Below are 59,812 nucleotides of genomic sequence, written 5' to 3' on the forward strand. Positions count from 1 at the left end.
AAGTTAGCTGTGATCTCATGAGGAAAGGAAACGTTAAACGTGATAAACGTTTCACTTCTCTAGAGGTTTGTGGACCTTCTCATATAAGGAGATGACAACAGTTCTGCTTGCAATCATTTTGCATTAAGATTAAAATCAATTCAGTTGGGTTTCTAAGTCTCCGATTCTGTTCACTGGTTCGTTTCAGTGAAAGGGGGAAAAAGGTAAGAGCATTGCTTTTATATTGGCTTTTATATTGTACTTTCAAGTACCTGGATGCAAACATCAAAACACTTTTGTAAATGAAATTTTAGTTTTTTAAATGCATTATACACCAAACCTTTAAAAAGGCAAAAAAATTAGTAGGTAAGATCAGGAATTAGAACATTTTACATATACCTGACACTTACCTGACAGATGGGAGCTCGCCTGCAAATAGGTGCTGATTGCTGTCACCTCTGCTGTACCTTTAGAAGGGGTCATGACCTCCAGAGAGATTGCTCTGCCCTGCTGCTCCAGCTAACCTGCATTTGTGCCATTACTGCACAAAATTCAGTAGAAGGGACAGCTTAACATTCTGATAAACACGTTTTACCATTAGTATTCCTGTGTATATATATATATATATAGGTGAATATACAATCTGCTCAACATGACTTTTTTGTTCTGATGCAGACACTGAATATAATGGTAGCATCACAAAAGCAAATACTTCATACTAGTCATGACAGGATCCACATGCTGTTATATCCTCAGAAATTACTAATTGATGTAACTGTCTGTGTCTAGGCTGGGAGTGTCGTTAGCCTGGTCTGCCACTGTTGCTCGTTAAGTGGATACACATTTTCTATTGTGCTGGAAACTGCTCTGGATAAGAGTGCCTGCTAAATGCATATAATATAATGTAATGTAACTGATGTTCCCCTGTTAAGTGGACCTGGTTTCCCTTAAATGTTTGTAGACATGGAGTTAGCCCTGTCATGAAGTGGATGGCTTCTTCCTGAGCTCACAGGCGTCCCTCCTTTACTCACAGCAAGAGGCAGTTGCTTGTGTTTCCTCTGAGTTTGGAGACATGCAACTGGCAGGAGCTGGGATGTGGTCTCCCAGGCAACCAGCCAACACACACTTGTCAAATAAATGTGTATGAATTAACCCATCAATGGTTGCAGTTAATCATGATATGGCATGCTACCAGCACATCTCTAAAGGGATAATTCTCATGATGTGTAAAGGAGTCAGTCAAATTCAGGTCTTCGGGTCTCAGGTCAGGTCAGGTCAAAAAAAAAAAAAAAAGATTTTGATGACTTTTCATCTGCTTCAGGTGAGGAAGCATCAAAAGCAGTTCTCACCTTTGTAGTGGACCATTCTTCCTTAAGGACTTATCAAGTCTTTAATCACCTCACTGTTAGGCTTTCAGGTGGAAGGACCCAGGCGCAGACCAGGATGACAAACCAGGTTTGACAATCCAAAACCATAGTAACAAAACAGTCCAAATCAAAATCAGAAAATCCACAGTAAATCCAAAAAACACAAGACGAGTACAAAATCCAAAGAAACAGGCACAAAAAAAAGGTCAAAAACCAGAGCAAGCAGAAACCAAACAGGCAGGACCAAAACAGACAATAAGCTGAGGCAAACTAGCAGAGAAACAGGGCAGATAGAGGGGTACACATACACAGGCTGGTGATGAGAAACCAGGGAACAGGTGTGCAGGATGGGCTTCAGGTGGTGGGCGTGGCAGCAGGGCAGATGGGCGGGACAGGAGGTGGGGCGATGGGCTGAAAACAAAACAAAAGCACATGCATGCAGAAAAACCCAAACAAAAGACACACCCACACTGGCTGACGGGAATACAGAAACAGTACAAGCAGGGCCTCTCGAGGAAGGACTGACACCTCACTATTCCTGACATATAAAGAAACAAACCTTACAGATAAGATAAGTAAATCTGTTGTCTGTGGTTTTGTAATTTGAAGAGAGCTCCCTGCAATCTCGTTTACATTTTCATTACGGAACTGCAAAGTTTCTTCATCCTTACCCTTCAGCTTCTTTTCTGTCTCCGTGTGAATTTCCAAGGATTCAATCTCACAAAAACGGCACATCTGCTCTGAAAGAGGTTTCTCCTCTCCTATCTTAAATGCATGGCGATCTGTAGGTCTGCTGTCATCACATCAGAATGGAGACTGTACCACGAACAAGCCAGCCGAATATACTTTCAAGAACTACGAGAGTGCCGTCTCTCCTTTCATTTTCCCTTCCTTGTTGAAGTAGGTCTTTTTATGTTTTAGATTGGTCAGTTAAAACAGGCTGTAGATGGCATACCAGTTTTCAAGTATTGTCGGTAGATCTCCCTAAATCGTAGTTCCCCTTTTTCTCCGTTTCTCCGCTTGAATTGTATGTCGTGTGTGCCTAAAGCTTAAAAGCTCTGCGCTGTAGACTTATTTTCAATATTGTGGTTGTTCATCAAATATTTTTTGCTTTTCAGTCATTAGAGATTATGTGTAATAAAATTTATATTTTTGCAACAACGCTTACTGCTATTAAAGAATTTATCCCTGTATCTAGAGCTCCCTTCCAGCTTTAGGCATAAACGGAGGGGTGGTGTGGTTAGTAGCCCACTAGGGGGTGCAACATGATAAACAAGTCATTTTCTTTGCAGTGGAGTTTGTAACCCAGGCCGTCATGCAGAGATTATGGCATAAAGCAGGATGTGCAGCCTATGTGTCCCTCTCTGGTTCCCACGGTGATGGTCTTGTAGTGTCCATCACCGTGGGAATGGTGCTGTTATTGCAGTTATTGCATGTTACTCCATGGACTGTTAAAATAATAAGCAAAACACCTGCCTTTTCATTTTGATATTTTCCTTCTCTCCACGACTGCAATTTCAGTCCTTTTGGTTATGTTTTGTGCAGAACATGCCGTTTGATTCTTCCTTTTGGCTCACTGTGTACGATGCCGCAGTTAAGAACAGGTGTATCCTTCCATGTCATACCTATGCTTTGTTGATGGTATGATTGATTCACCGAGATTCATTGATTCACCAAGATTCACTGTTCATTTTCCGATCTAATTTAAACGCCTTTACTTTGTCTGACAATTGGTCCAAAAACCCAAAGTTTATCGACATCAGGATTATCAGTTCTTAAAACACCATTACAAATTTGTGATATTTATTTGTGATGTGTTCATTTGTGTTATGTGGGAACTGTACCTGTTTTCCAAATGCCTTTGCGATTGTTGTTTTTGATCCATTAATTCCAAATCCACAATCCAGGTCAATATTAATTTATTCCTTTCTGGAATTTCTGGGTTTGTGCACCAATTTGATTTCAAGCAAACACCAGAGAACTGTATTCCATTTTTGTTGAAGGTTATTATTTACAATTCCAGATTTCTTTATAAACACAAGAAAACAAAATGGCAGGGGCATGCCGGATAGAATCAGTTTTCTGGGGCTTTACTACCAGCCTTCCTCAAGGCCTTGACATTAAGTTTCAAGACATAAGTTACAGGGCTCTAGAGATCCCCCTGGTGGCAGGTGAAGTCTTTCCACCTGCTTACAAAAAAGTCAACCATTGGGAGGTGAGGATGGCTTGATGGTGACAATGTGCATGCAAAAAGCTCTGTAACACACAGTGCATCACGGTGCATATGTGCTGCAGTGTGTGAAATGTTCTAAACGGTTCATCTCCTCAGGACCACTGGCCCAGAGCCTGCATTTGCATAATGGTAAATTTGACAGCATGAGGACGCAAAAGCAATCATGCTCATCCAGTCAGAAACACCAGATGGCATAAATATGTATATACATTCAGCTTACTTTTCTTACTGTTATTACAGTAAGCACTATCCTGGGTCATTTGTGGACATTTGAACCTTAAAATGATTAAATCGTTTTTGTCCATTTTAATCCAGGGGAAAAAAACCTTATGATTTGACTGAAATCAAAAGAAAAATTTAATTTCATTTCATTTGTTAATTATTTGCTTTACAATGCTTTACAGCTGCAACCTGAATAACTCTTAATGTCTGTCAGCTTCTGAAGAGGATTTCATTCAGGAAATATGGATCGATTTGCACGGCTATTTTCTTCATTCTTGTTACTACATGGTATGTTTTCCCTTTTCTATTGTGTTTTGGTAATTTATATATTTTAAATACAGTGTTGGTATTGTCACTCCAAAACCATTTTCTACCATAGCTGGATTTGGTGATAAGTTAAAATACCTCTTTAAATAATTTGTGTTAATGTGTGCATTACTACCAGGTGGACTAAACAAACCATTTTTACAATGCTGTCATCTTATATCACAAAAGAACTTTCACCTGAAGATGTTGTTTTACTGGGATGTACAGACGAGTGGCTATCCCAGGTTTTCTTTTTTTTTTTTTTTGAACGAGCCAATCAGGTGTCAGTGATTGTATTGATATGGGACAGTGGATATGTGAGCTCCAGACAGTTTCACAAATAACCGAAAGTAACATACCCAATGACTTTGTGAACACAAAACTTAAGCATGAGGTCTTCACCTTGATGTGTGTCTCTGAGGAGTCATTTGGACTTTGTGTTTAACTGAAATCCAGACATATTCATGTCAAATTTTAACACATCTCTTGACAGTGGAAGTATCTGGCATGTCAGAGCATATTTTAGTAGTGATAATTGATATGGAATAGTTTAGAAATTGTTTAATAATCTGATACAATAAAGAAAACAAAATTTCCCCCTCCTTATCTAACAATAATATTGCCATTTCTCTCAAAGGTGCCATACTTGGTGTTTCCAAGGGATGGAGTGTAACAATGCCTAGAAAAATGACAGGCATGCGGGGATCCTGTCTGGTCATCCCCTGCAGATATTATTACGACTCTTACCCCCCCAGCAATCCATACAGAATTGTCTGGTACCAGTATGTGAGTAAAGGGTACCCCCTAGTATGTGATCCAAGAAACCCTTGGGATGTTATTGTCAAGTTCAGAAGGAAAACGGCTTTGTACAAGCCATACAATATGTGGGATTGCAGCCTGAAAATCGAACCCTTGGAGCATTCTCATCATGGGGAGAAGATTTACACCTGGGTGGACCCAGGTTATGTTACATACCGCTATTTTCGATTTTTTGACGTCAGCGTTGAAATCAGCGTGCAGGGTGAGAAATTCAAACTCATTCAGATTTCCTTTATTGTATTTATATTTGCAGTTGCATGTATTCAAACAAAACTGGAATCGTCAGGTGTATGGAATCAGTTTCATATGTGTAGTGTAATTCATAAATGCAAATTGTAATCACCCACTTTCATGTTGAAGACAGAGCAGATCCACCATACATGTCCATTATCGGCACACCAAGGGTGGGAGAAAAAATCAGAGTTCAGTGTTTCGTGTACCATACATGTCCCTCAAGGCCACCTACACTGAGTCTGAGTGGCCCGTCTGGGACTGACGAACTCACTCGCACTGAAGTGTCGTGGGATGAGGGCAAATGGAAAGTCACATTGGTACGGACCTGGGATATAGACGACCCCCAGCAAAATGTATGGTGCCATGTGAGACATGCTGGGGGACAGACGGCATCACGTTCCATCGGTATATCAGCAGCATGTGAGTATCCCTATGCATGAAAACAAGAGAAATGAACACGCATATGTGCGGTCCACCTGAATATCACAGAAAACAGCTTGGGTTGTTCCTCAGCGTTCATCATAATTAATACCACCTGCTGTACGTCATGAAACCTATTTTAATGTATCCACTAAGTGCTTAGCGGTATCAGCAGTCCTCTCTAATCCAGGCATACACAGTGCGTCGTAGCAAACTAGGACATACCAAATATGTGTAGAGTAATGTGGTGTGCCCCACAAAAGAAAATATCTATGTTTGAAAAAACATTGTTCCTAACTTTGAAGATAACTTGAAGATAGATTGTGGTTGCACATCTACCAAGTGTTTTCCCTTTTTTTCCCAAACACCACCTAAGGCGTACCCTAAGACACTTAAGACTGGACTAGTAAAAAAACCTGAAAAATATTACCATGTGTTTTTGCTTTAATTATTGATGTTGATTTTTTTTCTTTTATCAGAAAATTGGGTTGAATTCCTCTGTATCTTTTACACAAGAAACTATGTAATCAACATTGTAATTATTTTATTGAAATGTCAAGAAAGAAAATTTGTCTGTAAATACACTGAAACTCACTAATGTACAATAACCCTCATACTTAGGTTCACTGGGGTCGATCATTATAAATCCCAGTTCAGAAGAGTTCTTGGAAGGGGTGGAAAAAACTGTGACCTGCAGTTTCACCTACAGCTGCTCTAAGGATCATCCAACTCTGACTTGGAATTACGGAAATACAGGGGCATCTAGTTCAACTATAAGAAAAGGCCCAGGTAAATGGCAAACCCAGTCCACTTTACGCTTCAAGGCTGCAAGTGATGACCGTGGTAAACCTCTGAGCTGCACTGCTACAACACCCAGTGGACAACAGAGAGAAAGATCAATTACTCTACAGGTTAAAAGTAAGTCTTCAAGTTCTTGCTTACCAAATTGTCCCTTTGTTAGGACAATGTTGCTTTACATGTACGTATTGCTTGTCCCTTAAATCAACATAACCTTGCACAGGGAGAGAGAGGCTTCATGAATCCCTTTGTGGGTGATGCTGCCATATACTGTCAATCTCTGACATGTTGACATGTAAGAACCAATCAGTGGACTCAACTGTCCATAGCAAAAACTGATTGGTTCAAATCAGGGAGCCACTGATAAAACATGAAGCCTTACTTCCTCATCACTACACATTTACCTTTTGCAATGAGCAGCGTGGTTTTCAATAGTAACAATCAGAAAATTTCCCTCTTGGCATTATGCTCTGTATTACACACACACACACACACACACACACATACGCACCTTACAATTTACCATGCTGACCCCTTCTTTTTCAAAGGGTCCATGCTTTACCTGGGATGGAGCTTCTCAATGCCTAGCAAGGTAACAGGTCTGCTTGGCTCCTGCCTGGTCATCCCTTGCAGTTTCGACTACAAGTCCAGTCTGCCATCTAACCTCAGAGTAAGATGGTACCAGTACGGAACTGAAGGGTATCCCCTAGTGTATGATCAAGGGAACCCTGGAAATGTCATAGACATGTTCAGGGGAAAAACAGATTTGTACGGATCACTGGCTCAGAAGAGCTGTAGCCTGAAAATATCCTCACTGGAGAGGTCTCATCACAGGAAGAGACTGTATACCTGGGTGGACCCAAATCCAATCTCTTCCTTTCACAAACATAACTTTCAAGACACAACTGTAGAACTTGATGTGACTGGTAAGGACAACCTTTATTTTCTAATTCTATTTAGACAGCAAATTTTAATCACTGATCATTTCTCTTCAGTTACCTCAAAATGTCTCCTGAGCTTTTCTGCAATACTTCACCCCAATTTAAATATTGCCATACAGCACAGAAACTCATTCTGATATTCATGATTGAGAAAGTGGATTAAATATGAATTGTAATGAATTTCGTCATGTTTAAGACAGAGCAGACAGTCCGGAAATCTTGATTGATGGCAAACCAAAGGTGGGACAACAACTCAGTATTCAGTGTAGTGTGTACCATGCATGTCCTTCAACACCACCCACACTGAGACTGAATGGCCCATCTGGGACAGAAAAAGTCACTAACACTGAAGCGCAAGACAGCAAGTGGAAAGCCACCTTGGTGCGGACCTGGGTGGTGGCCGAAAAACACCAAAGTGTGACTTGTGATGTTAGGCATCCTGGCGGGCTGACGGCATCAGCGTCCACGAGTATAACGGCAGAATGTGAGTAGCTCCAGATATAAAAAAGCAAGAAACAAGCCCCATAGACCTGATATTAATGGTGTAAACATACAGCAAATGCCTCAAGCACAATAAGATTTGATATGCATAAGAAGATATACTGAGGGTGACGCATGAAAAAATACTAACATTTACCCAAAATCCTGATTAAAAAATGCCAGTTTTGTCAAAATCTGGGGGAAACTCATGAGAATTATTTTGTTTTGTCTTTTACACCTGGCGGCCCATAACTACATAGAAAATTATTAATGCATTTTTTTTTATCCCCTTAGGTTCAGTTGGAAAGCTCACCATAAATCCCCAGTCAGAAGAGTTCTTGGAAGGTGTGGAAAAAAGTGTCAGCTGCAGTGTCACCTACACCTGCCGTGAGGATCAGCCAACTCTGGAGTGGAATTACAGAAATATGGTGACCTCCAGCACAAGTAAAAGTATGGGCGTTGGCAGCTGGCAAACCCAGTCCACTTTACTGTTCAAGGCCACGGGCGATGACCACAGTAAAGCTCTGACATGCACTGCTAAGACTGCTAGTGGACAAAGTCAAGAAGCCTTCATCACTCTACAGGTCAAAAGTGAGTGGGCAACTTTCTCCTAACCAGATCAAACTCAAGTGCTGCTGTAGATTTATGTATTGTATGCTCCAAACATCATGATAACGTTGCATAGACAGTTTTAGCCATCTTTGTCCAAATGCAGCCATATAATGAAATGTGTTAATATGTTAAACATTATTGCTGTTGGTTGTAATACCTTGGGGGTGCAGAACTGATAGCAGCTACTCAACATATTTTGATGATTATAACAAATTGTTGTGGTTTCAAATTTTAGCAGTAAATGTTTCATATGATGGGAGAGTTATGATTAATGAGTCCAATCAAGGGTGACACTACCATGTATTGTCAATCCTTGTTGCGCATAAGTCAATCAGAAGACACAGTAAAACATTGTGATTGCTTCAAAGCAGTGGAGACTGATCCTCCCATCAATATATACATTGACAGTTACAATACAGTTATTCTATATTCTGACTGAAGATTCAGCTCCTGTGTTCCTTCATTCCTCTGTACATTCTTGGTTCTGACTGGTAAGAAGCAATTCCAGTGCTGTCTGTACTGCCACAATAGATGTTTTTTTAGACCACTCCCTTCCCAGAATGTTCATGAAGAGCCAGAAAGTCAGAGCACTCATACAGTAACTTGTAACTTAATACAGTAACTTAACAATGAAACTGACAGAACCTTCAGCTTGATGCACATCAGGTCTACTATCTGGTCAATGTACAGAATATCTGTAGAGGCATTCTTCTTTTTACAGATTTAACCACACTGTCCTATGAATATTCATGAAGTTGTCTATTTCCAGAAAGGTACTTATGTTTTCAAATGCAGAGCTCTGGTTGTTAAGATGATTCAACTATTAAGTTACACTGAAGTTTCCAACTGAAATTTATTCACAGCTCATTTATTTCAGAAGTGAAGGGCAAGGGATGTGAAATTGGGAGAAAATGAGCACATTAATTTGTGATGTGGAGCATACCTTTCTGCACTAACAATCAGATTTTTTTTCTTAGTATTCTGTTCTGTGTTATGTGTATACACCTTACAATTTACTATGTTGGCCACTTCTTTTTAAGGGTCCATGCTTTCCCTGGGATGGAGCTTCTCAATGCCCAGACAGATAACAGGCCTGCTTGGCTCCTGTCTGGTCATCCCTTGCAGTTTTGAGTTCACCTCCAATCTGCCATCTAACCTCAGAGTAATATGGTACCAGTACGGAACTAAAGGGTATCCTTTGGTGTATGATCGAGGGAACCCTGGAAGTGTCATAGACAAGTTCAGAGGGAACACAGATTTGTACGGATCGCCAGCTGAGAAGAGCTGTAGCCTGAAAATATCCTCACTGGAGAGACTTCACCACATGGAGAGGCTGTACACCTGGGTGGACCCAAACCCAATCTCTTCCTTTCACGGACACAATTTTCAAGACAAAACTGTAGAACTCCACGTGACTGGTGAGGAACCTTTATTTTATCTTAAAAAAGAAATATCAGTTCTTCAGTGTCTCAATCTATAAGCCACTCGTCTTGAGCGTAGGCTGAGCCCTGTAGCCTAGGTTCGAAACCAGCAGCGTTATTTTTTTCATGTGGGGGTGGGTAGGTCGGCCTTCGTTTTTTTCGTCTCACTGCTCTCAGACATGCTGACAGTGGTCAGGCACCTGCAGGTGTTTCAGATGGCATTTTGTGCATGTGCGTATCAGAGGATTTCACACATCTCACTTCAGCACTCCTGTATGACTACAGAGGCTGTGAGAGTGAGGCAGCAGTGTAAAATAGCGGTAACAAGCAGGACTTGTAACCAGATGGTTGCCGGTTCAATTCCCAGCTGGGGCACTACTGTTGTACACTGGGGAACGGTACTTTACCCAAAACTGTAAATATCCAGCTGTATAAATGGGTAACATGTAAAAAAAAAAAATGTAATCTACTGTGTGTTAGTCTGGATAAGAGTGTCTGTTAAATGGTAATAATATAACATAATGAGAGAGACAAATGTGATAAGCCTCATGTAAAAATTCCAAAAATGGGGTTGCATAAATGGGGGAAAAAAGCATAATAAAACATAATAATAAAATTAGAATAAAATCAAATATAATAAAAATGAATATAATGTAAAAAATACAAAATAACATTTCATTCAACTGAGTCAAAAAATTCAGGCTGAAGTGAGACTTTTTCCAGTTTTTTCTTAATGGCTGGTGAGGTTTTCTGCAATGCATTATCTCAATTTAAGAATGGCCATGAAGAAAGGAAACTCATCATGATTAATTCATCTTCATGCAAATTACAGAGCGGATGAAACGAGAATTGTAATTGCTGTTTGTTTTTTTTTCTCGTGTGGAAGACAGAGCAGACAATCCGGAAGTCTTGATTGACGGCATTCCAAAGGTGGGACAACAAGTCAACATCCAGTGTAGCGTGTACCATACATGTCCCTCAACGCCTCCGACACTGAAACTGAGTGGTCCATCTGGAAAGGACACTGTCACGGAGACTGCATTGCATGACGGCAAGTGGAAAACCACCTTGGTGCGGACCTGGGTGGTTGGGGAGGATGACCAGACCGTGTCCTGTACAGTGCAGCACCCAGGGGGTCGGACGGCCACAGCAGAAACCACCATTCAGGCAGAATGTACGCCTCTTCTGTTGAAGATATGTGTGCATGCTCACGGCTGTACCCAGCATAGTCATGGATCACCGTGTAAAATTAATATCTAGTTGGCACTCATTATTTATTGGAAGTCTTAGCCAAAGTGTGCATTTGTTTGAAACTCGGCTCATTATGTGTGTTTTCAGAGATGCAAAAGAAGTAACCACAGAATCTTCTATACACGTAATGCTTACCCTTGGTTCACCTTTTTTTGCACAACCATTTTGGTGAGCCCAAATGTAGGTTCAGTTAACAGTGAAAACTTTTTACCTGGGAAAACACAACAGTGGTGCAGTGTTTAACAGAGAAAGAAACAAGTTCAAGTGCAAAAAACAAAGCACCTTCTTCCTCTTAGAAGTATTAATGATTTACAGTATACACCATTACATATGTGTCTGCTGGAGCTCAACAGTATATTCTGATCCATTCAGGTCCAATTGGGGAGATCACTATAGATCCCAAACCAGAAGAATTCCAGGAGGGTGTGGTGAAAAATATTACGTGTTCAATCTCTTACATCTGCCGCAAGCAACAACCCATTATCACCTGGAATTACAAAGAGATGCAAGCCCTCAGTTCTACTACAAAGGGGGCTGAGGAAAGTTGGGAAACTGAATCCATCGTGATGTTTATTGCATCCATTGATGACCACGAGAAAAAGCTGACCTGCACCGCCCAATTTCCTGATGGAAAGAGGCCAGAGAGCTCCATAAAAATACGTGTCAAAAGTAAGCATGGCATACAACTTCATAAAAATATACTCACATAAAATATGAGCAATTCTTTAAAAGTGGTTCAAAGTACACATCTACATTTTCTAGGTTTAAGGTATGCTTATTCATAAATCATGAAATATCATAAATAAATTAACCCCCTACACAACCTGCTGGTCAGACAACAGAATGTCCTCAGTCTGAGGCTCCTTCAGCTCCGCTGCAATAAGGACCGTTACAGGAGGTCATTGCTGCCAACCGCAATTTCTACAATGACGGCCCTCTGTGCCAGGAGAGCAGACTCCTCCACTGAGTGGCAATGCACAATGCACATTTTACTTTTAATTTGCACATTCTATTTTTATTATATTTTGTTTTATTTATCTTGTACAGTCATAGCTCGGTTAGTAGGATGGATAGTATTGCAAAGCATGCTTCTGGTAAATGATAAAAGACTGAAATGGAGACCACGCTATTATTAAAAAAGATCTCCAGTTCAGACGGCAGCTATACATGACACACATTTTCAGACTACCACAACAGACTACCACAACCCTGTCACATCTACTGTTCCATCTCTCTTTTTATTTCAGAGTTTGAGGCCCGTGTTGGTTTGGTCCCTGGTGCGAAAGGTTTGCACATTTTTTAAGCATAATGTAAATAAAATACAAGCCAAAACCCAAAACTGAGCTAAGTGATCATCTGGTCAACTAATTTTTAAGCCACATCAGTGAAGCAATTCATGTTTTTAGAAAAGCCAGTTGCCAGTGGTTTGAATCTGGATTTTTATCTTTGCTGTAAAACCCCATGTTTTGGTATTGAGAAAGAAATGAGTACAAATGAACTCTTTAGAAATGTGTAAAACAGTGTATATGCCGGTTTCTCTCTTAGTCACATGTCTGTAATCATTCCAAACAGATAAAGGGTGAATGGTAAAAAGGTGAATAAAAACAAGTGTGTAAAATATTTAAACCCTTCAAAAATATGTATGTATTTGTTTTAGGTACCAGTCACCTTGGGACAGCTGATGTTTTATCCAGAATCAACGCCTTGACCCGTTCCTGTGTGGTTATCCCATGTGCCTTCCAAATCCCAGGCAATAGGCCTGTTACTCGACTTGGTGGCATCTGGCACAAGCTGGATGGAGGTTACGCCTACCACAACGGACAGAGCCGGGTTCTGGACAACTTCAAAGGGCGCACCAGGCTGCTTGGGGAAGTGGATGAACAGAACTGCACTTTAGAAATCGATGACATCAAAGCCCATGACAACGGGCCTTTCTGTTTCCGTGCAGAGAAAGGGACAGACACGTACGACTTCAACAACAGCTGCGTGTTCATTATTATGAAAGGTGCGTGTGACTTTTAAGTCCTGTGTGCTTCCATGTCTGTGTCTGTGTGTTTGTGTAGTTCACACTCTCTTTTACTCTTCCAGCCTCCCCGAACAAGCCGGTTATGACCGCCCTCCCACAGGAAATCGAGGAGGGTTCATCTGTCTCTGTCACATGCTCAGTCACTCACACCTGCCCCTCACATCCCCCGACTTTCACCTGGAATGTGATTGACATGCAGACCACCGTCAGTCACGTGCAGAAGGGAGACGGCGTCTGGGAAACATCTTCTACGCTGACCTTCGCTCCCTCTGGAAACAATTATGGGAATGAATTGAACTGCAGCGCCATCTTCTGGAGGGGAAAGAGACAAGAGACCACAGCCAGCCTCAACGTGAAGCGTAAGTATAAACTTCTGACTGGTGACAGGCTGTGTTTCACCTCCATCTTTGAGTTCAGTTTAGGAGGGCTTCAGCCAGAAATTCAGTGAGTGTGAACAGAATGCCAAAATTGATCTCTTTTTTCTCATCACCTTTAGTCATACAAAGTGTAAAACTTATCTTGGAAGTATAATTAACGAGCAGAAACAGCAGGTTGCAATTGTTTTACTTTGATAGCATTCACAATACCTATTAATGCATTTTCAGTTTGCTTTACAACAGAGACTATTAACTTAGTGTTACATGACAAATTGATTTGCAGTCAGGATGACAGATCAACTGTTCTCTAAATGGATCATGTAGATGTTTTTCAGTCAGACCAAAAACAAAAGTCATGATATCGAACTTCAGCTGGATATCTTCCATTTGCATTGTTTTTAAAATATGCCATTGAAAATGTATTTGAACAAAAGTTAAGACCTCTGCAATATGTGATAGTTTAAATATTGTACGGAATCTATTTTGTTGTTGTGTGCACCTTCATATCACTTCCTGTAAACAGTGGTCTTTATGTGGCCAACCAGAAACGTGTTGACTAGTACTTAACATGCCTGCATATGAGTTCCCATGAAGCCTTTTTCATGCCAGAACCCCAAACTCTTTGTCAAAAATAGTGATGAAAATGTTGATGAAATCTAGAACTCAAGGGGAAAAAAATCTATGATGGCTAACATATTTTTCCTGTGGTCCAGATGCAATCGCAGGGAATCAAAAAGAGAATTATTGCTTACAATATAGCCTCTCCTAGCAGAGATTATCAGATACCCACCCCATACTGTGCTGGAATTTTTTCTATGGGGGTTCAGACTGAATTGTGTAACTGGCCTGATTTTTTACTTTTAGCTCTCACTATGCTTTTTCATTGCACATGTATGTGAAAGCTGATTACAAACTGTTCACTGTTTATGTCTTATGTTAGAGGAGCATCATAACTTTGGTAATATACCCTGAACTTGCTCCAAATTTACTGATCTGGTTGGTTTGACCCAACTGAATTATGAGAGAGATTTCATCCATCTATTATAAGGTCTAATATTGAATTATAAGATATAAGACCTATAAGAAAAAAAATATGTACTTGCAATTCATATTATTATTGTCATGATTAGGACAAGCACTGGAAAACTCTCTGCCTTACGATGAATTATTTTGTGGTCAGGAAGATAACTGTGACGATAACCATTTAAAATGCACTGTTCTTTGTCGCTTCCTTTTAGGAAAGATGAACTTTCTCCCCATCCTTATGTCCATCTCAGTTGGGGTGCCGGTTGCCTTGTCCCTTTGTGTGGGAGTGTTAATATGGAAGAAATGTTCTGTTGGGTGTGTAAAAGCTGTACAAATGAGACGCATCACAATTGACATGGGGGAGGGGAACAAATTTAATGGCAAAACTTGTTAATGTGAAGGCTGTTTATTCACTGGGATCATGACTACAGTTGCACACATCATGTTTCACCATCACCATGTTTCATAATAGGACTTTCAAGTCTCAATGTTAAAACATTTCCATGACTTGTTGAGATTTTAATCATTGCATGCAGTGATAACATGTCTGTGTTTTTCCAAAACCTGCCTCTTACAGTCCATTTGAGGTTGTATACCAAAAAGTGAGCTATTTTCTAAAATGTGACATTGTGAAACCCACAGAAAATGCGTCAGTCAAACTCCAGAGAGACCACCTCGACCTGAAAAAAGGCAAGTACTCACAGAAACTTCATTTCATCACACAATTTAATGAAAAAAAAATAGAGTTAACTGAAGGACAAACTGCAAAAGTGGAAGTTGGAAGTTTGTTGTGAAGTTCTTGTTAATATATTTCTCTTATTTGTCTTTAAATAGGAGGTCATTTTGGCAAAGGTTTTCCAGGTAAGCTAATGTAATGTGGAAAAATTAGTTATATTTTATTAGTTATATGATTTTACGTTATATTTATTCTGACTATTAAGTAAAATCCATTTGTAAAAGAATATATTTATATGCATACTGCTACTACCTGATAGACCTCAGAGGGCATATCAAATGATCAAGATTGTCTTGTACTGCCTTAAACATCTTTCTTTACCATGTCAAATTGTCCTCTCTGTCTGCTTATAGACGCCAAGGGGAATGCGGTGTCAACTGGATAAATGATGGAAAAGGAGATTCTAGGCAGGTTTTGTGATGATCTCCCATAGAAGCACCTTAGGCTCTAAGGACCTTAGGAGTAGTTGTATAGTTGCCGGGCCTAAAATGATAAATAGGCTGGCCTAGTTTCTAGATTCTAACCATCTACCACTCACTGAGGTCTCATCCAGAGAAATACAAAACCACATCAATCAAGTCTAGAGCTTAGTCTTCCTAAACTGAAGTACTGAATTACATATTTAAATATTTGGGTGAATTTGTGTGATGTAAGATACTAAGGGGAACATGCAGAATTCTTTTAGAAACCCTCAAATGAAGGTGACGTAGGTGAACAGAATGCTGAACAATGAAGTGCAACATCTTTCCTGAGCTTAATTTTAAATTTACTGTATGACATGAGCATACACTTCTACTGGAATTTAGAATTCACCATGATGCTTCCATGAAATAAGCCTCTTGTGTCTTCCTCACTATCTTTTGGACTGATGTGCAAGGGTCAGCTGTTTGATCATTTACTGGAAGGGGTCTCTATCTTATACAACATTCCTCCATTCACAGAATCCTAAAGGAATGTTTCAAGTTTATATCTGAATAAACCCTTTGATTTGAGCAATTTGTTGCAATAGCAATGGGAAATTTAACACAAAGCTGTGGGTTTTACTTCTTTGACAGCTCAGTTTTAAAATGGCTTTTGCCATGTGAGCAGATGGTTCTCTAGAGTGGTTCCTTGATCTCTAAGTTTATAGTATTGCTGGAGCAATTGCAATTCCATTGCTCATCACCACAATTCTGTTATTCTTTTTACCATGTGTTATGTGGCAACACCCACAGGGGACATCCTACTGACTATCAGACCAAACCACCACGGCCAGAGAAAAGGTACCGTACAGACATCGAGAAAAGTAGCAATATATAAAAGGGTTACCAGTACGCGATTTGAGGGAGGATGGAGGGGGATGCTATCCCCCTTGTTAGCAAAATTACCAAAATGCATACACCTTGTTAACCTGCCACCCCACCTCTCTATCCCCTAGCTAGCAGAGAGAGCGCTGCGTGTGCATCTGCCATCCCCCCTGTTAAAAAATAACAAATCACCTACTGAGGGTTACACACAGGTTTTTACAAAAAGCAAAAATCAGTCACAGCTGTGGTATTTCTCTGAAAGGTTTTCACTAGTTTGGCCAATGCTTATTACTTAACATTAATATCTGAGCAGGACCTTGAAAGTAAATTATTATAAGATCCTTGAAGCAATTAAATAAGTATTATTAATAAAAATTACACAGAGGGACAACATTTTTATTGGACACAATAATGTGCAGATGGACTTTATCAGATGGTCCAGATCATAGTGTTATGTTTACTTATACAATACAAACCTTTTGTTCTTCATTTTTTCATGAATAGGAGGTCAATTTGGAGCCGATTTTCTAGGTAAGCTGATGTATAGTACCAAATCCTTCTACCTAATGTGCTGCATTAACACAGAAGCAAGTGTTATTCAACTGCTCTTCAATCCACAGAAGGAATCCAGGTGACTTTCAGGAGAGACCCCCACGTCCAGAAAAGAGGTATATATGCTGAAAAGATCTGTGTGACTGTGGCCTGAAAATAACGTTGTATTATAGGCATGGAATGAATTAAACTGCTCCCTTGGAGTTTTTAATAAAAATATTTATTTTGATTTTGATTTTAACAGGATGTCCATTTGGAACAGATTTTCTAGGTAAGCCAAAGCAGAGCGTCACAATAATTTACTCCTTTATTTTATGTACCGTATTTTCACATTTCTCCATTCAGTGAAAATGAAAACCACTCCTAAATATGTATAAGGCATTTGTGTAAAACCAGTGCCATTGCTGGCCTGGTTTAAGACTGAATCCAGGTTTAATGCTGATGCCAGTCGTATTTCTCTGCTTACAGAAGAACACAGGTGTACACAGCTGACAGGACTGTCGGTTGCAGGTAGGTTACAGGCCAAATATTTTTAGTACAATCACACACAATTCTTCTGATTTTAAATGTTTTTGTTGACAGGGTCAACAATGAAACCATGACAATTGCCACTCAGAATGTCTCAAAACCCCGGTGTCCATCTCCTAAAAGGTAATCCAGTCTGTGTTGTTTATTTTAACAGGTTTTTACCGCGATAATAAAGACCGGTTTATTATTGTGTATTATTATTGGTTTATTACTGGTTTACTCTAATCAAAGCTAGTGAATGGCATTACATTACAAGAGTACAATTTCAATGCCAGGCAGATTTAACCAAGTTTTTTCCTCTTTTAAAAACAGAATTCAGAAAATGCAGAACAGATGATGAGGTAGGAATGCTGCTGTGCTGAAAGAAATTTTAGGGTCATTCTTTATTATTATTTTGTAGCAACCTGAAATCTGCCCATCCTGCCAAGCGGAGGAATGACTTTGGCTACAATGTCGTAAGTATATAATAAGAGTGAGGTCCACTTTTTGTAAAGGGGGGTTGTCTATTGCTATTCCTAACGGGCCACACCAGGAGAGATCCTTTCCAGCTGAGCAATTAACTGCCAGCTTCAGCTGCTCGTTGCCTTGGCGGAGCCAATGTAACTGCTTTCAGAGGAACTGCTTTGGTCACAGTTTGTAAGAAACTGAAGCAAAGCAGTAAAGTCTAGCCTGCGTTCTTTCAGGGCCAGTATTGAGCTTTTGGCACCCGGGCTTTGAACGCACAGCAATAGTATCTGAGGTGTTTGACTCTGACCTTCAGATTTTTCTCTCTAATAATATCTACAGGATGATGGCAATATTTATGGAAACATGTAGCTGCCGGAGCAACGGAGGAGGGCCCCAAACTAATGATATTATGATACTTCTGCCAGCCCTGTCACCCTGTCACACTGTGTGTGTGTGTGTGTGTGTGTGTGTGTGTATTAACCCATCTCTGTAATGAAGTCATAATAATCATGACACATTTTGTTCATTTTGAATATTACCGAACAACAAATAATGGATCCTTAGTAAGTAGTGTGATAGACCACAATATGATACGTCTCAATGCATTGAATTATTGCTCATTATCACTCATGGTACTCTTAAGTTAAAAAAGCAAATGTCTTATGCTGAAAATTGAAAAGCATTCTTATTTTTCGAGCTAGATTTAACAGAAAATATTTGCTTTCCTTCAATGACAACTACTGATTTCTCATGCAGTGTTTGTATGCTTTGTACATCACATAATAAAGCTATCATAGCAATTTACCCTTTGAAGTACTGGGCTCATTATTCACGCCCTTTTGAGTCTTTACATTAATACAGGCAGTCAATAAATTAAAAATATCTATGCACACACCCTTTCTATCTTTTGATAATAATTTTACCATGCAGAGTAATAATTGGACCCAGTGACTCCCATGAGATGGCTGCCCATACCATGACAGACCCACCACCATGATTAACACTTTGAAACAAGTAATGTGGGTTTCCTTTGGCTTTCTCTAAACTAGTCTAGATGTAGGAAAAAGGAGTAAATGGCAACTCCTTAAACCAAATTACTTTCTTCTGCTGTTTAGAAGTGGATGTTTTGAAGTCATTGCATCAGTATTGTGTTGTTGCTCTTTGATCTTAGTTATCATAGATCTATCATAGATCATAGATATCTCTGATATCAAGTATCAGCTTTGTAAAGCTCACAACATACAGTTTTTGTTGATACCGAGTCAAGGATTCAATTCCATTCCAGTCCAGTTCAATTCAAGTCCAGATTCAATTTTGTGGTCATTTTTGAAGCCATTGTTTTGTAATTTTATAGCAGCTATCCTGTTGAGTGTATTTTAACAGTGTATCTGAGAGGATATCATTGACAGGAAGCTTCAACTTGCAACCACTGTTCCTCTTTCTGAATGCAGTTTCTCCTCATATGCCATCATGATTTTCATCACTCTTCCCCTTGACACATCACTAGCAATTCAGGCACCAACTATTTCACCTCTTTCAAAATTTGTTACATCTCTCATGTTCCTTTAGAAACTCACATATTAAAGTGTTCATTTTGAAATGGAATTAAAAGCATAAGAATATGGTTGATTAGTACAGTTAATATCAAACCTGTTTAGACTCCTTTTTCCTTAATTGCAATTTATTTTCATCAAAACATGAGTCCTTTTTCATTTGGTGTTTCCAATATTTTAGATTGTGGATTTAACATTTATATGGGTAAACAGGAGCAAAAACATAACAAACATTGTTATGCATAAATCTAAATAGCACTAGACAGCAAAAAAGTCATATTCTTCACAAAAATTAATTTTATTTCAGAACTGATAAGGGTAAGGATGTGGATTGCAGTGGCAGGAAACTTCCTGCAGCGTTTTATGGGTTTTCTGTCCTCCAGGTAGAATTAGTCTGTATTTTTCAGTTGTCCTGTTCTTCATTTGTACAGGAACTTTTATCCTGAGTTCATACCAGATGAGTTTGATTAGATTCTTATCTTGATACAGCCCATTGAGAACATGCATTTTGCACTCAGTTAATCATTTCTTTGTAGATTTGGATGATACTTTGGGTCTTTGTTGATAGAACATCTTCATCTTTTTCTGCTAAGCTTGAGGTTCTTGTGAACCACTTTTATGGTTTGCATGCCCTAATACAAGGATTCCAGGACCCCTGGGTACAAAACAACCCATAGTAAGTAACTACTGTCATATTTCACAGTTGCCATTGGAATTTCACTACACAGCTTCACCTTTTAATGCCAAACATAACACTGATAAGCATGTCCTAAAAGTTGCATTGTGCTTTCATCTAACCAAAACATGTGCTACTAGTACTCATTCAGAAAAGCCATTCAAAGTCTGGCGAAAATCAAGCCACCTCTTGTTGTGGTATGCCCTCAGTGGAAGCTTACCTTGTGCAAAGAGTGCCACAAACACGCAGCCAATGTTGGATATTACTTTTAACTCTCTTAGTCCGGAAGGTGGCAGGTTGCTTCAGAGATGTCAGAATTGTTCAGATCTTCAGAACTGCTGCCTTTGGATTTACAGTTTCCTCCACAAACCATTTGTCTTACAGCCTGTGGTGCCAAGATGCATTTGTATGCTCCTTCTGGCTGGGTTGATACTGTACCCATAGCTTTAAATTTATGAATAACTGATACCACCATGATAAGTGGATTGGGGAGAATTGTGAGGTAGCATTCTGTCTTTGACATCTCTCAACTTGTGGATCTTAATGACCATTGCTTACTGACCTTTACCATAATGATACAAACTGCTAATGAATTTCTTTGCTGTTCAGCTCCTTGGATTTATACCTTGGATAAACAAAAAACTTCATAGTCCTTCACATACATCTGTAAGCTTCATCTGAACATCCAAAAGGCCACATGTTAGTGTAGGGTTTTTTTGTTGTTGTCTTTTTTAACATACTAATTTAAATTAAATTATTGGCAATTTGCAGATGTTCTTATCCAAAGCACATTAAATAGGCTACAGTTTTTACATGTTGCCCATGGATATTTACTGAGGCAATTCTGGGTCAATTACATTGCCCAAGGGTACCCCAGCAGGAAACTGAACTGGCAACATTTTCGTTATGAGTCCTGCTCCTTACCACTATGCTACACTGCTGCCTCTATGCTACACTATCACCTCATAACTTAAAGGAAACAGACTTTTAATGTCTGGAGTACTTTTTCAACAGCAGCTTATTACAAGAATAGTGATTTTATTTTCTGCAGGTCATGTAAATGGCAATAAATCTGGCTACAGCAGTTTATGCTTCCAAGCACAGTGTGACTATAATTTTCCAGTTTTGCTCCAAAGTGACAAACAGCTTTTTATCAGAGAGATTAGCTTTCCCAGGGAGTATGCCAAGAGGAGCTGGTTTGAGGTTTCCTGTTCCCATGAACATCCCAGTTAATTTATTTGTCAGCCTCCAGGCAAATGATGTTGCCTAATGTAAATAACATACACTATATGGACAAAAGTATTCGGACGCCTGACCATTACACCAACAGGGACTGTAATGTCATTGTATTCAAATACATATACTGTAGTATGGAGTTGGTCCCCCTTTTGCAGCTATAACAGCTTCCACTCTTCTTGGAAGGCTTTCCACAAGATCTTGGAGTGTTTCTGTGGGAATTTGTGCCCATTCATTCTGTAGAGCATTTATGAGGTCAGGCACTGATGTTGGATGAGAAGGCCTGGCTCGCAATCTGCGTTCCAGTTCATCCCAAAGGGGCTCCATGGGGTTGAGGTCAGGGATCTGTGCAGGCCAATCAAGTTCTTCCACACCAAACTCATCAAACCATGTCTTTATAGTCCTTGCTTTGTGCACTGGGGCACAGTCATGTTGGTATAAAAGAGGGCCTTCCCCAAACTGTTGCCACAAAGTTGGAAGCATAGCATTGTCCAAAATGTCTTGGTATGCTGAAGCATTAAGATTGCCCTTCACTGGAGATAAGGGGCCTAGCCCAAACTCTGAAAAACAGGTGTGGCCAAATACTTTTGTCCATATAGTGTAAGTGGATGCTAAGTTTGGTTAAGCTGATAGAAACAGCTAAAGTTTGTGAATGCTTGTCACATTAATTCAACCTATAATCGTACTCTAAAACTTGCAAAATGAATTATTAGCTGTATTGATTGGCCAGATTTTTAATAATGTGTCACCACACGACCCCCAAAATCAACACGTACCTGCACTCACATAAGTGAAGTTATTACTGCATGAATTTAATAATAATGAAGTAATTCCAATACATTGTTGACTTATTTCAAGTAGTGCAGGAAATCCAAAAAAGAGCTGTCTGAGGACAACTTTGATACCCTGCCTGGACAAAAAGGTGTGTTTCAAATATCAGCTACAGACTAGGGTGGGGTAGGCCTGTCTAGTCTTGAATCCTGTAAAGTAGTGATGCCAGGAATGCGGTAGCAATTAACGCCATTGATATAATATTGAGTCTTCGAGCCCAGTGTCTACAGCAGTGTCTGCTACTGGGCAGATTTTATTTGTCTTGGGCTAGTACTATAGACGATTCCAAACATTCATTTAATGCTTTTGTCGTTATTTTACTCTGAATAAGCTAATGAATTAATGAGTGAGTGAATTCGTTCTGCCTGATTTTGTGCTGAGTGGCTGACCCTACACGATTTTTTAATATGTTGGGCAATTTTGGCCATCATCGTCATACGGTGAGAGCATCATGCCCTTTCGCGTAAAGGATCTGAGACAACGCCTCTTCCCTATTATAGTCAGTCGCTACTGGTCTACATCACAGACACCACGGAGGAGGTATCTACCAGCAATCATTCCGAGCAACATGTTTTGGGCGTTGACACTAACGCTTTGTGCTGCATTCACGGCTGGTAAGAGTGTAACACGTATAATGAGATATACGGTAATAATTATATATTGATACAATAATTACTCAATACGTATACGATAATTGTACGTTTTTATAGTCAACGTATAAATTCTTGCGATGCTAAGTTAGTTAGTGTTTCGGTGGTAGTTATACATGATGGATACTTGTTTGTTTTCACTCGACTGGGAATGAATGGTCAACATTATAGGTTTTGGAAACCCAGTCATATTTAGACTTGATCAAAATAAAAACGCAATTTCTGCAATTTGCCGTATGAAGCTTCTTAGCAAGTTAGCCTGCATTTTCGCGCAAGGACGCTAACATCTCTGTTAATGATTGTCAGTGGGGTTAAAACGTTATTATTGTACACAGGAGTAAACACATTCTTAAATTTTCAGGATACTGTAATACCTTGCAGCAGTTTTAACAGCGTAAGTTGTATCGAATTTATCAACAGGTCATTTTAGACTGCGTCATTTTTATCCCGCTACACTAAGTGACTTCGCAAAGGTGTGATGAGCTTCAGGTTTAAGGGAAAGCGGTGCGTGTTGTGCACAATTATTTTTACATATTTTACTCCTCCATCACGAAATCACTGATATTGCAAGTATACTTTCAGATATTTTATACTTTCAGCCACTGTTTTAACACGTGTAAGAAAGGAGAGTCGATATTTTAAGAACTGCGGGGATGACTGCACTGTATGAGGACGCGCGTTTAGCACCGTAAGTACAGTCTGTACAGTTGTACACTGCTTTGTGACCACAACACCACTAGAGGTCGTACATTTATAATTTGGAACACGGGCGCCATCTACTGTATGTTTGAAAGACAATTCAGTGGTTTTACCGTCACGAATTAGAAATCTTTTAAATTAAGAATATATATATTCTTTTAGGTTGTACTAATTCCTCTACAGTTTGGTACCCTGCTTAATTACACAGAAATCTTTGTGCTGTTGTGTTCCCTTCTGCAGTCCAGTGTCTGATTGTTCTTTTCTTCCTTCCTTCTTTCCTTTCTCTTTCTTTCTTTCTTTCTTTCAGGGTATGCACTGAATTGCTCTGGGTGCACTGCAGAAGACTGGGCCAGTTGCAATGGCACAGTGAGTGCATGTGGCGAGAGGCAGAAGTGTGTGTCTGCGGCATCTGAATTGATCGAAGGTATGCGGCTTGAAAATGCCGGTGTTTTAGATTGGGTAAATGATATACAAATATACAAAATAATTCAGTGGGAAATAAAAAGCTCATGTAGCAATGTACTACCTGTCCTGATGCCATCTGCAGTCTAGAAAATGAGTTTCTTATTATGTCTAACTTTTGTTAGTTTCATATAGAGGGAAGCGAGTCACCAAGAAGGTTGCCAGGGCCTGCGTTGATGCTGGATTTTGCAATGCAAACTTATCCCTTAACTTCAAGCATGCAACCTGGAAGATAAGAACTACATGTGACGGTATCCAAGGTAAGGTATCAGGTAGTGCACACTTTCCACTCAACATATCTGATTTTTTAGGAGTACGTTTTGATTCCTTCTCATTTTAAGAGTATGAACTTTCAGTCGTGAATTGATTCTCAGGAGATTCCTGTCTGCTGTCAGTGTATTGTATAAATCCAGATTTGGATGCTGTCTCCAGTCTCCACTGTCAGGGTTTCAGGGATGGATTCCCGCAACGACCAGCAGGCGTCCTCAAGACAGCCTGTCTCTCCCGGTTGCCTGCTGCTTCCTTGAACATCCACCAGAGGGACTTTGCTTCCTGTTTGTGTTTGCACTGTGTTTGTCTGTAGTTAGTTTTGATTGTTTGCTGCATTTAAACCCTGCCTGATGCGATGTTCCTTGCTCAGTCTTGAGCTTGCCTGTGTTCTGTGCCTTCCTGTGCCAAAGTTTGCTTGCTTTAGCAAAAAGTGTTTCTTTGTTGGAATCCTCCTGTGTTCTTTGAATGACCTCTGCATTTGGGTCCCTCCTGCTCAGCCGTTACATCCACACTGTCTGTCTGTGCAGCACCTACGGTGAGCGGAGTGGCTGAAGCCAATGGTCTGAGGTGTGTGGGCTGCATCGCAGTGCCGTCGGAGTGCACCAAGGCCGTGGAGTGCCACGGCGAGGAGCGCATGTGCATCACCGTTACAGGTGAGCTGCGCATCGTGTCGAACGGACGCGGCGGCAGGCCGCATCGGACAAAAATCGGCTCATCCTGCCTGTGTGCGTAATTTCATTGTACACCCATTTGTGGGATGTTCAGGCAGGGGCGCCGTAAGGGGGGAGGGGGGGTTTGGGATGATTCCAAGGGGCCCAAGCAGACAGGAGCCCTCAAACATTCTACCATATATTTTTGTTACATATATAGGGGCGCAGTGCATTAACCTTTCAGGGGGCCCAAAATTCCTACCGGCGCCCCTGTATTCAGGAAAATATTTTCAGGGTCTTCACCAAAAATTGCCTTCTCCTGAGCTGTCTCATTTCCTTTGCCATCTCAATAACGTAAAGATCTTTATGGGTTTTTTAAATTTTTTTAACAACATTGCTGCTCTCAAGGAATGTCATTGTCAGCTGTCAGGTGTCAGAGCTGACACCACATTCTGCTGCACCATTTTGATCGTGCATCTGCTTTTTTTTTTTTTTTTTTTCAGAAAAGGTGGCAGGGAACATCATGGTGAATAAGGGCTGTGCTACCAGAAGTGCCTGTAAGCAAGGTGTGAACATCTCGGATCTGCTGGGGCCTGTGCTGACGGGCAGGGTCTCCTGCTGCGAGGGCAACCTCTGCAATGGTGCTGGCACAGGGTGGCACAGCCTCCTTCTCCAGCTGCTCCTCCTCCCCTTGGTGGGATTTCTGCTCTTTGCCTGAAGTCTAGCACTACGAAACCTGGTCACTGGATGTCCCTGCGTGTGGTGTGTTTTGCCTGTGCCTCGAATGGCTGATTGCTGTTTGGGCAAGAGGGTTTGGCGTGAGGCTAAAGGACCTGACCTGATTTTCATTGCCTTACGTTGTAGCTTTACTTTGTCCTGCTAGGAGATTTCCAATTATTTCATTTTATTTCCCATCAGACCAGCAACTGGAAGGCCAGCGGAAAAGGGTTAGGTCCTTCCCCCCTTCAGTAATTACAAATGAAATTGACCTAAACAATATTCTATGCCAGTTTTGGCAGTCTGTCATGCCTGGAGCATTTCGACCAATTCCCAGAGCATTCAAATACACATTTGAAACCCTAGCCAACTAGACACGTTTATTTTATTTATGAATCTTCCTCCTGGTATAAATTGACATTGGTATGATTTTGAGCAGTGCATTTTTTTTTCTACATTGTTGTTATAATTTTAACAATATTTACCAGGTTGTGGTTTGTTGGGAACAAAGCTGCCAGGTTACTGACTCACAGCTGCAATTCTGAGCACGTCATTCCTGCCTTAATGCTGTACTTGCTGTCTCTTTGTCACCACATTCATTACAACATAGTAAACACTTATAACTTATCAAACTGATTATAATGCCTTAAATGGGATATGACTGTCTCAAACTGAAAGGTTGTCAGCAGTAATATCTTTGTTCTCAAGGATCTCTGTGCTCAGAGAATGAGGGGTTTTTCATAGTGTTCAGGTTCACTCTTCAGTCTGCTGTTCTGAGGTCTTTTGGTTGTGGTAGTCTCCCCCGATTTAAGCTAGGAAAGCAGATTGTCTTAATTTTTTTTAAACCCAGCTGGAAATCTTTTTTTCACCTGCTTTTACATAACTGTATGTAACTGTTCTGTATTTTGCCTCTATATATGTTATTTGGTGTGTTCTGTGCACAGCATCCTGATACACCTTGGTGTGAAATTGCACTGAAACTAAATATGAATTGAATGGCTCAATATGCAAACTAGGTCACATATCTCTATGGCAACAAGTCACTTGCCGTTGACCAATGTGAAACCGAACCGATTTCTCACTACTTGGTTTTATACCAGAGTGACAGATAATAGTTCATCTTCCACTTTTTTTGGACATTAGTTTGATGATCGAGTTTCTGCAAAGAGGATATGGTCTTATATGAGAACAGGGTAGTCCTGTGTAGTCATTACACTAGGGCTCAGAATATCTCAGCGATAATACTGCATACTCCAAGCTGAAAATCTTATGGTGTTACTTTTTTGAGACTCCCCCTCTTTTAAGTTAAACCTTTAATATATTATCACATTACAGAAAAATAGAGATGTCATAATGATATGTAGAAGTAATAATATAACGGTTTTCACCTGTGAATGAGCTGCATTTGGCCATGCTGACGTTCTCGCACAGAAGCATGCTGTGATTTTGTTGTTTGTTGTTTGAGCTGGAAGTAAATGGGCACGCAACGGAAATGAAAGAAATTATAGCAGAGATTTTATCCATATGTAAGGTTACGTTTTTCAGTAATGATCGTCTTGAGATGGCAAGATACTGTGCGCAGTTTGTCTCATGAAATTTGCACCAAACAAACAACAGTTAGCTGTCGAGGGAGTCTTGCAGTTTTCTCTCAGTTTTGAGTGCAAAAAATTAAACATATGTATACAGTATTTCAGGGAGAGAATATAATCTCAGAGGTGCTTTACAGTCCAACAGACAAGACTGAAGTGACAGATATGGTTAAGCAGTATACTTGTCATGTAATTTGATCTGTGAGAACATACATCCCACACTACTGCCTGCTTGGTCTTTTCACACCAAAGGCAAGCCATCTTGTAGGCAGCTTTGCACGTCCTCAGAGGAGGTGTGAAGGACTGTGCAGAAGAACACTGTGTGAAGCTGGCTAGCCTTTTGAAGCTACCCTTTCACACTGAAGTGAGGGCAGCTCAACAGGTGAGTCAAAGCTGTCTTAAAGGTAGTTTACTCTGCAGCGTAAAAGGAGTTTATGGCAAGGATGGGTCCCCCCGATTCAGTTAATCCAATGAAGGTTTACATTGGCAGAAAATTTTTTTGACATACTAATCCCAATAAAAACAGTGAGACAAGTGTTTAGGACAGCTAAAATGCCTGGCATACAATCAGTCATTCTATGAAATATGTTTTTAAGTAGCACCAGAAAGACACTATGAAACACAGCAGGAACTTTTGTACTTTGTGCTGGACTAGACATTGATATGAAGTTTCATGTTTTACTGCTTATCCAGTGTATCCACCAAGGGATGTAACAGCACATGGATATGATCAATAAAATGGTGTGAGTTGTCCCTTTCGATGTACAAGTATGCCAGATGAACTGATGAATTTTTTAATTATAATGGAGAACAAAAGTGATTTTGACAGTTTGCACTAAATGTCATTGTGGATAATTATCATTTTGAACTGTCTAAATTGAGAAATGTTGTCGACAATATTGGAGCCATTCTATCAATGCGCTGAATCACCGTGAAGCCAAAGGTTTATGACCCCTGTTTTTTTTTTTTTTTTTTAAATCTAATCTGCTGTACATCCAATAAATCTGCTTGTTACAACTGAAAGTAAATTTTTTTGGAATACTCATACTCCTGCCTCTCTGTGCTAGAGCTGTTTATTCTGTTAAACAGAATATCAGATGCAGTGTGGTACGCTGGTGTGGAGTACGGCCTGCAACCCACAGGTATAGCTGTATAAAATGGATGAGAAGTGAAGGCTGTAACTCTGAGAGCGCTACGCAACTGCAGTAAACTGGACAGAGAGGCAGATGGTACTGTTTATGTATCATGCTTAGAAATATATATAGGAAGTATTTGTTGCACGTTTGCGTGAAATACAGTTGCGTTTTCACACAAGCTTGATAAAATAGTCTTAGGGCTTTTGGCAAAGTTATTGAGGGGTTCTGTGAGCTGTGCAAACTGAATACTCTTACCTCTGTGTGATTTTGCTTAGTGCTCACAGTGATTGTTTTGTGTCTATCATAGTCATTGACCTATGTCAAATCATTGTCAAATGTATGTGTGTTGTATGTCTTTGGGGTTCTTCCCCGTCTGCAGTGTACTAAACCATCATATATTAAATGTTCTGGTTAGATGTATAGACTGCCTGACTGTTGTCCTTGGAAAAATGCAAAACGAAAAACATATCCTGTGATTACTTCCAAGTGCAGGGGAAACAGTCCTCTTTCTCTGAGGTCTGTGTAGCTTTCAATCGCGTCCACACATTTTTCTCCAAATGAACTAGTCCAGTGAATGAATGTTATTATTGCCAGACAATAATAAATTACATTTGCAGTAAGGGTACAATTTCAAAGTTCATAAAGTGAGTGCTTTGGTATTTACTATGTTTATATGGATCATGAACATTGTACTTCATGTGGAATATTATGTCAAATATTATATTCAAAAGCATGATGATATGGGTAAATGAAATCTTTTGCTTTTATAAGTGCTGTTGATTTGAAAAGTGCTGGAAAGAGGAATTCAGACAAAATCTGCTTCTTGCTCACTTTTTAAATTTAAACTTTATTTTAACAGGGAGTCCCACTGAGACAGAAGTACTACTTTCGCAAAGGAGTCTTTTCTAAGAGGGCAGTTTATGTGTTACAAAACAGAACAGCATTTAAATTAATGGCAACAATCATAGATTAAATCAGTAGCAACACAACAGCATACAATTGAAAGTTTCATGTCGAAACCTAAAGGTACATGCACTTTTCTTTTCACTGGACTTGCTGTATGGAGTTGTTGTCAAAACTAACGTTTTTCTGAATATTTTGGAGGTTATTCTATGACCATGGGGCAAAATACTTTATTGAATTCCTACAACTCCACACTGAAGGTAACTTGTGCAATGACTTCCTCCTTTGTGTAAATGGCTGACATCGCAGTAGTAGAACCAGTAAGGCCACTTCCTTTCAGGGCCTTTCTTTCAGAATCTTTCAAAGAATGTATTTTTTTGTGAAAACAGCCTTTGGACAAATAAGTACATTTCTAAGAAAAATATTTTATTTTCAGAAAACTTGGCTTAAACAAAATCATAGTACGGAAACTGCCCTGATTGATTAACAAGTGATTCATTAATGAGCATAATTCTCTAATTCTTAATGCTGTTTGCTGCTTATTGCTGAAATTTATCAAGGTATCAGAGGGACTAAGTGGGCCCATCTGGTTATGTATCCAACTTTTTTTGATTCTACATGTCAGGGAGATCATATTTAGCTCAGCTGGTGATTCTGTATCTGACATAATAATAATAATAATAATAATAATAATAATAATAACAATAATAATCATCATCATCTTAATCTTCATCATAGGCAGGTAGGTTCCATCTCAGATGTTTTGGGAGACATTCACAGATATAGACCTATAGCTCCAAAGTGGGGTTGCTCATGGGATCTATCTCCTGTGGGCTCATGCTCCTCAATTTTCAAGATGATTTTAGTAATGCTTTGTTGCAACATTGAAGGCTGGGATTCGTACAAGAAGAGCTTTGCCATAATTATGTGTTGAGGAGACAAGGACATGGATAGAGGTATGCAATTCCTCTGAATTGGGTGGACTGAAAATGAGCTATGAGGTAAAGAAACGTCTCAAGTTTTACATGTTTTACATGTTTGTCTTTGATGAGAGAGGTAGTAAATGTAGCATTGAGGCTGGTAACATGTTAGGGTAATGGCAGTTGAGAACTACATTCTGCACCTTTGGCAGGGTATGAGTACAGTCTCAGTCATGCTGCTGGTCAGTTGCAAAAGGTAATGTTTCATCCCTCCTGAGCCAAATTTAGCTGTAGCAACCCCAGAGTTTAATTTTGGGCCCAATTTTGTCCGCTTCTGCTCCCTCCTGGCCATTTCATTCATAAGTATGCAATTAACTTCCACTGCAATGCTGACGGCACTCTGTTCAGTTGAACATGGTAATTTGAGTGAAGGACCCATTTTTTGCAGATTTCACAAGATTTTCATAACATTTTATGCAGCTGAATTTTGACAAGAAAGAAAGTCTTAATGAACGAAAGAGGATCTAAGCAACAGTATGATATGACTAATTTCAATCTTGACGGTATAAATGTAAGTGAAGTATTACTAATCACACAAAAAGATTGCAAAGCATGCTACTATCATTTAATAAACGTCAGCAAATGGCCATTAGCATGCCCCTCTGACATCAGTGTCTATATCTGGCTTGTCATACTCCCTACTCCTATTGTATGTAAGGTGTACAACTGTTTACGGTGCTGTTCTGGTAAAAGGAAGAAAAAAGGTTAGAGGACACGCCACCGACAGCCAAACTGAATGGAAAATAAAGCTGCACGGACATCAATAGGTGAATCTAGCAGACACTGAAGTGATGAACAATCCATTCAGACGATGTGCCATCACTAAAAGACAATACTTGATCAAGTAAAAGTTGTTACTAGCTTCTAGCCAGTTCCTGGTTTTCAGCCTATTTAGGGTCAGAGGTATTTAGCAAGCTGGCAAGTTCTTAACCAGTTTTTTTGAGAAAAAATGGAAACTAGACAGCTAGCTGGCTAGCTACCAAAAGCAAAAAAAAGTTGTCCAATCAGCCAAATAATTTGCATTTTATTTACCTAGTGAGCCAGCTAGCTATCTAGGCTCATGTTTTGGATAATTTATGATTTAACTATGGGATACCCAAATGACAACCATGCTTATGGCTATATGGCCACTAGTATTAACTGTAAGCTAGCTACTATAATGCTACTATAAGCAAAGGGGTCAGTGGTGTGGTCTGCACTTTTCTGAGACCTTATCATTATTTTCTAAAAAGTCTTCCCAGGCATGAGACAGCTATCCCGCCAATTTTCGGGATGATCCCTGGCAAAAACATTGCAGCTGCATTTCCTGCCGTTTCCAAGATGTTGGAAAGGAATGAAGAGGATCCACGCTTATCATTATCTTCCCTCTCCCGCCTAAGGGAGTCAATCTCTTCTTGCATGAGTTTAGCCCTCTTCTCAAAGCCTTCTTGGTAAAGGCTCTTCTGTTCCTGAAATGACAAACATAAAATGCCTCCTTCACACTCGAAAATCTCAACTTGGAAGCCTGTGAAGAACTCACTCTTAGCCTATCCAGTCTGTGCTGTGTTGCCACTGAATGTATGAACCAGGTGTAATCTTTGTAGTTGTCTAATTTTTTTTTTTTTACAATTTTTACAATGCTATCCATTTATACAGCTGGAGCTTTACTGAGGCAATTCTGGGTTGAGTACCTTGCCCAAGGGTACAGCAGCAGTGCCCCAGTGGGGAATCGAACCAGCAACCTTTCCGTTACAAGCGCTGCTTCTTGCCACTATGCTACACTGCCGGGTACGTCATATTGCCATATATCTACTAAGGACCTGCAAAATCACCATGAACTGAACCTGCTCCTTTTTAGGGGTTGGCAATTAAGTTCTGCGAGCGCATAATCACCAGCCGGGAGCGTACCTCCAGTTTGGCTGACAGGACTGTCTCGTACTCCTTCGCAGCATTTCTCCTGTCCTCCTCCATTTTATTCATCAGCTGCTCCATGTTGTCTCTGTACAGCTGCTCCTGATCCATCAACTGCTTCTGGTAGATCTGCGTCTGCTCCATGGCAGCACGTCTCTCTTGCTCCATGGCCTCATTTCTCGCCCTCTCCACTGCAGAGAAAGACAACGCTTACTTCAGTTTCCCCGGAGATGGGTCACCGGGCAAAGATCCATGTATCTCGCACTAGCTAAACGTGAAAAGATTATAACCGATGAACACGCAGAATGACATGAACGCTTTTATCAATTTTCATCCAAACTGCTGGAAACTGAATTTTGTTTACAAACAGCGTGTGTGGTCAGAGCTATAGTTAGCATGTCATATTTAGCATGAGAAATCGTTGTGTGAAGCTTTTGAGGCATTACCTTCCATCCTCCGTTCAGCTTCAGAGAGGGAATGGTCAGCAGCTAGTATGGCTTCCCCTATAGGCTCTTTCCCATCCAGGAACTCCTTCAAAGCCTCCTCATCCTGTAACCGAATTGCACAGACAATAAAGAGACACACATACTGTATAGCCAACCAAAATACTCTCATGTCACACCACTCCTAACCACTCTCCACCGAGAGTAAGAGAGTCTGCTAAATGTCTAAATGTAAAAGTAAATATGAACAGGTAGCATGACATTCCAAGCCACCACATCTCAGTCACAGAAGATGTGTACCAGACAGAGGGATATTGCAGTCCCACTCTAGTTAAAGTGCACAACTGTTCAGGTACATCCACACAAATTTATGCAAAATTAACCCCAGCTCCCCAATCCACCATACCTTAATTCCTTTACCAGGCTCTGATCTGTATTTAGAGATCAAGTTTTTTAATTCCTTGCGGTACTCCTGGTGTCCTCCAGCTGACATGTAAAGCCCAGATGCCAAGTTTTCCTCCAGGGACCTGAATATGCGTTTGATGATAGACGCACAAGCCTTCTTAGATTCTGCTGCATTCTTGCTGCAGATCACCTCATACTCTGATTGCAGTTGTTTCTTAAAAAAAGAGGAGAAGGAACAAGATCAGGACGACACAGGAATGGACTACAGGCTATAGCCCAGATACAATCCACCCACTATGAATTTTGTCATTAACTTTGAGAAAGTGTGGTGTAGTGGTAAGGGCTTGTAATTGAAAGCTTGCTGGTTCAATTCCCTGCTGGGGCATTGTTGTTTTACCCTTGGGCAAGGTACACAACCCACAACTGCCTCAGTAAATATCTGGATTTATATATGGGAAAAAAATATAGCTAAGTCACTCTGGATAAGAGCATCTGCTAAATGATACTGCAATGTAATGTAATTTAAAATGCTAAAATGCTAAAGCAATGACAGCATTAACACAGCCATTTAGAGCTGGTACTTATATATATATATATATATATATATATATAAATATATATATATATATATATATATATATACACACACACACACACACATATGTATATATATATATCTGAGTATGCATTTAGGGTGAACTGCTTGTACGCCTCTACCATTAGCTCGATTTGGTACTTCTGATCCTCGTCCTTGAAGGAGAGGTCCATAAAGACCTTGACCGCCTCCTTCTCTGTGGAGCCGTGTATCTGTGACAGCTCATCCTGCGTCTCGGTTGGGAAGACCACCCACTCGGCCATGCGCTGTTTGTAGCACGCTACAGCCTGAGCCACAGCATTGGAGTTCTCGATCGTGGCCAGAGCCAGGACGGCATTATCCAGGCAGGGGATCTGGCCGCTACGGATTGCGTCCACATAAGCCTCCGCCAGGCCCCCTAGCACTGCAAAACATGGAGTTTGGCAAGCTCATTTTTTCACAGAGTGACATGATTCCCTGATGTTTCCAGTCATTCACACCGATTCAGCACATAAAATGCGAAGTGGCTTCCATTTTATTTGGCTGCAATGTGCTTCATCCTAATCTTTGACTAAAAAAGTTTAAGCAGGGTTTGTTTTGTTTTCACTGATTTTTTTTTTCTGTTAGGTCTAAACAACATGGTGTTGCATAGCTCTCAGTCAGCTCTCAGTCAGACCTGTTTTTAAGGTAGGAGTAATAAGCAAAGATTGAGCAATGCGTTATTCACAGACCCCAGCACTAAATAATATCTCCCATAATAGTTTATTATTTAATGATTTCCATATTTACAAGATGAGGGTAAGATATCCAAGGTGAACTAATATCAGGTGCATGCTTGACTGACTTCTGCAGGGTGGATCTGACAAACTCAATACATCAATTTGTTAATGTGTGGTTTCTAAGAATGCTGTTTTTTAAAACTCTCACAACATGTATTGGCAAAATACGGTGAGCGGGGCGGTGACCTGTACTCACTTCGCCCGGTCACACTGAAGCCTCCTTTCATGGACTTGACGCTGGTGTTGTTGAAGACATAACTGCAGAACTCCTTGGCTCGACTGACGAAGGAGGGCTCCAAGTCCGCATCAGTCAGCTCATCCATGCGTCTCATCTTCTCTGCACTCGCGGGGCGATCGAACACAAAGCACTTTCGGCTGGGGAAGTAGTTCCGCAGGCAGTTACGAGGCAGGTTGTACTCCATCGCTTGCTTTCCATGACCTGTTTTAATTAAAAGAACCATTTAGTTTGGATTTAGTTTATAGTTAGTTTATATTTTAGAGTGGACTATATTGTTTTAAATTCACTAAAGACACCTGCAGACAGATGATATTTTTCGTCAGACTTGTAAAATGAAAGGTCTTTCAGGGGAAAAAAAAGCTAAAGTCCCTAAGGAGAGGCTGGGTAGTGCGTAGAAGAATATTTTAATGCAGCTTCTTCTAGTGAAGACTTTATTAACAAGAGATAAAGTAGTTTCTGCTCCAAAATGCTTGAGATACAAAAACATATGACCGTACATGTGATTCTGTTTTGTGAGCAAGGCCATCCCATATCATCTATGAAAGCCTGCTGTCCCTCACCAACAAACTAGAGCCCTTATGAAAGTTTCCATAATGGACCACAAATATAAGTTGCCTAGCAGAAGAAAGGATATTGTGCACGGTTTGGCTGCTCCATGAAGATGTTTTTTCCCTGTGCATCAAGTCAATGCTTGTTTTATAGCAACAACCTTCATGTTATCTTCTCTCACAACTGGAGATGTAGAGGTATTTTCCAGCTCATTCTTTTACCTGATTTTCAGAGGACTGCTAACTGATCCTAACTGTGATAATGAATGTTCTGACATTTATTTATCTAAACCAAGCCACACAAATTCCTCAACAAAAACTCAAAGTAAAGACAAAGTTAATCAAGGTAAGCAATACAACCCTGGCCAACTGGACTGTCTTCTAGTATGCTGTATCTCACAAACAGCACAGACACTGTAATTGTCTTTACTCAGCATGTGTACATAAATCAGAACAAATAATGGAAATTTATGCAATAGACCACTCAGGCATTTCACACTGGTACATATTTGTATGGCTGTTTAAACATGATTTCTTCTATCTGACAATAGTTTTCTGTGCAATCACCCTCACCAGGTTTCAGCTTCAGAGCGTTGTCCAGGTACTGGTCAGCCGTGATCGGCTTTCCATCAAGCTCAAGCTGTAGGGTGAAATCTCGGACCGTCCAGACGAAAGACGGGAAGAACCGCATGAACTCGGTGGACTCGTCCTCATCCCCGGTCTGTGCTTTCACCTTTATGTGCTCTGTCAGTTCCGTCACATAGCTTAAGATGGCACCGTTCAGGGACATACGCGCTAACAAAGAATGGGTACTGAAAGCGAAAGCTGTAACATTGCTCACTGAAACCGAAAGAATTTTTTTAATATGACTCACATCTAAGTCCATTCTGCTTGGAGGCTAGCTGTATTCACGTGGCAGGGTAAACAACTATATAGTTATACTATGTAAGGAAAGAATATTAGACCATGTAAATGGCTAGATCCTCTTAAATATGCTACTGTATCAGATTGTACTTTGTGGTGTATCAGGCTGTTTTGTCCCGCTGAGATGAAAATATGCCAATGAATTACGTAATTGAAATTAATTAGAATACACTTTACCCTCACTTAAACCAGGTGCTTGTACTTACAGCTTCTATAGGTCTGACCTTTTTTTGGGAACCATTTTAGTTTTTTTCTAAATTCATTATTATTTCAGTATCTACTAATTTTTTATCTACTATTTTTTTCAATAAACCATCCACAAATCTGCCACATTTTTCTGTTACAATTTACCAATTTTATTTGCATTAATGCTCTGTACTTATACACCTATTCTCCATTAACATGGAAGCTGCAACAGTATCACATATCACTCATGAGACGTCTAGCTGATAAAAGCGTCTACTAAACAAATAAATGTGAATGTCTACCACCAAAAGCTGGGGGGAGGAAGTCCTTGTTTTAAAGGATACTGAAGCCGTTGTAAAGCATCATTGTCGATGGTCCCGACGCTGTTATACACCAGTGTGCTGCTAAGGAGGACCGCCAGGGAGAATATCCAGTTGTCATTTTTCTCATCTCCCTGGGTACACAAAAAACAATGGATTTCATACATCTTTTCATAGAATCTTCAACTGAAACCAACCTGTCGTCCAAGCTCGGCGCCAGAAGAAAATACAGAGGGGTGCAATTGCAATCGACAGGAATGGACAAAAAGTCATAAATACAATTTAGACATCAGGATATAAGGACACAACTGGGGGTGCACTGAGGTCCGTCTGGGGATGCAATGCACCCCTGGGCACCCCAATAGCGCTGGGCCTGCTGTCACCTGTCTGAATGGAAGGTTCCTTCAGCTGATAACACAAGCAGCCATTGATTATAAACAGACGAATGCTATCACCAGCCGGAAGGGTGAGCTTCATTGGCTAAAGCATGTATCTGTGCATGCTGGAACAATGTTTCCACTGTTTCTTCCTACCACCAACACTTATAGATGTTTATGTAGAAGGCAGAACACCTGCAGCTGGAGTTTAAACACAGACACGGTGCCAGATGTGTCAAAACACAAGAACTGCAATGCGCTGGGAAATGAAACACAGGGGCTGAGAAATACAGTGTTAACACAATGAATAATATGAAGCAAAATGAGGTTATCTAACACGGCCGCACCCTTACATCATAAACTGCTGAGATCTGACTGCATGAAATACATGAAATTACACAGGTATTTTTGACTGACTACACCCACGCCAACTTCTGTGCATGTGTGGGAGCAACATTGTAATTGTAATTCATGTTGAATTTTATTGACTATAAGTAGTGTAAGTAATGTTACTATGCTTGTGTGATTATAAGGACACAATCAGTCTGGGCTTTTCACAGCGCAAACCATGAAGTATTGACTATCAAAAACGTTTACTTATTTATTGTGCTCTCTGCTTTTCAAACAATGTAATTAAAACAAAAGAGAATGCATTTCAGATGTATTCTGTGGAGATTCCTAGCATAATTAGAAGAAACAGATCACATTTGCTGAAGTGTACATATATTTTGATTATGTCAAGTGAATGAGGGAATATTCATTCAAATGAAGACAGTGCACCCGTTAAATGAAACATTCGAATAAGCATTCTATTATATTCTTACTTATCTTGGTACTCAATGAGAAAATACATAACGTGAGTAGACACACTGTAATGGATAAAAAAATATATGATTTTAAAATGTCTGTTCAAGATCGAGAGAAAACAGTTAATTTCCCACCTTCTCCACGTCTCCGAGCCCCTCAGTGTCCAGCAGCACTAGAGTGTGGCCTGCTCTGGTTGGGTGAGGCACACACCACATCCAGATGCCCTTGGTCTTTGACTGGATGGTGGACCCCAGGGCAAATCCTTAAGCGGGTAAAATCAGAGTTAAGGACAGCAGCAAATAGAACAAGAAAACCAAACGGTATGACAGAATACAGAAATTAATATGCATAAACTTTACATTACATTACGTGCATTTAGCAGACGCTCTTAACCAGGGCGACTTGTATCACAATAGAACATAAGTGTGTCCATTCAATTTAAACGAGCAACAGTGTCAGACCAGACTCACAACACTCCCAGACCGGTGAGTGTGAGCATAATGCTATTCAAGCCCTACCATAAGTTAACTTGTGCACTCTTACAAAAGTACTACAGAGCACAAAGGGTTCAACATGTCAAACAGGAAAAGACAGCCTCACCCTTTGTCCTACCAGCCAGCTTGTTCATGAGGTAGGATTTTCCAGTGCGGTACAGCCCGACTATTGCCACCACCACAACATGTTGATCGATCCGCTTCAAGATCTCGATAGCTTGCGGGAGGACGCGCAGGTTCCCCTCCTTGTCGTTTTCGATCAGGCAAACTGGCTCGGCCATTGGCACTGCCCCGCTCATCGTGACGCTGCGAATACACACATTGTGGAAAAAAATAAACTCCACACTTTACACACGGACATATTTCTGTGATTTGAGTTCGCACATTAAACATTTTGAGAAATGTTCCTTGCTCTTAATGTAATGCCTATACGAATGAGCAGGTTCACCCTCGCCGAAGAAGCACACACTAAGTTCTTATCAAGATTTTCTTTATTGCAAGAAGAAGCAGTTAAAAGTATAGCCTACAGCTCTGGTAACACAGATTTGGACAGATTTTGCACTTACTTACAAAAGGCACAAGGCAGTACACACCATATCCTGTGTTAAGTACATTTCAAAATAACATTCTGCAGGATGTTGTACCTCGTCCATTTCTCAGAGACCGTATTTTATTACTTACTTGATTTACGAAGCCTGTAAAACAAATACAGCAGTAAAAATTCGCAATATAGCAATACACGTTCAATGAGATAAAGTTGCATGTCCTACCGTGAAATTCGGACTGGCGGTCTGGAGTCTGCTTCCTACGACTGTTTTCTGGCTATCAAATTATTTCTGTCGCGAACGAAGAATGGGCACTGAAAGCGAAAGCTGGAAATTGCTCGCTTCGAAACCGAAAGAATGCACCTATAATCCACGGCTTTTTTTTTAAAATGTGACTCACATCTAAATCCATTCTGCTTGGAGGCTAGCTGTATTCACGTGGCAGAGTAAACGACTATTTAGTTATACTATGTAAGGAAAGAATATTAGACCGTGTCGATGGCTATATATATCCTCTTAAATATATTACTGTATCAGACTGTACTTTGTGGTGTATTTTGTCCTGATGAGATGAAAATATGCCAAAGAATTACGTAATTGCAATATCTTATCTTATATGTAAATAATATAAGATATTGATTGTGTCAGTGCGTAACTGGTAGTGGTGAAGATTAAAGTTGTTCTTAGACATCTGGAGTCTTGTCATCTCTAACCGGATGCTTGTGGTGGCTGTCAACTGATCCTAAATCAGCTCAGGGTAAAATTTCACAAAGTCTTCACAATAAGCATGATGAGTAAAGAAAAAAAAGATTCGTCATGACGCGTTTTAACAGACGCGTCATAAAAGTATGAAAGCACAGGCTTGTGTGTCTGTGTGTGCGTGCTTTCATGAAACCCACATAATGTCCAGTGTGCGCTACACGGCACGTGTACAAGAACCTGCGTTAGAAGAAGAGCCCTGATTTCCCGGAAAGCCACTCGGCTACGCTTGTAAACTCCCCCTTGCTGTGTAGCGCGGCCAGCGCACCCAGCGTCACCATTTCAAACATAGGCCTATTTTAACTGTCAGTTTAGCCGTTAACACTATCTTGACCATCCTTATTTTAAACATTTGGTGCGAGAGCCCACTAAAACATGGAATGCAGTTGTACCTCCTTAAAGATGTCAAATAAGTACGTTATAGGCACTGAACAAATTGTATAGCGTTCTTCATGGCATTAAGTGTCACAATAGACAGCGTTTTATGTACAATTTGTCCTTAGTTAGACCGAGGCGAGATGTTTGCATACAACGACATTTCCAAGTATTCGCACTTTTCAGGAGTGGCAATATCGTAAAAATGTATTAGCAGGTGATATTATACTGCGACATTAGCCTACTATTGCACAGATTCAAACCGTTTCAAAAACCAAATTAAGTAAAATCAGTGTCTTGTTTTTATATTGTTTACTATCAAAACGTTTCACAATGAGAAAGATTTTAATGCTTTTATTTACATTGTGGAACTGGTTTTGACACGTCTCTCCACTGCTGGAGCGAGGTGAACTATGTGCAGTAAAGACAAAGCGGTGAGGTCCACGGGCGTGTTCTGTCTCAGATGACTTTAGCTTTCACTTTCGCAATTATTGTCTCCGTTTTAAGAAACACGAAGCAACAAACAGTTGCGGGTAAAGTTCCTAAAAGATCTGCTCGACGGTGGTATTAGGATTCGGACTAGGATTCAGTATTAGGATTACGTTTTCACGGGTGAGTTAAAAATTAAGACGATATTTGTGCCGTTTCAAGCAATCTGACTGTGTGCGATGACTACGCAGTACTCTGCTGCCATATTCAACAATTATCCGATAAAATAATGCTTACGATTTGGCCTAAGAGGGAAAAAACGTCTTTTCGACATGCGGCTACTTCGGAAGAATGTTAATATTATATTATATTATATGATAAGCAAATTGTCGTCCACCAGCACAACAATCGCTTGTTCCGGAACTATCGTAGGTAATCATATCAGTGAAACAGTACTTGCAGATTCATGCATTTTGGTAAGAAGCAGTTGATTACACAGTTGTGTTTCTTTATACGAGAGAATGTCAGATAAAATCTGTGAACTTACCTTGTTTTTTTTCCAATGCGGACAACGCAATGGAGCTCGCTATTTTCAGTTTCCTGTTTCCGCGTCACACCGATTAAAAGTTGTTTTAATTTTCAAAATTTAGTTCAATCAATGGCATGTCCAAGGAAAAGCGTCTACACATGAACACGTCGTGCACATTTCCAGGCTCGCAAATATGTGGCAAAACAAACAACATATAACATGGAGTGTGTATGTAGTATGCAGTAACATGTTGTGATATATTACTTATGCAGAGCACGATAAAAGTTATATAATGCATATACTTTAGGTATTATTTCCATGCGCTGTTTCTGTTGTTGATTCACCGTCCTTGAGCAGGTTAATTTGTTTGACGGTTTGTGAGATTCAAAGCACTCTTTCATCGATCCACAAATGTTTTGACTTGATGTAATAATTTTAACTGTTTCTTTGTTAAACCTACTCAGTTATCACGCTTGTCTGTGTTTGAACTAAATGTAAACCGGCAGTTAAGAACGGCCATTAGTTAAGAATTACCTATATTCATCACTCAGAGTTTAAGACAAATTAAATGATGAGTAGATTAGAGCAGCGTTTCCCAACCCTGCTCCTGAGGGCACACCGTCCTGCATATCTTCTATCTATCCCTGCTCTACCTACCTGACTGAACTCATCAGTGGCACTTTTGATTAGCTGAGCACACCTGATTTAGTCAAGCAGGAAGGATACATAGAAGATATGCAGGACAGTGTGCCTCCAGGAGCAGGGTTGGGAAACACGGGATTAGAGGCCTCACGTTGTTTTTCGTTATCAAAGACGGTGATACTTAAACTGACAAGTACGTGGTTAACAATGGTTAGGTGTCATTTCTCTAAAACTGCAGAGTTGTGAAAGCAGTCATGGCCTTGATGGAATCTCCAGTGTGTCTGATCGAAAACACAAACGGGAAGCTTCAGGTGGACCAGGATGCAATCAGCTTCCTCATGGGACTCAGCCAGCCAGTGGTGGTGGTGGCTGTGGTAGGGCTGTACCGCACTGGAAAATCCTACCTCATGAACAAGCTGGCTGGGAAGAAGAATGGTGAGACTTTCTTTTTTTTTTTTTTTTTTTTTGCAAAAACACGCATTCTATTAAAACAAAACCTTGTTTGATTTTTAGGACTTTTTTTTTCAGTTGGACTTTCTTTTCAGTACTCTTTATGAAACTTTTTTTTTTTTCTGTGGATTCTGTGATATAGTGATTGATATATGGTAGTATACTTGGCTTCCCTTTTCTAGTCAGGTTGCACAAGTTAACTCGTGGTAGGGCTTGAACAGTGTTATGCTCACACTCACTGGTGTGGGAGTGTTGTTAGCCTGGCCTGACACTTGCTCATACAATCTGAACGGAATCTGTCCTTCTGTTCTATTGTGCTGGAAGTCGCCCTGGATAAGAGCATCTGCTAAATGAATGCAATGTAATGTTACTTTGTTTTTTCTTTAGGGTTTGCCCTGGGAGCCACCATCCAGTCAAAGACCAAGGGAATCTGGATGTGGGCCTTGCCTCATCCCACCAAACCAGGCCACACTCTGGTGCTGCTGGACACTGAGGGTCTGGGTGATGTGGAGAAGGTGAGGGATTCACTGTTTTCTGTACAAATATAATTTTCAGTATTGTATTCGTACATGTACTGTACATATATAGGTACAAATACAGTAATTAGAAATAGGCAAATATGACTCATTTCAAATAAACATTCTGTTATGTTCTTACCCGATTTGATGATTTCTCCAAGATTGGTAAAAAAGTAACAGATTGTTCATGCAAACATTTTAATTCACTAGATCACATAATCCAAAACACATGTCAATACTACATGTAAAATAAATAGTAAGTACTACAAGTAGCAAGTGTAATGGGGCAAGGATTGAGGTGGAACTGAGATGTAGTCTGAAGAGGTGAGTCTTCAGTCTGTGTTGGATTCAGTGAAAGAAATCATGGCTGGCATAATATGGTTGTATGTGAACTTTGGATAGGGAACTGTGTCAGCCTATGATACCTGTGATCTCAGTCTAAGGGTTACAGAGTGCTGGTGTTTTGAAGATATGAGCTCCCTTCTCAGGTTGGGCCACCCAGTAGCTCAGACAGTCATACCAATCTGACAAAGTGAGCTATGTGCTCAGAATGAGCGACCCATATTAAAACTGAAAAAAAAATTTACAGATAACATGGTTCAACTACATTACAGCTATCTTTAAATTTATGTTATAATTTATGTTATAAATTTATGTTATAAAGAGATTTTCATAGTACTTATTAGTCTATACATCTATATGAAGCCTAAATACATGTCTTTTATGTCTTGGAAAAAACATAAAACAAATAAAATAATAGACTCCGGTATGCACAACATGAAGGTCAGCCAGATTTTGACTAGGTCGTGCTTTACTTTCTGGAATTTTTTTACTTATCTTCTGTGTCCACCACTTTATATTACATAAAAAATAATTAGGGTTGCTGATTACCAAGTCCCACACCAATATCACATTGCATTTAATGTATTTTCAGGGTGATCAGACAAACGACGCTTGGATCTTCTCTCTGGCCATCCTTCTGAGCAGCACTCTGGTCTACAACAGCCGAGGGACTATTGACAACCAAGCTTTGGAAAATCTTCAGTATCCTTTTGTCAATAGTCTGTCGCCGATAAGGGACCAGTGAACAGATAACGCACTCTCTTATGAATGCTATTTAGTATACTGTAGTTTGAAGTTAGAGAGGGTGAAGTTGATGTAAGAAGCTACTTATTAACTGGAATAGCTTATTGGTTTTGAGCATGTCTGAGTTCCCTGGATGCCTAGCCCATTACAGAACAATTCCAGGTCAAATTAAGATGAAAAACAAGCAGACTGCTTACCATAACTTTATGCTTGTTTTAATTATTCATTCAATTTTGACAATCTCAAATATTCAGGCTTCTGGCATTTGGCAAGTGAAGAATCAGTCTTGCTCTTTACACTCTATTGATATGATAGGGGTAGTCAGAGCATAGTTATACCTCCTTAACTTCTGCAGATATGTCACTGAGTTGACAGAACGGATCAAGGTCAAGTCCTCTAGTAGTGCTTCTGCTGAGGAGATTGAAGATGGAGCAGATGCCCAGTTTGTGCAGTTCTTCCCCAGTTTTGTGTGGGCAGTTCGGGACTTCACTCTGGAGCTGGAGCTTGATGGGAGGAAGGTTAATGAGGACCAATACCTGGAACATGCACTGTCTCTCAGGAAAGGTAACATACTATGTACAGTATAGAACTGTGAAGTAAGAGAAACTGAAGCGGATGTTGATGGTAGCTTAGAGAAGAGCTTATGCCATTGAAACCAATGCAGTATTTCATAATGCCATTGTGTAAGGATGGGGTTACTGGACAGTGAATAGGAGCAGACAGACCGATTAATGCTTTAATTTTTTTTTTTTTTAATTTCTTGTTCCATAGGTAAGGACAGGAAGACACTGAACTACAACCTCCCCCGGGAATGTATCCGCAACTATTTCCCATCAAGACGGTGCTTTGTGTTTGTGACTCCCGCCTCTTCGGAGAACATGCCACGTCTGGAGTCCATGGATGAGCGCGACCTGAATCCCGCGTTTCTCAATGTCACCTCCAGCTTCTGCCGCTACATCTTTGAGGAGAGCTCCGTGAAGACAGTCAAAGGAGGGCTCCCAGTCACTGGAAGGAGTGAGTCCTCTGTCTCTGTCCTTAAGCTGTACTGTTGCTTTATGTGTGTAAAGCAGTGTTTCTCAGTCCTGCTCCTGGTGGCCCACTGTCCTGCATATCTTCTATCTATCCTTGCTCTACCTACCTGACTGAACTCATCAGTGGCACTATTGATTAGCTGAGCACACCCGATTTAATCAAGCAGCAAGGATAGATAGAAGATATGCAAGACAGTGGGCCACCAGGAGCAGGATTGAGAAACACTGGTGTAAAGTACATGAAAGAAAAAACAACAGAAGTTTCAGCATTCTGAAAAGGGTTTTTTGTTGTTGTGTTTTTGGTCATGGGACTTCTTTATTGAACACCATTTAAAACGTTTATTACACACACACACACAAGACATACAAGAAAACAAGCAAAATTTCTTTCTGCATCAACAAGCATTTATGACGTTTCTTTAAAAAATGGTCATGACTGGATTCGCTTCATCGTTAATTTACTACAATCATTTTCCCATCCCTTTGTGGTTGCAGTGCTTGGCCACTTAGCGAAAACCTACGTGGAGACCATAGCCAAAGGTAATGTGCCGTGCCTGGAGAATGCAGTGCTGGCCATGGCGCAGATTGAGAACGAGGCAGCGGTGAGAGATGGCCTGACGGTGTACCAGGATGGCATGAAGGACCTAGCTTTTCCTGTGGGCATTGATGAGATATCCAAGCAGCACAGACACTGGGACAATCTGGCCACCAAGGCGTTCATGAGCCGATCCTTCAAGGACGAGGACGGCAAATACTTGAAAGACCTGGCGGTAAGCTCAAACCCCTTTCAACTAGTTAGTTCAGCTGGTGTTGATGGAAATGTGAAGCATATTAAACAGAGATGGCTTGTGTATATATATGTGTGTGTGTGTGTGTATGCAGTTCCAACCACAAACATAATCCATGTATTCTAAAATGTAACAAATGCTATATGAAGCTCAATCATTAGCTGCCAACAATCAGTCCTATCTGGATCCTCAGGGTTGTTTTTTATGTTTTGTTTTTGTTGTCTAAACTTTTCAGTGATGCTTGATTTTGTGTGGTTTTCAGGAGGCTATCACAAAGCACTATAGTGCTCTTCTCACAGAAAATGAGGAGGCATCTGAGAGGTATTGCAGGCAGCTGCTGACAGACCTGTCTGCCCCAATGGCCGGAAAGCTTCAGCAGGGATTCTACGCTAAGCCAGGTGGCTATGAGCTCTATTGTGGTGACCATGACAACATAGTGGCCCAGTTCCGCAGCCAGCCCAACAAAGGGGTCAAAGTAAGTACCACAGGCGCAAAGTGGTTGAAAAAAAACAATGTTGAATTATTTTGTTTGTTCATTCTTACTTGGAGCTATACAGTATATAATACAGTAAATGACAGCACCACATATTAGCAAGGGCATTGCATTGCACAGGTGGAAATGTTGTATAATTGAGCAAAAAAAATCAGTTTTAGCTGCTTTATTTTAAAGGATAATATTTTAACGTTAATATAGGCATCTCTAAATAAATAAGAGAGGAAAGATATGCTAAAAGTACAGCATCATCTTGACACCTGATCTTGAATATTACAATTGTTTTATTTGTTTAATTAAATTACAGTACTAAAAGAACATTTTTCAGAGAGCAGTACCCATTTTGAAGCATGTGCTTTTTTTATAGGCAGAGGAAGTCCTGGAACAGTTCCTGAAGGAAAAAAGCGTGGAATCCAACTCCATCCTTCAGGCTGACAACAAACTCACTGACCAGGAGAAAAAAATTCACGGTAAGTCACCTCTTAGGCTGTACCATGACGGAAGAGAGGTGTAATCTTGCCTTTTCTGTCCTGAGTCAACGTAAGTGTATGAGGCAGACGAGAAATATGCAATCCTGCTGAACACTTTTCTGAGCACTTGGAAACCTCTGAGTGGCCTGTATTTTACTGTTTTCAGATTACTCCGTTTGAGCATGTTACTGTCTGTCTGGATTACTTTTCCATATAACTCCCACGTGATGTGGACATTGAGAGTCTCATCTCCCTCATGACTCTTGATCAGACATGCATTCTTAGAGAATTTATACTTATTTGTGTTAATGAATGCAAGGAGATGAGCACTTGCTAAGAAGTGCTCATGAGAAGTTAAGCATTTTTGTCTCAACATCTGAAAAACAAAACGCTTTGTGGATCTTAAAAACATTCATGTTCTCATCCTATAACGTGTGGTCGAAATAGAAAGCAGAGAGCAGAAGTGGAAACTCCAGTCTTACCACACCAGAAATGTAAATGACATGTTGTTAAAAACTATGTTGAGTCACAGAGTTCATGTCTATTACAAAACAAATGGGTGCAATCTGTACAAATCTTCAGAGTCACTTAAAATCTGGGTTTAACTGTCAAACAGGCAAGACCAGCTCTGACAAATACAAAGTACCTAACTTTTATATGGCTGTAACTATGCTTTGCTGGCTATTTTATCCTCTAGAGATAAAAGTCCTGCAGTTAGTAAGTGAGATCGGAAGCCTTACAGTCACTCCAAAAAGTATACATTTTTGTGAAATCAATACACAAACAAGTAATACAGTGTGTGATTGCCGATTTTTTTTTTCACCTGATCACCAATGTTTTATCTCTCTGATGAAAATTTATCTTCATGGTCAAATAAGAAGAGTATTTCATGCAGCCTGAAGTGCGAAACTGAAATGGCTCTGTAAGTTGAAACAAAAAGTGAGGAGAGAAGGAGAGAATTCTGAGGCCAGATGGTAATGTGGAGTAGTGGTTCAGGAACCAGGGTTATGTCCAGGGGGTTGCAGGTTGGGCACTGACATTGCAATTTTAAGCAAGGCACTTCATTTGCTTCAGTAAGTGCCCAGTTGAACAAATATATTATGTATAAAGGATAAGCTATCAAAGTGAAGATGGGGAAGGGTAGTACTAATAACAGGATATTTTAGCTTCGCTGGGCCCTCTCCGAGGCGGCCAGAGACAGAAATTGGGGCCTCTCCATAAACACCGCCAGTCGTTTCAAAAGTAGGTCAAAGCTGTTTCTCTGCCTTTCCCCTCCTTCGTTGCCACGGGCGGAGCAGAGGAGAAAGAGAGAGCCGCCCTGCTGGAGCAAGAGAAAAAAGCGGCGGAGGAGAAACGCCTGGAGATGGAGAGAACTCTCCAAGAGGAGCGTCAGAGCCAGGAAGAGAAGCTCAGGATGATGCAGGATAAAATGGAGGAGGAGATGAAGAAGCAACGGGAAGAATCAGAGAGGGCCATAGAGTGCAAGCTGCTGGAGCAGAGGGATCTGCTGGAGAAGGGATTCAAGGAGAAGGCTGACATCTTGAATGAGGAGATCAGAGAGCTTAGAGAGAAGAGCAGTTCTGCCAGTTCTGGCAACTTTTTCACTAACACTTTATTGCCATTACTTAGCCATGGACTCCAGACAGTCTCTTCTATCTATCAATTCAAGGCTTTAAAGAAAGGAATTGGGTTTTAAAAAGCATTTTCAGTCCCTGACACCTTTAGCAGAAGTCAAAAATATAGTTGGCATGCATACTCATCTAATATCTATTACATGTAGCAGCGAGAAATATTTTCATAAGAGATATTACAAAAAAGCAAATAGCCCCAATGTTAAACATGTGACTTCTCTATAATCTTTTTTTTGCAACAACAGTGTCCAGTGTTACAAATTGATTGATTGGATCTGAGAGTGTCTGTCTGTCAGTGGCTGAACTGAATGTTAAATTCACCAGTAAAATGAAAAATAAACAATTTGCAAAAATGTTTGAATTCCCTTTTCTTTTCAGCTTTTGTGTAGTCAACTCTTCAAGAATGGGTTTTTTTTGTTGTTTTATATTTTAATAAAGTTCAAGGACATTAACTTTGTACATCTCAGGACCTGCACAGGAACCGGAATATTTTAAAATAAAAAAACATGATAATGAATATGGTAAAATCAAAATAAACACTAATGACATAAAGTATTGACTTTAGATTTACATATAGACTTTGGCAGGTGTTAACCAAGACTTATTGTGCAAAGGGAACAGTGTAGCTGATTCATTCAACGGTACCTTCCAAAAGCTAAAATTGATTTTTAAGAAGATCTGGTGATCATGATAATCATAAATTCACCTTTTTAGCATTTAATTTTTCATCCTGTAGTTCCTAAGTGCAGCAATGTATGTACACATAATCTTGCATGTGCTCTACAGCGCCATCTATTGTTTGGACAGTTTTGCCGGCAGGCCCTACCATTACTGGTTATGGCTGATATGACTTTTTTTCCACTGTACACTAGAGTAGACTATGATGGGTTGTTGTGTCCATTGTCTCAGAGGAGAAGCAGAGAACTGCCATGCTGGAGCAAGAGAAGAGGAATGAGACAGAAAGACTGCAACAGGCAGAAAAAATGCTCAAGGATCAGGAGGAGTGTCACCAGGAGACCATGCGTCAGTTAAAGGTATAGCCTGCCTCCGCTGCTGTCTGACACACAGTGAAAGACGATCTCAAGCTTAAACCAAAAAGCCACAGGTTTATAGGACCACAGCACATTTAAAATTGATCTTATGCCAATGGAGCTTAAGCTTGAGGTACCACCAAGCTTTTATCCTTTATCCTTTGTTTAAATCTCAGTCCGTTGTAAAGCTGCTAGCTCACATTAGTGTTAGGAGGGGGACATGTCAGAGTCATGATCGGAGAACCCAGGTGTAGTCTGAATAGTTGAATTATGTTAGTCTGCAATGGAAAATAGTGATCCTGTGGATGAAACAGTCATTCCACCATTTATCCACTCACTCTGACATTCTAACTGAATGGGCCTGGCATTTTAACTTGTTTTTTTTTCCACAAATGACAGTCCATGAGCAAATGTTTAAAATGTGCTTCTGGACAGGTGAAATTGTACAGAGCCAGAAGCCAGAAGCCATTTCTCCAGCAGTTAACCCTTTCACGCGTATGGTCACACCGGTGTGATTAGCCCTTTTGCATATACGGTCAAACCAGTGTGATTAGAACGCTAGATTGGAGAAATTCTAGCTAACGTCACCTTTGAGGAAACAGTGATTTAACGTTACGAAGTATAGCAAATGCAGCAGTGAAAACTATGAGAAGCTTAATAATGCTAATGAAAACATAACGAACCATGTAACGTAACATGCGTGCTACATAGCATAAAATAAGTAATGCATGAAAGGGTTAAGCTATGACATTAATAAATTATAAGAAAGCCACTACAGGAATGACTTAGATATCCTTCCCTGGACAATTTCATAAGGCCAAGAAAGAGCAGGAGGCGGCCGAAGCTAAAAGAGAGATGGAGCAGGCCTTGGAGAGCAAACTGCAGGAGCAGCAGCAGCTGATGGCCAAGGGATTCCGAGACAAAGAAGAGGCCATGAGGGAGGAGATCCAGACTTTAAGGGAGTTGGAGCAGGCCAGGCAGAAGGAACAGATGAAGGAGCAACAGAAAGTACTGAAAAGCCTCACCGAGACCCTCTCTTCAGTAGCGAAAAGCTACATTGGGTACAAGATGGCTCGGGAGGAACGCAAACTGCTGGAGCATCAGGCAAGACTGGACAGAAACAAGCTGAAACAGAGTGGGCAGCTTGCAGGTGGCGCCAGGGAGGGCAATAACCCTGACCATGGCTCCAGCTCCGGCGCGAAGCAGAGTGGCTCTTCACGGCAAGGGGGTCCGAAGGTGAGCGCACAACCGCAAGGGGGCCACAAGCAAACAAGCTCCTCAAAGTCCAGCGTGGAAACTGGGAAATCTGAAAATCCACATCACGATGGCAGTGCTGTCTGACAAATTCTGCATCGTTAACTGCGACACCCAGTCGAAATGATGAGGTGTCACAAACGATCTAATGTGTTACACAGTTAGCATGTTTTAGTATCTTTATCGGGGATACAAATTGCCATAGAATGAAGGTTTAAAATAGATTTACATTATACTATTTTCTCTGCATGATCTCTGTAGTGCACAGCTACTGGTTGGGTTATACATGCAGCACAGGAATGTGTTTGCTGAGGTCAACTGAAAATAAATTGAGCAATTAACAAATAAATTGATTTCACTTCACTTTATTCCAAATGGCAAAATTAATGTGTCATATTTAATTTTCCTTCAACATGTGAAACACAACTGTGTAGTGAATAGTGTAATAGCTGCTCTGTATTTACTTTTCCTTCCAATTATGAAAAATAAAAACACTCTGTTTTACCCCCTACTGGATTAATGTTGAATAACTCTTAAGTGTCTTGTGGCGCATCATGTCATGTTTGATTCAGATGAAAATGGTGGCAGCATTTCAAGACAGTAAATTAATCAATATTGAGTTATGCAAAGGAATATTTATATCTTACCATAGTAATAACTACAATATTCCAGACATTCGTCCCTGTTTGATTCATACGTAGTCAGATTTCTCATTCATGGCATAATATTTAATATTACATACAACAGTGACAGTTATCTTTACTTCTCCAAAAATACAATTATGGAAATGATAGATCAATTGACTTTTTTAATTGGGAGGAAATAATTTAAAAGATCTATCAATTAATCAGTATTAATTAATCCATAAGCACAATGATCTGAGCTGAACAACTTGCTCTCCTCTTATGGAAACACCATTCTGTACACTCAGACAAGCCCCCTCATCTGAGTATTTCAACACAAGTGTTTGTGAAACTATGTTTGTTTTCTCTATGGCCTTGTCTGTCTGTTGGTTAATATATGTCTGGAAGTCTGGGCGCTCGTGTCCTGCCGTGGAGCCAGACATTAACACTCCTGCTTCAGGTTGTCAGTTGTTTGCCTTGATTCCCTGGAGTAAGTACTGGGTGAATAGCAAGAGTTTAAACAAAGGTCTTCATTGAAAGGCAGAACCACTACCATTCACCACACACACACACACACACACACACACACACACAGTATTTCAGGGAGAGAATATAATCTCAGAGGTGCTTTACAGTCCAACAGACAAGACTGAAGTGACAGATATGGTTACGCAGTATACTTGTCATGTAATTTGATCTGTGAGAACATGCATCCCACACGACTGCCTGCTTGGTCTTTTCACACCAAAGGCAAGCCATCTTGTAGGCAGCTTTGCACGTCCTCAGTGGAGGTGTGAAGGACTGTGCAGAAGAACACTGAAGCTGGCTAGCCTTTTGAAGCTACCCTTTCACACTGAAGTGAGGGCAGCTCAACAGGTGAGTCAAAGCTGTCTTAAAGGTAGTTTACTCTGCAGCGTAAAAGGAGTTTATGGCAAGGATGGGTCCCCCCGATTCAGTTAATCCAATGAAGGTTTACATTGGCAGAATTTTTTTGACATACTAATCCCAATAAAAACAGTGAGACAAGGGTTTAGGACAGCTAAAATGCCTGGCATACAATCAGTCATTCTATGAAATATGTTTTTAAGTAGCACCAGAAAGACACTATGAAACACAGCAGGAACTTTTGTACTTTGTGCTGGACTAGACATTGATATGAAGTTTCATGTTTTACTGCTTATCCAGTGTATCCACCAGGGGATGTAACAGCCCATGGATATGATCAATAAAATGGTGTGAGTTGTCCCTTTCGATGTACAAGTATGCCAGATGAACTGATGAATTTGTTAATTATAATGGAGAACAAAAGTGATTTTGACAGTTTGCACTAAATGTCATTGTGGATAATTATCATTTTGAACTGTCTAAATTGAGAAATGTTGTCGACAATATTGGAGCCATTCTATCAATGCGCTGAATCACCGTGAAGCCAAAGGTTTATGACCCCTGTTTTTTTTTTTTTAAATCTAATCTGCTGTACATCCAATAAATCTGCTTGTTACAACTGAAAGTAAATTTGTTTGGAATACTCATACTCCTGCCTCTCTGTGCTAGAGCTGTTTATTCTGTTAAACAGAATATCAGATGCAGTGTGGTACGCTGGTGTGGAGTACAGCCTGCAACCCACAGGTATAGCTGTATAAAATGGATGAGAAGTAAAGGCTGTAACTCTGAATAAGAGCGCTACGCAACTGCAGTAAACTGGACAGAGAGGCAGATGGTACTGTTTATGTATCCTGCTTAGAAATATATATAGGAAGTATTTGTTGCACGTTTGCATGAAATACAGTTGCGTTTTCACACAGGCTTGATAAAGTATTCTTAGGGTTTTTGGCAAAGTTATTGAGGGGTTCTGTGAGCTGTGCAAACTGAATACTCTTACCTCTGTGTGTCAGGATAGGAGATCCGGACACAAACGCGGACCACCGGGTAAACGGAACCAAGCGTTTAATTTCAATCAGCAGGCAGTTCGTAGTACAGGGACAGACAGTGTTCAAAAACACGGGGAAGCAGTCCAGGGGCAGATCCAGGATCGGAAGTCGGGACGGGCAGAGTCGGGAACCAGGTAGGCGAATGGCGTAGAACGGGTCCAAGTCGGCAGGCAGAAACGAAGTCGGGAATCAGGCAGGAGACGGCAACAGCAAAAGACTCAAGGGAACTAAATGCGGGGACGAGACAGGAGGAACTCACTGAAACGAACTAGCAACAAGACAGAAACACGCAGGGAAGATATAGGGCAGAGGTAACGAGGCAATGGGATGCAGGTGAGCAGGCAGGCAGGTGCCGGTAATGAGGGGATCAGGTGGGCGTGGACCAGGCAGGGAGCGGGGCGGGGCTGGAACACAAGGGAAACAAAAACACAGGTACAGGGAAAACAAAAACACCGCAGCTTAAGGGGGCGGAGCTCTGACACAGTGTGATTTTGCTTAGTGCTCACAGTGATTGTTTTGTGGATATCATAGTCATTGACCTATGTCAAATCATTGTCAAATGTATGTGTGTTGTATGTCTTTGGGGTTCTTCCTCGTCTGCGGTGTACTAAACCATCATATATTAAATGTTCTGGTTAGATGTATAGACTGCCTGACTGTTGTCCTTGGAAAAATGCAAAAAGAAAAACATATCCTGTGATTACTTCCAAGTGCAGGGGAAACAGTCCTCTTCCTCTGAGGTCTGTGTAGCTTTCAATCGCGTCCACACATTTTTCTCCAAATGAACTAGTCCAGTGAATGAATGTTATTATTGCCAGACAATAATAAATTACATTTGCAGTAAGGGTACAATTTCAAAGTTCATAAAGTGAGTGCTTTGGTATTTACTATGTGGAATATTATGTCAAATATTATATTCAAAAGCATGATGATATGGGTAAATGAAATCTTTTGCTTTTATAAGTGCTGTTGATTTGAAAAGTGCTGGAAAGAGGAATTCAGACAAAAGCTGCTTCTTGCTCACTTTTTAAATTTAAACTTTATTTTAACAGGGAGTCCCACTGAGACAGAAGTACTACTTTCGCAAAGGAGTCTTTTCTAAGAGGGCAGTTTATGTGTTACAAAACAGAACAGCATTTAAATTAATGGCAACAATCATAGATTAAATCAGTAGCAACACAACAGCATACAATTGAAAGTTTCATGTCAAAACCTAAAGGCACATGCACTTTTCTTTTCACTGGACTTGCTGTAAGGGGGTGTTTTGAAAACTAACGTTTTTCTGAATATTTTGGAGGACATGGATAGAGGTATGCAATTCCTCTGAATTGGGTGGACTGAAAATGAGCTATGAGGTAAAGAAACGTCTGAAGTTTTACATGTTTTACATGTTTGTCTTTGATGAGAGAGGTAATAAATGTAGCATTGAGGCTGGTAACATGTTAGGATAATGGCGGTTGAGAACGACATTCGGCACCTTTGGCAGGGTATGAGTACAGTCTCAGTCATGCTGCTGGTCAGTTGCAAAAGGTAATGTTTCATCCCTCCTGAGCCAAATTTAGCTGTAGCAACCCCAGAGTTTAATTTTGGGCCCAATTTTGTCCGCTTCTGCTCCCTCCTGGCCATTTCATTCATAAGTATGCAATTAACTTCCACTGCAATGCTGACGGCACTCTGTTCAGTTGAACATGGTAATTTGAGTGAAGGACCCATTTTTTGCAGATTTCACAAGATTTTCATAACATTTTATGCAGCTGAATTTTGACAAGAAAGAAAGTCTTAATGAACGGAAGAGGATCTAAGCAACAGTATGATATGACTAATTTCAATCTTGACGGTATAAATGTAAGTGAAGTATTACTAATCACACAAAAAGATTGCAAAGCATGCTACTATCATTTAATAAACGTCAGCAAATGGCCATTAGCATGCCCCTCTGACATCAGTGTCTATATCTGGCTTGTCATACTCCCTACTCCTATTGTATGTAAGGTGTACAACTGTTTACGGTGCTGTTCTGGTAAAAGGAAGAAAAAAGGTTAGAGGACACGCCACCGACAGCCATTCTGAATGGAAAATAAAGCTGCACGGACATCAACAGGTGAATCTAGCAGCCACCGAAGTGATGAACAATCCATTCAGATGATGTGCCATCACTAAAAGACAATACTTGATCAAGTAAAAGTTGTTACTAGCTTCTAGCCAGTTCCTGGTTTTCAGCCTATTTAGGGTCAGAGGTATTTAGCAAGCTGGCAAGTTCTTAACCAGTTTTTTGAGAAAAAATGGAAACTAGACAGCTAGCTGGCTAGCTACCAAAAGCAAAAAAAAGTTGTCCAATCAGCCAAATAATTTGCATTTTATTTACCTAGTGAGCCAGCTAGCTATCTAGGCTCATGTTTTGGATAACTGATGATTTAACGCTGGGATACCCAAATGACAACCATGCTTATGGCTATACGGCCACTAGTATTAACTGTAAGCTAGCTACTATAATGCTACTATAAGCAAAGGGGTCAGTGGTGTGGTCTGCACTTTTCTGAGGTACAACAGACCTTATCATTATTTTCTAAAAAGTCTTCCCAGGCATGAGACAGCTATCCCGGCAATTTGCGGGATGATCCCTGGCAAAAATATTGCAGCTGCATTTCCTGCCGTTTCCAAGATGTCGGAAAGGAATGAAGAGGATCCACGCTTATCATTATCTTCCCTCTCCCGCCTAAGGGAGTCAATCTCTTCTTGCATGAGTTTAGCCCTCTTCTCAAAGCCTTCTTGGTAAAGGCTCTTCTGTTCCTGAAATGACAAACATAAAATGCCTCCTTCACACTCGAAAATCTCAACTTGGAAGCCTGTGAGGAACTCACTCTTAGCCTATCCAGTCTGTGCTGTGTTGCCACTGTATGTATGAACCAGGTGTAACCAGGTCTTTGTAGTTGTCTATTGTTTTTTTTTTTTTTTTTTTTTACAATTTTTACAATGTTATCCATTTATACAGCTGGAGCTTTACTGAGGCAATTCTGGATTGAGTACCTTGCCCAAGGGTACAGCAGCTGTGCCCCAGTGGGGAATTGAACCAGCAACCTTTCCGTTACGAGCACTGCTCCTTGCCACTATGCTACACTGCCGGGTACGTCATATTGCCATATATCTACTAAGGACCTGCAAAATCACCATGAACTGAACCTGCTCCTTTTTAGGGGTTGGAAATTAAGTTCTGCGAGCGCATAATCACCAGCCGGGAGCGTACCTCCAGTTTGGCTGACAGGACTCTCTCGTACTCCTTCACAGCATTTCTCCTGTCCTCCTCCATTTTATTCATCAGCTGCTCCATGTTGTCTCTGTACAGCTGCTCCTGATCCATCAACTGCTTCTGGTAGATCTGCGTCTGCTCCATGGCAGCACGTCTCTCTTGCTCCATGGCCTCGTTTCTCGCCCTCTCCACTGCAGAGAAAGACAACGCTTACTTCAGTTTCCCCGGAGATGGGTCACCGGACAAAGATCCATGTATCTCGCACTAGCTACACGTGAAAAGATTATAACCGATGAACACGCAGAATGACATGAACGCTTTTATAAATTTTCATCCAAACTGCTGGAAACTGAATTTTGTTTACAAACAGCGTGTGTGGTCAGAGCTATAGTTAGCATGTCATATTTAGCATGATAAATCGTTGTGTGAAGCTTTTGAGGCATTACCTTCCATCCTCCGTTCAGCTTCAGAGAGGGAATGGTCAGCAGCTAGTATGGCTTCCCCTATAGGCTCTTTCCCATCCAGGAACTCCTTCAAAGCCTCCTCATCCTGTAACCGAATTGCACAGACAATAAAGAGACACACATACTGTATAGCCAACCAAAATACTCTCATGTCACACCACTCCTAACCACTCTCCACCGAGAGTAAGAGAGTCTGCTAAATGTCTAAATGTAAAAGTAAATATGAACAGGTAGCATGACATTCCAAGCCACCACATCTCAGTCACAGAAGATGTGTACCAGACAGAGGGATATTGCAGTCCCACTCTAGTTAAAGTGCACAACTGTTCAGGTACATCCACACAAATTTATGCAAAATTAACCCCAGCTCCCCAATCCACCATACCTTAATTCCTTTACCAGGCTCTGATCTGTATTTAGAGATCAAGTTTTTTAATTCCTTGCGGTACTCCTGGTGTCCTCCAGCTGACATGTAAAGCCCAGATGCCAAGTTTTCCTCCAGGGACCTGAATATGCGTTTGATGATAGACGCACAAGCCTTCTTAGATTCTGCTGCATTCTTGCTGCAGATCACCTCATACTCTGATTGCAGTTGTTTCTTAAAAAAAGAGGAGAAGGAACAAGATCAGGACGACACAGGAATGGACTACAGGCTATAGCCCAGATACAATCCACCCACTATGAATTTTGTCATTAACTTTGAGAAAGTGTGGTGTAGTGGTAAGGGCTTGTAATTGAAAGCTTGCTGGTTCAATTCCCTGCTGGGGCATTGTTGTTTTACCCTTGGGCAAGGTACACAACCCACAACTGCCTCAGCAATGACAGCATTAACACAGCCATTTAGAGCTGGTACTTATAAATATATATATATATATATATATAAATATATATATATATATATATATATACACACACACACACACACATATGTATATATATATATCTGAGTATGCATTTAGGGTGAACTGCTTGTACGCCTCTACCATTAGCTCGATTTGGTACTTCTGATCCTCGTCCTTGAAGGAGAGGTCCATAAAGACCTTGACCGCCTCCTTCTCTGTGGAGCCGTGTATCTGTGACAGCTCATCCTGCGTCTCGGTTGGGAAGACCACCCACTCGGCCATGCGCTGTTTGTAGCACGCTACAGCCTGAGCCACTGCATTGGAGTTCTCGATCGTGGCCAGAGCCAGGACGGCATTATCCAGGCAGGGGATCTGGCCGCTACGGATTGCGTCCACATAAGCCTCCGCCAGGCCCCCTAGCACTGCAAAACATGGAGTTTGGCAAGCTCATTTTTTCACAGAGTGACATGATTCCCTGATGTTTCCAGTCATTCACACCGATTCAGCACATAAAATGCGAAGTGGCTTCCATTTTATTTGGCTGCAATGTGCTTCATCCTAATCTTTGACTAAAAAAGTTTAAGCAGGGTTTGTTTTGTTTTCACTGATATTTTTTTCTGTTAGGTCTAAACAACATGGTGTTGCATAGCTCTCAGTCAGCTCTCAGTCAGACCTGTTTTTAAGGTAGGAGTAATAAGCAAAGATTGAGCAATGCGTTATTCACAGACCCCAGCACTAAATAATATCTCCCATAATAGTTTATTATTTAATGATTTCCATATTTACAAGATGAGGGTAAGATATCCAAGGTGAACTAATATCAGGTGCATGCTTGACTGACTTCTGCAGGGTGGATCTGACAAACTCAATACATCAATTTGTTAATGTGTGGTTTCTAAGAATGCTGTTTTTTAAAACTCTCACAACATGTATTAGCAAAATACGGTGAGCGGGGCGGTGACCTGTACTCACTTCGCCCGGTCACACTGAAGCCTCCTTTCATGGACTTGACGCTGGTGTTGTTGAAGACATAACTGCAGAACTCCTTGGCTCGACTGACGAAGGAGGGCTCCAAGTCCGCATCAGTCAGCTCATCCATGCGTCTCATCTTCTCTGCACTCGCGGGGCGATCGAACACAAAGCACTTTCGGCTGGGGAAGTAGTTCCGCAGGCAGTTACGAGGCAGGTTGTACTCCATCGCTTGCTTTCCATGACCTGTTTTAATTAAAAGAACCATTTAGTTTGGATTTAGTTATATTTTAGACTGGACTATATTGTTTTAAATTCACTAAAGACACCTGCAGACAGATGATATTTTTCGTCAGACTTGTAAAATGAAAGGTCTTTCAGGGGAAAAAAAAAGCTAAAGTCCCTAAGGAGAGGCTGGGTAGTGCGTAGAAGAATATTTTAATGCAGCTTCTTCTAGTGAAGACTTTATTAACAAGAGATAAAGTAGTTTCTGCTCCAAAATGCTTGAGATACAAAAACATATGACCGTACATGTGATTCTGTTTTGTGAGCAAGGCCATCCCATATCATCTATGAAAGCCTGCTGTCCCTCACCAACAAACTAGAGCCCTTATGAAAGTTTCCATAATGGACCACAAATATAAGTTGCCTAGCAGAAGAAAGGATATTGTGCACGGTTTGGCTGCTCCATGAGGATGTTTTTTCCCTGTGCATCAAGTCAATGCTTGTTTTATAGCAACAACCTTCATGTTATCTTCTCTCACAACTGGAGATGTACAGGTATTTTTAAATTCTGTAATCCAGCTCATGCTTTTGATTTTCAGAGGACTGCTAACTGATCCTAACTGTGATAATGAATGTTCTGACATTTATTTATCTAAACCAAGCCACACAAATTCCTCAACAAAAACTCAAAGTAAAGACAAAGTTAATCAAGGTAAGCAATACAACCCTGGCCAACTGGACTGTCTTCTAGTATGCTGTATCTCACAAACAGCACAGACACTGTAATTGTCTTTACTCAGCATGTGTACATAAATCAGAACAAACAATGGAAATTTATGCAATAGACCACTCAGGCATTTCACACTGGTACTTATTTGTATGGCTGTTTAAACATGATTTCTTCTATCTGACAATAGTTTTCTGTGCAATCACCCTCACCAGGTTTCAGCTTCAGAGCGTTGTCCAGGTACTGGTCAGCCGTGATCGGCTTTCCATCGAGCTCAAGCTGTAGGGTGAAATCTCGGACCGTCCAGACGAAAGACGGGAAGAACCGCATGAACTCGGTGGACTCGTCCTCATCC

General features: G+C 40.5%; 4 protein-coding genes and 2 long non-coding RNA genes across 8 annotated transcripts in view; 4 read left to right on the forward strand and 2 right to left on the reverse strand.

The window, feature by feature from the left end:
* Nucleotides 1-16,474: 16,474 nt before the first annotated feature.
* Nucleotides 16,475-17,188, forward strand: LOC118784079. Its single transcript, XR_005005231.1, has 3 exons — nt 16,475-16,510; nt 17,039-17,065; nt 17,155-17,188. It is a non-coding gene; the product is annotated as an uncharacterized LOC118784079 (long non-coding RNA).
* Nucleotides 17,189-17,669: 481 nt separating this feature from the next.
* Nucleotides 17,670-18,481, forward strand: LOC118784078. Its single transcript, XR_005005230.1, has 3 exons — nt 17,670-17,737; nt 18,015-18,069; nt 18,401-18,481. It is a non-coding gene; the product is annotated as an uncharacterized LOC118784078 (long non-coding RNA).
* Nucleotides 18,482-22,886: 4,405 nt separating this feature from the next.
* Nucleotides 22,887-28,745, forward strand: LOC118784069. 3 transcript variants are annotated; one of them, XR_005005227.1, is made up of 6 exons: nt 22,887-22,971; nt 23,590-23,695; nt 24,014-24,130; nt 24,294-24,428; nt 24,966-25,091; nt 25,592-28,745. XR_005005227.1 is itself a non-coding variant. In XM_036538061.1 (5 exons), the coding sequence occupies exons 1-5, from the start codon at nt 22,926-22,928 to the stop codon at nt 25,804-25,806; spliced, it is 639 nt and encodes a 212-aa protein (XP_036393954.1). In that variant the 5' UTR covers nt 22,887-22,925; the 3' UTR covers nt 25,807-28,745. The 3 variants fall into 3 exon arrangements, 1 of the variants encoding a protein (XP_036393954.1); XM_036538061.1 differs by lacking the exon at nt 23,590-23,695; XR_005005226.1 differs by lacking the exon at nt 22,887-22,971 and having other exon boundaries at nt 23,028-23,695.
* A 2,852-nt stretch (nt 28,746-31,597) lies between these two features.
* On the reverse strand, nt 31,598-41,121 carry LOC118784054 (guanylate-binding protein 1-like). Its single transcript, XM_036538040.1, has 11 exons — nt 41,054-41,121; nt 38,505-38,704; nt 38,039-38,166; nt 36,745-36,854; nt 35,864-36,054; nt 34,701-34,943; nt 33,869-34,149; nt 33,153-33,365; nt 32,750-32,852; nt 32,301-32,494; nt 31,598-31,861 (listed from the first exon to the last, which is right to left on the reverse strand). The coding sequence occupies exons 2-11, from the start codon at nt 38,695-38,697 to the stop codon at nt 31,631-31,633; spliced, it is 1,887 nt and encodes a 628-aa protein (XP_036393933.1). The 5' UTR covers nt 38,698-38,704; nt 41,054-41,121; the 3' UTR covers nt 31,598-31,630.
* LOC118784055 (guanylate-binding protein 1-like) lies at nt 40,546-48,457 on the forward strand. The gene is made up of 10 exons (XM_036538041.1): nt 40,546-40,689; nt 41,916-42,112; nt 42,515-42,642; nt 43,580-43,689; nt 44,087-44,295; nt 44,503-44,745; nt 45,258-45,532; nt 45,813-46,025; nt 46,411-46,513; nt 47,812-48,457. The coding sequence occupies exons 2-10, from the start codon at nt 41,932-41,934 to the stop codon at nt 48,207-48,209; spliced, it is 1,860 nt and encodes a 619-aa protein (XP_036393934.1). The 5' UTR covers nt 40,546-40,689; nt 41,916-41,931; the 3' UTR covers nt 48,210-48,457.
* A 7,085-nt stretch (nt 48,458-55,542) lies between these two features.
* The window catches only part of LOC118784378 (guanylate-binding protein 1-like), an 8,107-nt gene continuing 3,837 nt past the window's right edge, over nt 55,543-59,812 (reverse strand). The window contains exons 5-11 of the mRNA XM_036538609.1: nt 59,670-59,812; nt 58,509-58,751; nt 57,678-57,958; nt 57,080-57,292; nt 56,677-56,779; nt 56,228-56,421; nt 55,543-55,773 (exon numbers count right to left, since the gene is read on the reverse strand). The exon at nt 59,670-59,812 is cut by the window's right edge and continues 24 nt beyond it. Of these exons, the coding sequence (XP_036394502.1) occupies nt 55,543-55,773; nt 56,228-56,421; nt 56,677-56,779; nt 57,080-57,292; nt 57,678-57,958; nt 58,509-58,751; nt 59,670-59,812 (1,408 nt within the window). The remainder of the gene's footprint in view (nt 55,774-56,227; nt 56,422-56,676; nt 56,780-57,079; nt 57,293-57,677; nt 57,959-58,508; nt 58,752-59,669) is intronic.

Source organism: Megalops cyprinoides, chromosome 10 (genome assembly GCF_013368585.1).
Source record: "Megalops cyprinoides isolate fMegCyp1 chromosome 10, fMegCyp1.pri, whole genome shotgun sequence".
Lineage (NCBI taxonomy): Eukaryota > Metazoa > Chordata > Actinopteri > Elopiformes > Megalopidae > Megalops > Megalops cyprinoides.

What these genes read in the sequence shown, in the direction of transcription:
- LOC118784069 (XM_036538061.1), top strand. Translation starts at nt 22,926, where the DNA reads ATGTTTTGGGCGTTGACACTAACGCTTTGTGCTGCATTCACGGCTG. An exon ending in GGCATCTGAATTGATCGAAG is followed by an intron (nt 24,131 to 24,293) that starts GTATGCGGCTTG and finishes AACTTTTGTTAG; the next exon opens with TTTCATATAGAGGGAAGCGA. An exon ending in CATGTGCATCACCGTTACAG is followed by an intron (nt 25,092 to 25,591) that starts GTGAGCTGCGCA and finishes TTTTTTTTTCAG; the next exon opens with AAAAGGTGGCAGGGAACATC.
- LOC118784054 (XM_036538040.1), bottom strand. Translation starts at nt 38,697, where the DNA reads ATGAGCGGGGCAGTGCCAATGGCCGAGCCAGTTTGCCTGATCGAAAAC. An exon ending in GCTGGCTGGTAGGACAAAGG is followed by an intron (nt 38,167 to 38,504) that starts GTGAGGCTGTCT and finishes TACCCGCTTAAG; the next exon opens with GATTTGCCCTGGGGTCCACC. An exon ending in GATGCTTTACAACGGCTTCA is followed by an intron (nt 36,055 to 36,744) that starts GTATCCTTTAAA and finishes TGCCATCTTAAG; the next exon opens with CTATGTGACGGAACTGACAG.
- LOC118784055 (XM_036538041.1), top strand. Translation starts at nt 41,932, where the DNA reads ATGGCCTTGATGGAATCTCCAGTGTGTCTGATCGAAAACACAAACGGG. An exon ending in CAAGCTTTGGAAAATCTTCA is followed by an intron (nt 43,690 to 44,086) that starts GTATCCTTTTGT and finishes TAACTTCTGCAG; the next exon opens with ATATGTCACTGAGTTGACAG. An exon ending in GCTCCCAGTCACTGGAAGGA is followed by an intron (nt 44,746 to 45,257) that starts GTGAGTCCTCTG and finishes TTGTGGTTGCAG; the next exon opens with TGCTTGGCCACTTAGCGAAA.